At 36.0% G+C, this 72089-nt stretch overlaps 2 protein-coding genes and 1 pseudogene across 2 annotated transcripts; 2 read left to right on the top strand and 1 right to left on the bottom strand.

The window, feature by feature from the left end:
* Positions 1-16054: 16054 nt before the first annotated feature.
* Positions 16055-16669, top strand: LOC130934330 (uncharacterized). Its single transcript, XM_057863910.1, has one exon. It carries the CDS (start codon positions 16055-16057, stop codon positions 16667-16669), a length of 615 nt encoding a protein of 204 aa, XP_057719893.1.
* A 3729-nt stretch (positions 16670-20398) lies between these two features.
* LOC130934329 (uncharacterized) lies at positions 20399-22259 on the bottom strand. Its single transcript, XM_057863908.1, has 7 exons — positions 22124-22259; positions 21777-22021; positions 21558-21666; positions 21176-21335; positions 20947-21045; positions 20625-20793; positions 20399-20524 (listed from the first exon to the last, which is right to left on the bottom strand). Exons 1-7 carry the CDS (start codon positions 22257-22259, stop codon positions 20399-20401), a joined length of 1044 nt encoding a protein of 347 aa, XP_057719891.1.
* A 5966-nt stretch (positions 22260-28225) lies between these two features.
* LOC130934328 (probable serine/threonine-protein kinase PBL11) lies at positions 28226-63571 on the top strand (annotated as a pseudogene).
* The last annotated feature ends 8518 nt before the right edge of the window (positions 63572-72089 follow it).

Here is a 72089-nt window from a genome sequence, read left to right as displayed (position 1 = left end):
GTGCAAAGCACCAAATAAAAATAAATTAAAGTAAAGTTTGCTGTGTTCAAGGATTAAACTGAAATATAAAGATCAGAGAATTCATAATATTATCCGAATTCTAATTTTGAATGACAATGGCATCCTTCTGATTCAAAGGAAAGTGAGATGCCAAACCCATTCAGGATTATAGTTATAAACCCCACTATAAAAAGAGACATGAGCTTAATCGAACTCTCATTTTCATGCAAATTCACATACTAAGCCTATATTAATTTTGGTTGCTTGAGGACAAGCAACAATTCAAGTTTGGCGTTGTGATGCGTGAGCATCTTTCCTATCTTTTTCTAGTGAATTTGCATCTAATTTGTTGAGTTCAATAAAGAATCAATTATCTTTTAGCCAATATGGATGCTACTTTGAGTCTTTTGCAATTTTGTTTATCTTAGGTAGCATTCGGCAGAATTTGATGGAGTTTCTGCAGCACAAGAATCAAAGGAGATGGTAGCGAGGAGCAACGCGTACGCGTGACAGACGCGTACACGTGATTTGGAGCTTTCCATGGCGACGCGTGCGCGTGACTGACGCGTACGCGTGATTTGAAGATTTGCTCAGCGACGTGTACGCATGACCAACGCGTCCGTGTGACTTGCGAAGAAGACCAGCGACGCGTACGCATGACTGACCCGTATGCGTGACATGCGCCACGTGTAGAAAATGCAGAAAAATACTGGGGGCGATTTCTGGACTGTTTTGACCCAGTTTCTACCCCAGAAAACACAGATTAGAAGCTGCAGAATGCACAAAACAAGTAATCCCCACCCATCAGCTGAAGACTTGTTAATTAATTTGAATTTAAATTCAAATCTTATTTTGAGGAAAAGATATTATTTTAGTTTTAGATAGATTTTAAATTAATGAGGATTAATTATAAAAGGAATGCCAACAGGGTGATTCCAACACAACATTATTCCATTCCAATTTACTATCCTAGTTTTCCTCTCTGAACCATGAGCAACTAATCCTTTATTGTTAAGGTTAGGAGCTCTGTCTATTTGTATGGATTGATTTTATTGTTTTTTCTATTTTAATTAACGTATGAATTTATAATTTAAGAATTATTTTTGCTTTTTATCTTATAAATTTGGGTGGAACGGAAGTATGACCCTCTTTCTATTTGAGTTCTTGTAAAACTTGGAAAAGCTCTTTACTTGAACAACAGCTTGAAAACATATTTTTCTAAATTTTAATTATCTGGATTTAACGGGATACGTGACATGTAATCCTTTTATTTTTGGGTAATTAGAGTTTTTGTGGCATATAAACTGGAATTTGATCATGCAGCTTCTAATTGAAATTAATTGACCAAGGAATTGGCAGTTAATGAATTTTAGAGGAGACTAGAATGGTCTAAGGAATTAGGGTCTAGTCACATATAGTTTGCGATAAATTAAATCCTACACGATTAAAATAATTAGTAAGAAAAGTTAATCCGGAAAAATAGATAACTCTGAAGCCTTAACTGTTTTCTCCATATTTTATTTCCAACTCATTACTGCTTGCTTTCTGAAATTTTTAATTTATTGTTTAATGCTCTTTGAATACCAAAACACTCTTTTTTGTTTGTCTAACTAAGCCAATCACTTAACCATTGTTGCTTAGTCCATCAATTCTCGTGGGATCGACCTTTACTCACGTAAGGTATTACTTGGGACGACCCGGTGCACTTGCCGGTTAGTCGGAGTTGTGTGACTTTTAGATGCTTCTCATTTACTTATGTTATGACATGTGTGACGCATACAAAATGCCTATAGCGTTAAAACATATGAAATGCAAACTCATAAACCTTGGTTTGATGTTCTCGTAGGCCATAAAGCTAGGCAAAATAAATAATAAATAAGAAAAGAATTGTAACATCGGCATAGATAAGTCAAACGGAATAGATCTAAATAAAATAAAGATCTTAAACAATATCATACAGTAAACAAAAAGAAACTTTGGATAAAAGAAAGATCTTTGAATGAAATAATAAACATAATCATAAATAAAGAAAGAGAAGAACAATTATGATCACACTTTTTATTGTACTTTTCAATACTTTTTCTCATAGTTTTTACGGAAGGTATTGAGTTCAAACTGGTATAAAAGGTGGAAGTTTCCTTCCCTTAACAAAGGTTCTTATCCCAAACGTTTTGGCAATCATATTCTCTTACCGCGAAAGATCATCTCGATCGATTACCTTCCCTTACCAAAGGATCATATCGATATCTTGTCCTTAGGGTTCACCTTACCTTATCGAATGATCATTCTCTCAGTTCAATTTACAATCAAGGTTATTTAGGCATACACAAGAAGGGAGTTATATCAACAAAGATATATTATTATATGAAATTGATGGGAGTACCCTTTTCTTACCGAAAGTTCTTATCACAAAAGTTTGCTGATCACTTTTCCTTACCAAAGGATCATCTCGATTCGATCACCTTCCCTTATCGAAAGATCATCTCGATTATCTTGTTTTGGGGGGTCACTTTCCTTTACCGAAGGATTATTCCCTCCGTTCTTTAATGCACATAAGATTTTTGTTATAATGCATAATGTGTATGAAAGAAAGAGCCATTATATCATGACATGTAGTGCTAACCTCTACATTAAAAAATATTTAAGATATGACATATAAAAATTAGCATAAAATCCCCTACCTTGAGTGAAGTTCCTATATGTATTCCGATGCAAATAAACGCGATTTGTTGGCGAAGAGAAACTTGTTCCATGACTAGACTTTGTGTATGTTTTGATGCAGGTATGAATCCTTGATTGGATAGAAAGAATTTCTATATTCCGTAGTTCGCATAATTCGAAAGGATATCTTCTTGAACAATATATGAGTGGACTTTGTGAATATTTTTACTAGAATGTTTTGTATATAAAAAACGGAATATAATGGGAAAGGAAGGACTCAAATAGCTCTTAGGTATGTACAGATTGTGTTAGAAGAATCTAATTTGCATTTTTATGTGAAATCTCCAATTTAATCATCACTTTGCAAGCCTATAACATTTTCTACGTTTGAAATTTTGAAATAGCTATTAGACACAAATTTATAGTTAACTTTAAAATGAATCTTAAACGAAGTCAATCGGATAACCACAGTTTGAAATATTTTTGAAATACTGTTAGTATATCAGGCTGACTAATAAGAGCACAATTTTCTACTATAAACTTGTAACAGATTTATCTATCTAATTTAATTTGAATTTGATTTTGTACTGAATTTAAGGAATAAAGCTAGTTTTTTTATTTCCTCATATAACTAAATATCATTAAAATTCAATAAATATAGAATTAATTATGTCTATATTTTAAAAGGTTGTTTATTGTCGATTAAAGATTTACTACCACTAATATTTTTATATATTTAAATTTTAAATTAGATAAATTAATTTTTCAAATGCATTATTTCGTAATTTTTTTATTTTAAAATTAAATCTTAAATTATTTCTATTTTAATTAATTAATTAATTATGAATAATGACTGGATTCGAATAGTTAGAATGGTACAACCGGTGGTTTTGGTTAATGTAGGATGGGCTCCATTTTATTCTATGTATTGTTTACTGTTAAGTAAACGTCTTTTTCAAAGAGGACTAATATCTGGGATGGAAAAAACAAAAAGGACTTTAAAATTGGTTATCAAGGGATCGGAAATTAAATTCTTAAATAAAAAATTGCTATATTGATAATAACTCATCCAAATTTAATCAACTTTTAATCAGTTTTTAAATCTGTTAATTTTTTATATATTGCATTCAACTTTTTTAGACAATCTTTTATTAGAAAAAAAATTAAGGCGTTAGTATTTTTATTAAAATTTATTCAATTCTAAATTAGCAGAAAAAAATAAATAATATTATATATTATTAAATCTAATTTTATATTATTAAAAATATTAATAATAACTAATTAAAAATTATAAATCATAAAATTTATTGATTCTTTAACATTTTTTTTTTGTTAATGTTAATGATCATTGACCGAATAGAAATTGAATTTTATTTTTTACTTTGTCGTAGATTATTTGTTATAGAGACATACAGTCGGAGATTTGTCAGATTTTCATGGATTAGAAGGTGAGAAAGAGGTTCTCATTTGGTAAAAATGTTATGATGTAAAATTACAATATAACCACAAATTTTATTTAGATAAAAACATAGAATCTTGTTTTATTAGTATAGAATCTAGATAATATTACCATAGAAATATGATAGACAATATAAAAGTAATCTTATAAAATAATTTGACATTAGAATAATATAAATAAATTTTTATGTTGTCTTTTAAATTTATGTTATATTTTTTAATGAATATATTATAAATTTTTATCTTTGAAATTAGATTATGTTATTGAATGATATTGTGTTACGTTTATTATTTGATTTTTTTAAATTTTTTCAATTAATACTCATATATATGATATATCTATAGAAATTCGCCATCCACCTCTACAAAAATCAATAAATAAAAATCTAAAAATAGGAGATATTTTTCTTATTGATGATAGAGCAAGAGGCGCAAGTATAGTACCATCCCGCAGAGTTCTCCATTCTCATTCCTCGGCCAGTAAGTAGGAGTGGAATACAAAAATAATTTTTTATAATTAAAATAATTATTAAAATTTTTTATAAATAGCTTTTATATTTTAAATATTTTAAAAGATTAAAGACATTGCTAAATTTTCCAGCTCTATTAATCTACGTAGATGATATAGTTCTAACTGAAAATAATTTAGTTGAGATTAATTCTATTAAAGCACTGCTGAATGTTTGTTTTAAAATTAAAGACATTGACGACTTAAAATTTTTTTAGAGATAAAAATTACTCGACGAGAATTGTATTATATTAAAGAAAGTATATTTTGAACTTGTTAAGAGAAGTTGATTTTGAAGACCGTAAACCTATCTTAATTTCCACGAATTATAATGTCAAATTGACAAAAGATGGAAGGAGTTTCTTACTTGATAATGATAAATACAAAAAACTGATTGATAAACTATTGTACTTGGCAAACACCAGATCCGACATTAGTTTTGCAATCGTAAAATTGAGTCAATTGTTGGACTATTCTATTACAATACAGATCATTACTACTAACAGATATTTCTTTCAAGTTAGATAACAGTAGTACTTTAAAGATTGTGTTAACCATTGCTGCTGTCAAAAACTGGTTCTTAAAGCAAATTGATGAGAACACCATCTTTTTAGATGGCAAATAGAAAGAAGAAGTCTCTACGATTAAAAGCTCCTCCTAACATGGGTCTGCAAACTAAAAAAAATCACTATATGACCTCAAACAAACGAGTCGACAATAGAATAACAAGTTAAAATTTTTTCTTATTTAAAAATGACTACCACCAGTTTAAGTTAGATCACTATTACTAATAAATACTTCCTTTAGATTAAGGAACATATATTATTATAAAGATTAAATTTAATATATTGTCTATAAATTTTTTTAAAAAATAATTTTTATTTTTTTATTTTAGTAAAAAATATATATCAACCTTTTTATCAAATTTCAAGTTTTAGACAAGATCACATTCAATATCAGATCATACTTAATTAATATTTAAAATAAAATTTATAATAAATTACGTAAGATGATCATACTTAATATTTAAAATAAAGTCTATAACAAATTACGTAATATTATCAATAGTCCAGAGGAAATATACACATGCTAATAATGCGGGCTATGTATAAGCAGGTATAGTACAATAACCTATGACTAATTGCAAAGCCTTGTTCAATTATAAATACAGGTAATAAATAAATTACGAATTTCTTTTTCAGTAATCTATGTATATCATTCTACTACATAAACAATGCCCAATTTTGAGCAAGACAATATTAATGATATTAATGTTGCAGTTCAAACTTAAAACCTTAAGTGTTATTGAGTCTTCGTATATATAAAATTCTGGGAAATAATAAAACTAATAAAAAAATTAGTTAATACAAGGTTTAGATATATAATTTTTTAATTTTCTTATATAAAAATTTTAAAATTTTGAGAGATGCAAGTTTTTAGACTCATCACATATTTGTTTAAGCAGATTTATTTTTCATGCATGTTTATATGACGTACGTAATAATTTTTTTTAAAAAATAATTCTGGAATTAAACATAGAATGGATGAGTAGAGACTAACATGTAGTTGGTTGGAATTAACCGCTACTTCATTAGTTGTTTAAAAAAAAAAGGAAAAAATAAAAGAAAAGAAAAGGCTAAACTAGGCGCAATATAATAACGAAACCCAATCCCTTATTTTTGGACTGGTTGGTTTGCTGCACTAATGGAACATATATAACATCTAACGGTCTTTGCTTTAATTTTAAATTAAAAAAACTGCATATTGTATAAGACAATATAATAATAAATTACTATATAGTCCCCTGATTTTCTAGGCTTCCTAGGAAGAACTTGCCAGAGAGATATGAGTGCTGACTTGGATCAGAGTCACAAAGAGATGTGATGATGGTGAAGAATTAAGTAACCATGCATTGATCATGCATCGAATAAACATGATTTATATCTTTTGATGATACACAGCAACTAAATTTAAACTGGAGTAAGTACTCTACTTTCAAATTTCTCTAGTGTGCATTATTGCGAGTTTTTACATTGGACTGCGGATTTTTATAATTAACTTATATATGCATGCAACTATATTAAAACTACAAAGTAATTGTAAAAACTGGATCCGTTCAAATAGTTAGATTAAAAAATGGCAACTATTTAAATAAAAGATGACAAAAATATTTTTTATAAAGATATTTTATTTAAAAATATGATTTATTTATTTAGTCACATTTTAAACAAAGAAATTATACAATTTATCATTCAAAAATAAAAAAAATTCACATAAAAACAATTATAAAATCTTCATTATACATTATAGTATTCACCTTAAAAAATTGGTGAACCAAATTTAAAAAGGTTTAAATTGAGCATAAAATTGGAGAAAAAAAAGAACTAATGATAATTGGTTTGATTTGGAGAATTTCATTAAAAAATTGAGAACACGTGAATTTATGAAATTTGGATAGGTTTGAAATTTTTTCAATTTCCTAAACAACATCGTTCTGACTTTTTTTAACAAAAAAGGGAAAAATAACCCTAATTCTTTGAAGGAGAAAAGTTCCGACCCTCAAGTCCTCAACCTTTTCTATCATCAACACTGCACGTTGTGGTCTTGTTATCGCGCCTCTTGTTGGTTCCTCTGTATTACCGGATCTCCATTTGTGTCGCGTCTTTATTCTGCTTTTTATGTTTCGGAAACTGCTGATGTTTTATTTAAATCGTTTAAAGATGCTATATTATTTATTGTTTTTGAGATTGTTGTGCATATAATGTCTAATAATGATGTAAATTATGTTGTTGTTAGGATGTTGTTGGAATCTGAATTTTCTAAACTGTATTAGTCTCATTTAGGAGATGTTTAAGACATAGTCGATTTGAAATTCAACTCGGATCCGAGACATATTTTGTCGAATTTGTGTTTGCAATTATTGCTCTATTTTTTGGATTCGGGTTATATTTCGGGTCACCCAGCCTGGTCCAAAATTCTTTTTTATAATAAAAATATATATTTTAATGTAAAATTAGTAATGTCATATTATATTTTTATACCTCAATTAATATTTTTATATTATACAGCATTATTTTTATTTTAAAATAATTTATTTTGATATAAATATGATATAACATTTATTAAATTTAATTTTTAAAAATAAAATTTTATTACTTTAATATATAAAATTTACAAATTTGTATATACTAATTTTATATCGAGTCATTCCGATTTAACCCGATTTATTTAAGGTCACTTTTTGGTTTGGTCAAAATGAATCCGATGGCTTTGTAGAGTTGGGTATGGGTCCACTTAAACCCGGCCTATAAACACCCCTAGTCTCATTGTGCTTCTCAGTGTGTTAATTTGATGCTCCAATATATTGGAAAGTTGGAGGAAGTGAGTAAAACTGTGTCACTAGTTTCAATGAATACCAAGGTTCTGAGAACCAGACAGATCATCAAACCGCTCTAGTTACTGGTTTATTAGTTTACCAGTTCAACCAGTGGTTTAACTGAAAAATCGTTTTAAAATAGAATAATAAATAAATTATAAATAAAGCTCCTAAAATATAATTATAGTCTAATATAAATCTTAAAATATCTTCAAAATTTAAAACACAATATAAAATATTATCAACCAAATCCATATGATCTTATCAAAATACAAACTCAAAAGTTAAATAGTAAAAAAACATATCTAAATATTAAATCCCAACATCATGATTTATCAATCATCAAAATCTGCAAGAACTTGTTGCAAATTTGCTTCGGTGGGATTATCTTCACCTTCATTTCCAGCCTCTTGAGCAGAAGAATCAAGAGATGCAGCATAAAGACCACTACTACCACCGCCACTTTGATATAAATCAGCATCAATATCACCTAATAAAATACACACATGTTATCATTATATTATAAACTAACAACATTCTAATAAATCCTTAGAAAATAAACTTTAATACTCATGTGTTGAGTTAAGAAATTAACTAAATTAATTAGTGATGACAAACATTATTTTTGGGCAAAATAAATAATTAGTGTTAAGTGTCAATAATTATATGTTGCTAATTATTTATTATATGTTGCAGGCCAAAACTTAGTTCAGTAGCCCAAATTAGTATGAAAATAATATAACAAGGCTGGTGAGTAAATAAATAAACAAAGCCCAAGAGGAAACAAGGCTGAAAAATCAAAACGGGCAAAAAGAAGTAATCCGATCCAAGCCCGTGTCCATCAATTCAAGTTGATCCAAGCTTCTCATACAAGATTGAAGTCCTCATTCCCTCTCACTTGCTTTTACCAAAGCAACGTTCCTCTCCTCTCTAATCAAGTCAAATCAACTTCAGAAAAAGTAAGAAAGAGAGAGAGCTTCTTCACTAAGCTGTAACCAAAGAAGTAAGAGAGAGAGCGTTGAAGCTTGAAGCACAGAAGCTAAAATAGAAATTCCAAACCAAATCAAGCTTAAGAAAGGTAATCTATCTCGTCTTGCATGCATCAGATCTTCATCCCTTCTTCCCAACTCTCTGCTCTATCCGAAAATGGCATTCAAGAGAAAAGTTGATCTCTGCTCTTCACTGCTACAAATCCACGGTCACAAGAGATTCTTGGGGACCAAGTTGCATCTCTATGGTTCAGATTTGGTTGACCATTGGAAAACAATTTCGGTTACTCCTTCATGGCTTTCGTTCAAGTTGGAAAAGTCAGAAGCAAAGGGTCTACTTTGATGTTTGAGAAGAAAAAGTGAGCTTGAGGGTTGGTGAAGCTCAAGGCTCAAGGTGTTGACCTTGGAAGAAGAACCAAGGAACAAGCAAGGAGATAAAAAGAAGCTTGCTGTTTATTCAGAGGTAAGGAGAGAAAACCAAATTTTGAAAGTTGTGTTCTGTGAAGTATTCCCTGTGAAGTTCCTCTACTTGGATAATGTTTTCTATCAAAGAAACATTCGGCCAATACTGAAGAACTAAATCAGTGGTTTGCAAAGCTATTTTTTTTTATAGCTAAGAGGCTGTTGATGAAGTCAATCTCCTTCATGTTTTACTGATTGTAATGTACTTTTCTAAGTTTATCTTTCTGTAATTTCTTGTGAGAAAAGGCATTGTGAGAAAGTTTAAGAAAAAGCCATGAGTGGAAAAAGGCTGAGAGATACACTTGAGAGAAAAGCCTAGAGTTATTTTCTGATTTCTTTAGGTATTTCTATGTCTTGTATCTTGTACCTGTAAGGTATCCCTTTCTTAGTTGGGTGAGCACTAAGAGGTATAGTTAGGTATTAGCATAGCTAATGTCAAGTTAGGTTTGAACTTGAGTGTGAAAGGATTGGGTCAATCCTTTGTTATTGGTGTATGTAATATTGTTAACTATAGTGAAATTCTTCCATAGTTGTGGAGGAGACTGGATGTAGGTTGCATAGCACAAGGCAACCAAACCAGGATACTTGCTGGTGTTAGCTTTTCTCTTCTCTGCTGTGTTCTGTTTTATGATTTTCATGAGACAAAAATAAATTGTCTCATAAATTTCCGCTACTCAGATCAAACAGAATCAAAATAGCAAAGGTATTTCAAAAGGGTAACAACAGCAATTAAAAGGAAGGCATAGATTCAACCCCCCTTCTCTAAGCCTACCACAACCTTCAATTGGTATCAAGAGCTAAGGTCTCAAGAATCAAGCTTAACCGCTTGGAGCAAAGATCCAATGGCAAACAACCTGGGCACAACCACAGTTGCCTACACCCTCACTGAAGGCTAGTCAAACAACCAGCCACCTTTCTTTAACGGAAAGAACTACTCCTACTGGAAAGAAAGGATAAGGATTTTCATCCAATCCATTGACTACAACCTATGGAAGATCGTTGTGAGTGGTCCCAAGATCCCAACAAAAACAAGTGTTGATGGAGTGGTGACTCCGAAAGAAGAAGCTGAATGGAATGAAGATGACAAGAAGAAGATAGAGCTAAACGCTAAAGCAATCAACCTTCTTCACTGTGCTATTAGCTTTGAAGAATACCGAAAAGTGTCTAGATGAAAGACAGCCAAAGAAATATGGGAAAAACTCCAGGTTACACATGAAGGCACCAAACAAGTCAAAGAAACGAGGATTGATATGCTGCGAAAAGAGTACGAGATGTTTAGCATGAAGGATGGAGAAAGCATTGATGAAGCATTTGAGAGATTCTCAATCATAATCAACAACCTTGATGCTATGGGTACAAACTATGCAGAACAAACCTTGGTGAGAAAACTCCTTAGAAGCCTCACAAAAGAGTGGGAAAACATTGCCACTGTCCTAACCGAGAGTAACAATATAAGTCCCATAACCTATGATGAGCTGAGAGGAAAACTCCTTGCCTATGAAGCCACACACACAAACACAGACTCAAAGAAAAAGGGAATAGCCCTCAAGTCACAAATAGAACCGAAAGAGAGTGAGTCTAGTGATGGTATTTCAGATGACGAGCTTTTGTTTTTTGCTAGGAAATTTAGAAGGATGATGAAAAGCAAGGGCAAATACAAAGGTTCAAGTTCAAAGGAGCAAAAGATAGACTTGAGCAAGGTGACGTGTCATCATTGCAAGGAAACTGGACACTTCAAGTCAAACTGCCCAAAGCTCAAAAAGGAGGACAAAGGAAAGAAGGAAAGGAAGAGAGTACTCATGGCAGCTTGGGAGGATCTTGAGAATGACTCAAATGAAGAAGAAGAATCTGAAGGAGATGACAAGGATTGTTTCATGGCTGGAAACAACAATCTTGATGAGGTAAACTATTATGATTTAACCATTGAAGACTTGCATGCTATTATTGATGATATCACTTTAAATACATCAAAACTGCTTGACAAATATAATGAGTGTAGATCTGAAAGAGATGTGTTAAGAGCTGAAAATGAATTTTTAAAAGAAAAAGTAAAGGAAACTGAATGTGCTTTGGATATTATTGAAGAAAACAGATTTCTAAAATCTGAACTTGAAAAATTAAAAGGAAAGCACATTGTGGATCCTTCTTATGAGTTAATTGCTGAAAATAAAAGACTAAATGAAATGATCAAAAGGCTGAATGGTGACTTAGCAAAATTTGCTCAAGGGTCTAGCAACTTGAATAAATTACTTGCAAGTCAAAGCCCATTGTTTGAAAAATCTAGTTTAGGCTACATAGCCAAGGAAGATATAGTGTCTAACACTTCCTCTATAAAATTTGTGGCCTCTTCATCAAATACCAAATCCATACCAAACAAATCAGGTATCGGATATGATTCAACATGTGAAAAATCTGATGAAGAATACACAAATGAAGTTGAGCCCTCACCAAGAACTGGTCCGAGTTCAAACCGACCAGGTTTGGGTTACATTTCGAAAAATGAGGCTGCTTTCAAGAAACCACTTTTTTACAACAAAACCTCATTTTTGAAAGGTAAAAATGTTCAAAGAAATTCTGGTGAAAATGCTTTCACAAAGAGGAATAACTCTAATAAAAATCAGTTTGCCAAAAGAAATACATCTCCTCTAAAAACCAGAAAATTTCAAAACTTTAATCATTTCAAGCAATATAACTCATATCAATTTCAGCAACACACACCAAAAAATCATTGTGTAAATTGCAAGAAATCTGGTCACTCATATGCACAATGCTTCATTGAAAAGAGAGTTGTAGGAAACAAAGTCTACAATGTTGTTTGTGATTTAAATGTACTTGGGCAACCAAGATGGATTAACTTCAAAGGATCTAAATTAATTTGGATACCTAAGGCTACTTGAAACTCATCATGCAGATTTGCCTAGCATCCAAGAACAAAAAGGACATGTGGTACATGGATAGTGGATGTTCAAGGCACATGACCGGAAGGTCAACCTACTTCATCAAACTGAATAAGTATGATGGAGGTTTTGTGACCTTTGGAGATGATGGTAAAGATAAAATCATAGCTGTTGGAAAAGTAGGTAATGAGCAATCTACTTTCATTGATGATGTACTTTTGGTTTGTGGTTTGAAGCACAATCTTTTGAGTATAAGTCAGCTGTGTGATCTAGGATACTTAGTTGTTTTCAAAAGGCTTGAATGCTGTGTTGTTAATGAAAAGACAAATGAAGTGATGTTTGTTGCCAAGCGTTTCAATAATATGTATGGACTTACTCTTGATGAACTAAAAGATCAAAATGTAGCTTGTCTTCACTCTAAAGAATCTGAAAAGTGGTTATGGCACAAAAGATTGGGCCATGCAAGTATGTTTCAAATAAACAAACTTGTAAAGAAAGAATTAGTAAGAGGCCTTCCTTTGATAAAGTTTGACAAAGACATCACTTGTGATGCTTGCCAAATGGGAAAACAAACAAAAAGCTCTTTTAAACCAAAGGAAGACATCTCCACTAAAAGACCACTTGAGTTGCTACACATTGATTTATTTGGTCCAACAAGAACTCAAAGCCTAGGTGGTAAACATTATGGTTTAGTAATTGTGGATGACTACACTAGGTTTGGTTGGGTTTTATTTCTTGCACAATAAAAATGAAGCCTTTTCGGCTTTTGAACCTTTTTGCAAGAAAATTCAAAATGAAAAGGATTTGAAAATCTCTTCTATAAGAAGTGATCATGGAACTGAATTTGAAAATAATTTATTTGAATCCTTTTGTGAGGAATTTGGAATATCTCACAACTTCTCTTGTCCAAGAACACCACAACAAAATGGTGTTGTAGAAAGAAGAAATAGAAGCATACAAGAGATGACAAGAGCTATGCTTTGTGAGAGTAATGTTCCAAAATTCCTTTGGGCTAAAGCGGTTAACACAGCTTGCCACATTTTAAATAGAACAATCATAAGGAAATTTTTGAAGAAAACTCCTTATGAACTTTGGAAAGGCTACCCACCAAACTTAGATTACTTGCACATCTTTGGATGCAAATGTTTTGTTTTAAATAACAAAGAAAACTTGGGAAAATTTGATCCAAAGGCTTATGAGTGTTTGTTTGTAGGATATTCCACAACTAGTAAAGCATATAGGGTTTATCATCAAGATGCTAGAATTATTGAAGAGTCCATACATGTTACATTTTGTGATACTAACTTGGTGCAAAGCATTTTGGAAGATTGTGATGCAGGAAATCAAGCTCAAAAGGAGGATGAAACTGCTCAAAATCATGGAAAATAAACTTCTAGACAAGCTGAACCAGAAACTGCAAATGCTGAAAATTCAAGAGACAATTCATTTTGTCTCATGAATCTGAAGGAAATCCTGCAGCCAGCAGCGTCCAGAATCCCTTGGTGACTGAATCTGCCTCCAAGTCCACCAGACCTCGTGAGTGGAGATTCTTGAAGAATTATCCTGAGGAATTTGTCATTGGGGACGTTTCTCATGGAGTGCAAACAAGGTCTTCCACTAGGAAGGCAAATGAAGAATCAAACAATGCTCTTCTTTCACAAATAGAGCCTCAAAACGTCAAGGAAGCACTCAATGACCCCTCTTGGGTTAAAGCTATGGAGGATAAGCTTCTTGAGTTTGAAAAGAACCAAGTATGGACTTTGGTTCCAAGGCCAAGTGAAAAGAAAGTGACCGGCACCAAGTGGATATTTTGGAACAAGTTGGGAGAAGATGGTAGCATTGCAAGAAACAAGGCAAGACTAGTGGCACAAGGATATGACCAAGAAGAAGGAATAGACTTTGATGAATCCTTTGTCCCTGTTGCCCGAATGGAAGCCATAAGACTTCTCTTAGCTTATGCTGCATATTGTGGTTTTAAATTATACCAAATGGATGTGAAATGTGCATTTTTGAATGGAGTGATAGATAGAGAAGTGTATGTGGAGCAGCCTCCTGGTTTTGAAAATAAAGAGCATTTTAATCATGTTTTTAAATTATCTAAAGCTCTCTATGGCTTAAGACAAGCTCTTAGAGCTTGGTATGAGAGACTTAGCTCTTTTCTTTTGAAAAATGGTTTTCAAAGAGGCACCACTGACACAACTCTATTCATCAAGAACTCTAATGATTCTTTTATTCTAGTCCAAATATATGTTGATGACATTATTTTTGGATCAGCCAATGAATTCCTTTGTTCTGAATTTGGAAAACTCATGACAAGCGAATTTGACATGAGTATGATGGGTGAACTTAATTTTTTCCTTAGGCTGCAAATTAAACAAACTGAAAATGGTATTTTCATTCATCAAGAAAAGTATGCCAAGGAATTAGTTAAGAAATTTGGTATGGAAAATGCCAAACCCATGGGAACTCCCATGCATCCTAGTTCTAAATTAGATAAGGGAGAAACTGAGAAAGATGTTGATGAGACTAGGTATAGAGGGATGATCGGTTCTCTTATGTACCTAACTTTCTCTAGACCCGATATTGTGCAAAGTGTTGGATTGTGTTCTAGGTTCCAATCCAAACCCAAAGAGTCACATCTTTCTGAAGTTAAAAGGATCATTAGATATGTTCACGACACATCCAATTTTGGTCTTTGGTATCCTAAGATTGATGATTTTTCTGCAGTTGGTTATTGTGATGCAGATTTTACTGGTGACAGAGTTGATAGAAGGAGCACTTCTGGTTTATGTTGCTTCCTTAGAAAGTCCTTAAATGTTTGGTCAAGTAAGAAGCAACCAACAGTGGCCCTATCCACTGCAGAGGCTGAGTATATAGCTGCTTCTTCTTGTTGTTCTCAGCTTTTATGGTTAAAAACGCAGCTTGCTGATTACAAATTAAGTGCTGAAAATATTCCCTTGATGTGTGATAATATGAGTGCCATTAATATTTCTAAAAATCCAGTTTTGCACTCTAGGACTAAACATATTGAAGTGAAATTTCACTCAATAAGAGAACATGTCCAAAAGGGGGATATTTGCATTCAATTTGTTAAATCAGAGGAGCAATTAGCAGATATTTTTACAAAACCATTAGCTGAGGACAGATTCTGTATGCTTAGGACTTATCTAGGAATTTTGAGTTATGATTCTTTATTTAAAAATTGCTGATGTATTTGCTGGAGCTTTTTGTCTCATAAACAGGTATGAGACAATTCTAGGCAGCTGATGGACGTTTCCCTCAAGTTAGCGTGTTCTGGGCTTGTTTCAAATAAATAATTGATTTGAACCAACCTCAAATCAGATTTGGGTAGCCCTATGTGTTTCATTAAAACCATATCACCTCAAGGCCCAAATATGAATGATACATTTTTTGTTGATAATTTTTATTGGGCTATATGCCTTAATTTTTTTTAAGGGATCCTTTTAGTTTGTTTTTTTAAGTTTTAAAATTATTTTTAAAATCAAATCAAATCTTTCTTTTATGAGGTCAGGTCTTTTCATGTCATTTCAAAAGGTGATGCAGTTGCATGGTTTTGGAAATCCACTATTGAGTACGGTTACCAACACTCCCTCTCTTCCCTCCATAACTTCTCCTCAACCCTTCGGTTTCTTCCCTCTCACACCACTATCTCTCTTCCATCAAAAGCATCAATTTAACCAAAATGGGGAAGAAAGTCATTGCCAAAAGAGCACCTCGTGAGAAAATCCATAAACTTCCAGGTTTTCCTAGACCATCAACCTGTTCTCAAGACACCACCTTCACTCCCTCACCTTCTCCTCCTACCTCTCCTCCTCGCTGTGACCCCATGGCTCGGACCAAGAACACTCCAAGATTCCCTGCCTCTGCCAAGCCGACGCCACCACCGAAAGTCACACCATCCAAGCCAGAGTCATCAAAACTGAGTTCATCCAAAGGGAAGCGACCTGCAGCACCAGAACCTCCACCTGAGTCCACACAATCAAAGTCTAGGTCTGTTCCATCACGGTCTCAAAGAGGTAAAACTCGAGTTCCTCTCACATCTGTTAGAGAACCAAACATTGATCCCTTTGCTCACAAATCACACTTCATGACATCTCACTCAGACTATAACCCCCATCGTTTCAAATCTGCCATGAACCATGACTTTTATGAGGGAGTTATTCAGTACCGTCATCTATGTCCCTCTTTTCTTGCTGATTTACCTAATTTGAAAAAGAAAGGATTTCCTTTTGTTGAAAATCTGGAATTTTTAGACTGGCCTTTTCAAAATAAAAAAAACCAGTATATCCTAAGTTAGTCAAAGAATTTTATGCAAACATGACTTACCATGAAGGAAGCGTGCATTCTTATGTTAAGGGCAGAGACATTATCTTGAATAATGAGACAATCAGTGACTCCTTGAAGTACACTGATGTAGGGCCGTGTGCTTATACATCTGCGAAGTGGGATGAAGGTGTTGGTATCTCTTACCATGATGCTCTTGCTCACATTTGTGAACATGTTTCTTTAATTGATGGCATCACACCCACTCACAAAGCCCTAGGATATGAACGTGCTCAGTTGCATCGTATTATCAACCACATTTTAATTCCTCAAAGTGGTTCATATCAAAGGGTTTCTTACACGGACACACTTGTTTTGTATGCCCTAATCACTAAAACAGAAATCTCTTTTGCCTATTTGATGGCTAGATACATGTTTGATTCTGTTAGAAGTGTGAAGGATAAAGCACTACCTTATGGCATGTTTTTGACTTGCATATTTGAGACTTTTGGTGTTGACTTGTCAAATGAGGCTTATGAAAATAAACATTCATACCTAAAAGGGGGTGGTTCAGTGAAACAGCAAAAAGGGCCAACTAGATCTGAGAGAGTGGTTTTAGATGATGATGATGAAGAGTACATCCCAGATGACTCTCCTCCTCCTTCCACTGAGGGTACTTCCATTTCCACTGGGAAGAAATCTGCTCTGCTGAATGTGGTCAAAGATGTTGCTCAAGAGTTTGTTTCCCAATCAAATCATTTGATTGCCATGAGCAAGGAACAAAGGAAGCTAGCAAGCAAGCATGAAAACTTCCTGAAGAAATCAAGAGATAGGGTGGTTGTACTCATGACCTTCATTGATAACCTTAATAATGATGAAGACATTGCCACCGATGTTGAAGAGGAAGCTGCTTCGGACGGGGATAATTCTGATGCCTAAGATTTGTCTCATGAAAACTGCTACTGCTGCTCTCTTTTTGTCTCAGGAATTCTATTTATTTTGCAACTGTTGAACTTTTTTATTTTGGATGACTGTAATAACTCTAAATACTACTGCACTTTTGTGGGTTTAGTTAGAACTTTGGACTGTGATCTAACCTTTTCTTGCAGGATTTGTATTGATGTTTTTGTTGATCTTGTTTATTTTCCACCCTTGATGACAAAAAGGGGAGTAATAGCACTAGAATGATGGTAATTTTTTGGTGTTGATGCAGCTACTAGTAATTCTTTCGAATTTTTGTCTAATTGCTGCACTAAAATTTGATTTCATATGCTGAATCCTTTTGCTGCTGATATTAGCTTGATGTTGGGCTAATTATGTGATGTTGCTCATCTGATATTCCTTATACAAGATATAGTGTGCATAGCTCTTTATTGTGCTTTCTTTAAGTACAATGTGAAACAGGGACAAAGAGGAAAGCATAAATCCAGGGGGAGCTAATATTGAAAAGGAAATGGGGAGCAACATAAAAGCAAATGAAAAATATCAAAGGGAGTTTCTAAACCTTACTCAAATTCACTTCCTTTTGATTATTGCTTAAATCATGTTTGTCATCAAGGGGGAGATTGTTGAGTTAAGAAATTAACTAAATTAATTAGTGATGACAAACATTATTTTTGGGCAAAATAAATAATTAGTGTTAAGTGTCAATAATTATATGTTGCTAATTATTTATTATATGTTGCAGTCCAAAACTTAGTTCAGTAGCCCAAATTAGTATGAAAATAATATAGCAAGGCTGGTGAGTAAATAAATAAACAAAGCCCATGAGGAAATAAGGCTGAAAAATCAAAACAGGCAAAAAGAAGTAATCCGATCCAAGCCCATGTCCATCAATTCAAGTTGATCCAAGCTTCTCATACAAGATTGAAGTCCTCATTCCCTCTCACTTGCTTTTACCAAAGCAACGTTCCTCTCCTCTCTAATCAAGTCAAATCAACTTCAGAAAAAGTAAGAAAGAGAGAGAGCTTCTTCACTAAGCTGTAACCAAAGAAGCAAGAGAGAGAGCGTTGAAGCTTGAAGCACAGAAGCTAAAATAGAAATTCCAAACCAAATCAAGCTTAAGAAAGGTAATCCATCTCGTCTTGCATGCATCCGATCTTCATCCCTTCTTCCCAACTCTCTGCTCTATCCGAAAATGGCATTCAAGAGAAAAGTTGATCTCTGCTCTTCACTGCTACAAATCCACGGTCACAAAAGATTCTTGGGGACCAAGTTGCATCTCTATGGTTAAGATTTGGTTGACCATTGAAAAACAATTTCGGTTACTCCTTCATGGCTTTCGGTCAAGTTGGAAAAGTCAGAAGCAAAGGGTCTACTTTGATGTTTGAGAAGAAAAAGTGAGCTTGTGGGTTGGTGAAGCTCAAGGCTCAAGGTGTTGACCTTGGAAGAAGAACCAAGGAACAAGCAAGGAGATAAAAAGAAGCTTGCTGTTCATTCAGAGGTAAGGAGAGAAAACCAGAGTTTGAAAGTTGTGTTCTGTGAAGTATTCCCTGTGAAGTTCCTCTACTTGGATAATGTTTTCTATTAAAGAAACATTTGGCCAATACTGAAGAACTAAATCAGTGGTTTGCAAAGCTGGTTTTTCTTATAGCTAAGAGGCTGTTGATGAAGTCAATCTCCTTCATGTTTTACTGATTGTAATGTAATTTTCTAAGTTTATCTTTCTGTAATTTCTTGTGAGAAAAGGCATTGTGAGAAAGCTTAAGAAAAAGCCATGAGTGGAAAAAGGCTGAGAGATACACTTGAGAGAAAAGCCTAGAGTTATTTTCTGATTTCTTTAGGTATGTCTATGTCTTGTATCTTGTACTTGTAAGGTATCCCTTTCTTAGTTGGGTGAGCACTAAGAGGTATAGTTAGGTATTAGCATAGCCAATGTCAAGTTAGGTTTGAACTTGAGTGTGAAAGGATTGGGTCAATCCTGTGTTATTGGTGTATGTAATATTGTTAACTATAGTGAAATTCTTCCATAGTTGTGGAGGAGACTGGATGTAGGTTGCATAGCACAAGGCAACCGAACCAGGATACTTGCTGGTGTTAGCTTTTCTCTTTTCTGCTGTGTTCTGTTTTATGATTTTCATGAGACAAAAATAAATTGTCTCATAAATTTCCGCTTCTCAGATCAAACAGAATCAAAATAGCAAAGGTATTTCAAAAGGGTAACAACAGCAATTAAAAGGAAGGCATAGATTCAACCCCCTTTCTCTAAGCCTACCACAACCTTCATCATGCAATAAGTCATTCACATTACTAGAAAGATCAGGCTCTTTGTCTACAACCTCTTCCGTCACCTAAAAGTCAACTAAATTGATGCTTTCATAATCAATTAGATCATATTGTATCTTTTTCTTTCTTTTTTCTTTTTCCTTTCTAAAAAGTTAAATACAATATATGAAGAATTAATAATTTACAAATTTGTTATGATAAAGATTACGTATAAAATAATACGATATTACATGAAACATATATTACCTAGATTTAAGATGCAAATTATAAGTAACATAAACAATGTCATTCAGCCCATTATGCTCCAATCTATTTTCTCTTTTTGTATGAATATGGTAAAAAGGACTCCAATTTCTCTCACACTCAGAAGAAGTAGATGCTTGGCTAAGAATGCGAATAGCTATCTTTTGTAAACATAGAGCAAAACTACCGAATAACCTCCACCATTCATTTACCAAATATAAAACCATAATATGTTAGAAGTTATCAATTAAGAACATAAAAGCATAAAACAAGTTACTATTAATTAAACAAATATTCAAATATTCTTACCAAGCTTAAGTTTAGATGCAGCTCGAATAGCTTCTGGTCTATCAAAGCTTTCTTTCCGATCTCTATATAAATGTAATTCTTTCATTGCCTCAATTGAATCCAAATTGTTATACTTGCAATACAAGGTAACAAGATCAAGCAAACTTCGCATAACATCAGGTGCTTCTTTATAATTTTCATTAAAAAAATGCAGGATTCAAGAAGTAAGCTACTGCATGAAGATCTTTCTTCAAATGCTTGTCCCATCTTGAGTTGATAATATCTATGTATAGCTGATATGCAGTTTTGTTTTGCTTAAACATCTCTTTAATTGCATCATCCGCCTTTAGCATTCCTTCATAAACATATCCCAAAGATGGTTTGTCATTAGCATCAACAAGCCTGAACAATTTAATCAGAAAGCCCACAAGTTTACATGCAGTAAAGCAACCATCCCAAAATTTGCTATCTAAAATAATAGCACTCACAGCTATACCAGTAGCACTCCTTCCTAATTTATGACCAGTAAAAAATGAATCTACAACCAATGCTTACAAATCCACTTTACGCTCAAAGATGCTCTTCAATATGATAAACACAGTTGCAAAACGGGTTGCACCAGGACGTACAATTTCTCTCCAATTAGGTCCTTTTCTAAGCCAAGATAAGAAAATCATATGATTGTACATAAATACTGTGATCTTTGAAGCACGTGTTGCAAGGTTAGAAATATGCGCCATGCTGCTTATATCTTTCAAAATAAGATTAAGGCAATGAGCAGTACATGATATTATCATATTTCTTATTGATAAGCCTTCCAGCAGCAATATAATTGGCCACATTATCAGTCACAACATGCACAATATCATTAGAGTGAATCCATTCAATCACCTCAGAAAACAAAATATACAAGTGTGAAGCATTTTTTATGATACTGGAAGCATCTATTGATTTCACAAAGCACAAACCTTTAGAACAATAAACTAGGAAATTAATTAACGTTCTTTGTCTTTGATCTATCCAACCATCAGCCATGAGGGTACATCCAGTTTTTCTCTATGCACTCCTATAACTATCAACTAGCATTTGACATTTTCTTTTAAGATCAGCCAACAAGTGAATCCTTAACTTATCATAAGAGGGACCCTTGTAACCAGGTCCAATACCAGCAACACAATCCAGCATATCTTGGAAAAATGGCAATATCACAGCATTAAATGGAATTTTACAATCCAAAAGCCATTGAGCAAACCATTTATCAACCTCATGTATCACCTATTTATTTTGCAAAATACTTTTTTAAAACTTGATTGAGCTCTTGGAGTTGTTCTTGGTGCAAACATAGGAGGAATGACTTTGGCTTTCTTTTTTGGATCTCCTACAACCACTTGCTGACTCGAAGTACGCTGCTGTTCTTCTTGAGCTATTGCTTCATCAATTTCATCCTCTATCTCATCACCACCTTCTTCACTAAAGCTTACTTTTCTTTTGTTTTTGTTGGTCTGAATTTCTTTCAATAAACTTTTTATCTGTTTTTCCACATCATATGGAACTTTAGGACATTTTTTCACGTCTCCAGTAATCTGTGCTAGATGTTTCTTCATCTTGTGAATTCCACCTCCATTGAAAACTTGTAGACAAAATAGACATTGATAATATGGTTTTCCATTCACTATTTATAGAGCAACATACTTCCAAGCCAAATCTATTTTTGCCTATAAATTAGAAGAACCTTGTGACTGACTATCGTTAATGCTCGGGGGATTAGGATTAGTAGCATCATTCAAAATAGGAGGATTGACAGGCAAGTTATTATTCACAGATGCATTGTTATCAGCAATTGCTTCTTGATTAATACTATTATCCATAACTGAAATTAATAAAATATATATGAAATTAAAAACAGTCACAGCATAGTGAGAAATAAAAAAATCATCAACAAGACCATATCTAAATTCTGCCTACAGCATTTCGCAACAAACAAACCAAAACATTAATCAATAATCACAAAACATTAAACCTTCACCCAGCAATTACAAACAAAGCCAGCAGTTACAAACATTAGCACATTACAAAACATTCCAAAACACTAAACCTTCACCCAGCAAAGCCAGCAATTATAAAACAAAGGCATCAGTAAATTTGAACAAAAAAGTTAAGAGCCATCAGTAACTAGTAATTACAAAACAGATCCATCAGTAAATTTGGACAAAAATTTCAAACTAAATCAGTAAATTTGAAACAAAGGAGTTAGAAGAAGATGCTGATAAAATAAGTCAGCATCAACAGGAGGTGCAGTTACTACAGGAGAAGATTAAAGAACAATTTGAGGATGGCTCTTATACAACTCTCACTATGATAGAAATGGTGTAAGAACTGGCTTAACTGCTTTAGAAAAATAATAATTTTTAAGTGCCTAAAGTAGATTTAAAAATTTAGAAGTTTTAATTTGAAAATATAAAGGTGAAATTTGATTTCAGTGAATTTTTTAAGTTAAAAAATGTATCTTTTCTGAAAGATTTTTGTAAAAATGTGTATCGGTGCTTAAACCGGTAGTACCGGCTCTAGACTGTCTGGTACCGTGTTTTGAGAAAAATAAGTTTTTTGAAAATTGATTTATTGTTTTGGAACGATAAAAATAATTTAAAATCGAAAACTGGGTGGAATCTTAAAGGTTTTGGCCCAAAGTAGGCCAAATGGGCTAAAAGTGCTAACGGGTTGGACCGGACCCAAACTAGACCCAAGGTCCAACATACATATATGTGTTTAATGAGCTTTAAGCTCATTTTGAAGGGGAGAGAGAGAGAGAGAGAGAGAGAGAGAGAGAGCTTGGATAGGTGATGGTGGGGGGTGAAACCCCATTGTCATTATTCATCATCACCTTGCGGGAGCCATAACTTGAGTTACGGAACTTCGATTGACGAGCCGTTTATGACCACACGAAGCCCTTGTCGAGCTCTTCGTTTCTATCTAAGAAAATCTGGTAAAAATTTGAAACTCACACTCCAATTTCCTACCCTAACATTTCTACATTTTTGGGTTTGGTTTTTGAGTGGATTTTGTGATTTTGTTTGTTTAGGGGTGATCTAACATTAGAGTATTGTTGGGTTTTTCCCTAATGTCTTTGGGTAAGGTAAGTCTCTTCAAACTCTTGTGATTTGATATTTTGGTTAGCCATAGTGTTGATTCTTGGTATGTTATGTATATAGCTTGATAGTTAGTGAGTTTTGGAAGTGATGTTGGTGCTTAAGGCTTGTTGATCTTGTTGGAATCAAGCTTTGGGTGTTTGCGCATATTGAGAATCGGCCAAGGTATGGTTTTGGTTTCCTTTATATATTATGTAATGTTTCTGGACACTTAGGCTAGTGAACCATATGTTAGGATTGAATTGGATATGTGGCTGTTTGAGCTATATTTGTCGTATATGCATGATGATGGAGATTGAGAAAAATGTATATATTGAGGTATGATTGTGGTGGATTCTAATATAATGAGGGATTGATGTTAATTGCTAGTGGTTATTGATTTTTGTGGGTGATGGTGATTGTTGAAGAATTATTGGTGTTGATGACATTTGATGAATTTTTTATGTTTGTGATGATCTTGATAGACTGGGATAGTGACTGTTCACTACAAGGTTTTTGTTTATTTGTGGTAGTTTTTTCTCTTATTTGTGGAGGTTTATAACCCCCACCAAATGTTTTGTGGAGGTTTTTAAAATTCCCAGAATTTGAGGTGCCACGAGGTCTTTTGTGGGGGTGTTTAAAAACCTCCACAATCTATTCAGTGGAGATTTTGTGTGTGTTTAGTGGGGGTTTTATATTAGTCTTTTGTGGCAGTTTTTGGTCAATGTTTGTGACGGTTTAAAACTTCCACAAAAAGACTCTTTTTCATTTTAAAAATAACAGCTATTCTGTGGAGGTTTTAAACTTGTTAATATAATTTTAAAAAATTAATCTACACTATTATTACACTACTAATAATTTATTATTAAAAAAATATTTAAACAAGACATTAAAAATGTAGAACAAAATTAAAATAAAAGAAATACTTTAAAACAAAATATAATACACTACCATCATTTTTCAATCACGTTAATTACAACTACAAAATATTAAAAATAATATGATAAAATACAGATTTATGTCCAAACTCTTGAACAATGAACATAATTAGATAAATGAACAATGAACAATGAACATAATTAGATAATATGTTAACTAATAATATAGCATGTTTATATATACCTTAACTATGCTTGGATGATTTCTTCAGTCAGTGTTCAAGAAAGAAGCATATTCTCCATCAAGTGGGAATGGAATTGCCTTTGTGGTCACATCGTCAATTTTTCGGCTAAGGTTGTCATATATATCCTCCAAATTAAAATACACACAAAGAGACATATCACTTTTTTATTCACTATATACATGTTCTTATCTAATAGTATTGTATTGTAGAATTAGTATACCTGCATTTTTTAGCGTTCTTTTTTGAACTCATGTGAGTCTTGTTCAGTACTAATAAGGTTAGAATTGCTAGTAGAGAAGAACTGAACGGTGCTCTAAGTTGAAGATTTTACTTCCTGTAAAAGGGTACCCAAAGCTTTGCAAATTTTGCGCCCTCAACAAGGGCATAGAAGGTAAGAAGGGAGCAACCATCATCGGTAACATAGCAAGCTAGCTTGTTGGAAGGGTAATCAAGCGCCAATAGTGATAGAACAGTGTTAGCTGTGATGATTGGTGGCTCAATAACTGGATCTGCAGTTGCCACAAACAAGTCCACTATTGGAAGCTCATCTTCCCTGAAACCACACCAAATTAAACTCGGCTCATACATAATAATCATGTGAGCTGCATAATGGGAATAATGATGAAATTGGAAGCATACTGCTGATAGTGTTGAAGGAGACAGTGAAGGTGGGTAATGGTATATGCGGGGCTCCATTTGCAGTTGAGGATCACAATCCAAGTGAAAGTGAACCAAGACTCGCACAAGCTTTCTAAGATATTGTGCTATCTGCATAATAGTTCACATAAGCTCCATATTTCAGAAAAAACCAACCAATCATTCAGATGACAAATTCAAAATACCTTTCCAAGATGAGGTGCCATTCCAGGAGTTGAGAAGAACTTGTCAACTTTAAGTTTATTATTACCACCTGTAGTAATTAATACAAATATAAATTCTATTAGAACATAAGCACAAAAAACAAAAAAGCCTAACACATAGCTTAGGATTTTATATTATTGGCATTAAAACTAAAATTGAAAATGATAAGGTAATATTTGATAAGGATATTATTGGCTTAACTCTCCACAAGCACCAGAAAATATTAACCTCATTATTATGTTCACTTATAATGTCTGGAAACTTATCCTTGAGCAAACGTATTGACCGAGGCACTAAACCATTATTATTGTATCCTTCATTTCCTGTGGGAGACTATAAGAAAAAAATCTATCATACAGGGCTGAAATCACACTACAAAAAATCTACAGTATGTGAGTAACAGAATAGAACCTTCAAAGCATCTGGAATTTTAGGAAAAAAGCACCACACTATTAACACCAGCATCCCGTGCCTTAGCAACCTGAAGATATGGCAAGCACAATGTCATCATCAACCATGTGGTTTGCAAATATAAATTAGAAGAGCCTTATATGGGAGGATCGACTTTGTGTGTTTACTGATTATATTTAATACTACACAAAAAAGACAAAGTAAGAAATGTAATAGGCAGATTCAGGACGGGAAGTAGGATTAATCAAGTGTATTGCTAAGGAGGATTACTAGAGCACTTTTAGTAGGAGATACAGAAACAAGAGCAAATAACAACCTCTTGCACAAGTCCATGCCTCCATCCAAGCTTGTAGCATCCCGGCATAGCCCCAATTGGAGTGTCCTCCTCACCTGCAAGTTCAATTGCTACGAATCAAAACAAATCCAGCATAGCATATTACACTACCTCCATTACACATGAACAATGCATAAATCAACTAAAAACAAGACCAACCTTCATGAATGAAAAGTGGATACACAAAATTCACAGGCGATATTGTCGTCTTTTGAAAAGCTTCCCTCAGTGCCAGCGTCCTCCGGTTGCGTCAAGGACATCTGTTAAGTGGCTGATACAAAATCAAATAAAATCAATTGCTTAACTCAACAAGTTTTTCTAAATCATCAGCAAGAATGCGTAAGGCTAAAGTCAACATATTTGGTTCCTATTCGAAAATTGAATCGGAGACTCACAAGTGAAGGGACGACGGGAGTTCCAACCGGAGATGCCAGTTTAGGGGGAACCGGAGGTGCCTCCGGCACGTTACCGGCAACAACGGTGGCTTCGCATTTTGCATCGGAGAGGCCAAACTTGTGGAGTAGACCCGCATGGTTACCGTTGTGGGAATCACTTGCTCTAACAGCGAAGAGGTGGAGAGGGCGAAGAAGGCCCTGTTACATAAGTACTCTCTTCTATTTTTGAGTTGGACTTCACAGTCTCTATACAAAACTGAAACAATAAAATATGTATTAATACACTCAACAGGCTTGCGTGATATCTTTCCCTGTTCCCTAAAGAAAGAAACCAAGATAGGACATTTTATATCTGAGCAGAAAATAATAGTAGAGACAGAGTTAAAATAAAATGGATGCAACATAACAGTACCTGATCAACAAACATATCCTAACAAACCCCTTAATAAGGTCTTCTCTGATAATGGAGTGAACGAATTTCTTAGAAGCAATGATGACTCTCTTAGGGGTAATCTTCCAGACGTTATATAACTTATTCTAATTCTGGCAAAAATTTGAGAATTACACCCATTAGCAAACTGAAAATTGAACTAACAGGAAGAAAGGAATGAAATGATTGTTTAGATGACACAATAGTACTTAACATCGACAATTAGAGACCTTGGAATCTTCTAAAGTAGAGAAATTAGTGTCAATAATAACATTGTGAACAAGAATACTCACCTCAAAAGATGAACCAAAATATGTGACTTCATTGTTAGCACTGATCCACCTATGCTTTCTAGTAAGATCAGCTACCTGTCCAACAATGTTGTAAAGAAAAGTTCTTCGGTTGTAATATTCAATCTACTAAATCAAAACAATAAACAAGAATAACAAAAAAACTTCCTATATATACTATAACACTACAAGAACCTGAAAAGATCACAATATACTCAGGAAATTGAACTTGAATAGATCAAACAAAAAATTCATTACAATGAACTACTAAATTCATTGCTCATAAATATATAGTGGCCAAATATATAGTATAGTTGCTGCCACTTGCAGCAGGACACAAAATAGGGAAAATACTACTATCAGGAGAGTATAATCTTTGATATGATAAGATTTAATTTACAGTGAGCAAATAAGACACAGTATTGGTTCACCGACCAATAATTAATATAACGATTAAGCGAATAAACAATTCATCAAACACTTGGAGTGCTTGCGAATTTGAAACAATGTTCATCAATTAAAGAGATAATAAAACTCATTGAATGTTATATCACATAGCAAAGCATTCAGAATCTGAAAATGAAAAACAAAGAAATGAATAAAAAGGAAAAAGAGAAAGAGAATAGAAAATTGAGAATGAGTGGAACGAAGAAGAGCATGCAGAAGTGAGAGAATGCTGATGGAGAACACGAGAGTCATTTGCGGAGGAGAGTTGACAAAAGAGGAGCTTTCTCTTGCTCTCAGAGGCTTGGGCATTTCGACAAGATCTAGAAACGCGTTGATAAAGGAGGCGTCTTGACTTGATCTCAGTTAATTTCTGGCAACAACATAAAGGAGATGAACCTTAGTAGTGACGACGGCAGCAATGACGGAGGAGGCGGCGGCGGCGGCGGAGATGACGGTGGAGATGGCTATCGTAATCTTAGGGTTTCAGTGAGCTCTCATCCTGTTTTCTTTCTCTTCAAGTATTTTCTTGGATTTTGAAAAGAGTTTTAATTATATGGTAATTTAAGTGGTAACAATGAGTTTTATTATTAGTTATCTTGTGGGAGTTTATCAAAATGTCACAGATAAAATATAGTATGGAGGTTTTTAAAAACTCTCACTAAAAAATACCCACAAATATATATAAATTTTGTAGTGTTTTATGTCGGATTATGAATGTTAATGATGATAATGAGTATGGAATATTGTGGTTGGTGTTGTTAATAATTGGTGGTGATGGTGAGCTTTGATTTTGATTTAGTTGAGGAAGCGAGGAGGTTGATAAAATTCTAAGTTAGTGAGGGTTAAATGGTTTAATAATGAATGATGGGAGATGGTTGAGAAATGTTGGTATGAGGCTTTGTGTTGGTTTTGGGTATGTTTTGGTTTGGTTTGGTTATGAAATTTGGTGGATTTGAGTTTTTAATGTTTTTGGTAAAAATGAATTTTAGGCCAACTTTGGTGGATCATATCTTGAGCTATAGTTTTTGAAATTGATTGAATTTTATATCAAATTAAAGATAATTCAATGAGCTTTAAAATGGAATAGATTTGTAGAAATTGAAATTTTGTAGAGAAAGATATGATCATCAAAAGTTGATGCCAGAAATATGAATTCTGTGATGTTGCAGAATTTGTGATTTCTGGTTTGTGTGTGCACACACATTGCTATGCATGTGCTCTGAATAGTGGCTACGCTTTGACTTGTGCAGACGCACACCCTGTGAAATTTTGAAACCGTGCGTATGCACACTCTCGTGCGCACGCACACACAGGGAGATGCCTACTGTTGGGGGTGCTAGCACACTCTGGTGCGCATACTCACCTTACGAATTTTGCAAGCTATGCGTACGCATAGTCCTGTGCACGCGCACACGCTGGAAGGTGCATTCTACTGAAAGCGTTCGCACGTATCTGGCATGTACGCAGAATGGAAATTTTTACTCTCTGTGTGTATCCACACCCCTATGCGTACGCACACTACCCTGTTTTTCAATAAAAATATTGTTCTTAACCATTTTACCTTCCCAACAAGCTTGCAAACTTTCGTAACACTTGTTTAAAACCTTTTTGCCAGTTTTAGGATCTTGAATCAATGAAGAAATAATAAAGGAATAAAAATGGGTATTTTAGTTATGAGTTTAGAGCCGGTGATCTAGGTTTGGAAGGTTTGTGTAATTTCTAGTTTGAGTGGTAAGTGTTGAGTTGTGAAGTATATGGTTGAAGAGATTTTTGAGAAGTTAGAAACTCGTGATGGTTATGATGAGTTGAGGGCTTGGAAATGAATGAGGAAATTATCGGATTATATGGGAGTGTGCGGAGCCTATATCTCTGGTGTGGTAGATTTTTCTACTGCATGAGTAGTTGTTGTTGAGAGTGTGCGGGACCTATATTCCTGGCGTGATAGATTTTTTTACTGCATGAGTAGTTGTGGTTGTTTCCTTCTCTGCTGCATGAAGTGTGCGGGACCTATATCCCTGGCATAGTAGACTCCCTACTACATGAGTCTGTAGGGCACTATATCTCTGGCGTAGCAGATTCGCTGCTACATGAGTGTGCAGGGTACTATATCTCTGGCATGGCAGAAAAGGCTACATCCGGAAGGATGTGTCGGGTTGGCATTTACAGACCGACAAGTGATATCACGAGCCAATAGGATAGGCATTCATCATATGCATCTTCTATATGCTTGTTTGCTTTGCTTATCTTCAGTTATGCTTAAATGAATCACATGTCTACTTGCTATATATGTATACTACTTGTGTTTTACTTGCTTGCATTATTTGTGATTGTCTGATGCTGAGGAGGTTAGGTAGATGGTGGCGATGGGATCACACGGAGGGTAGGTTGGTGAAGGCTGTGGGACAGTGGTGACTAGTTTTAGTTAGAAATCCTCTAAGTTTAGATGCCCATGTTTATTGTTTACGAGTTAAGTATTTATTTTTTTTAAGCTTGAATATCTGTATCAATGTGAAGTTCTAGGATTGCCTTTGGCATTCTAGGACCTTACATCTTATATTTTGGGCACTGTTACCATACTGAGAACCATCGGTTCTTATACCATATGCTGTTGTTGATTTTTCAGATGCAAGTCGTAATTCACCTCGGCAAAATTCCAAGAGAGAGTGCAAGGCCATAACCATGACCAACATGGCCGAACTTGGAGAGAGTGAGGAGGACGTAATTCCCAGTGAGAAAAACCTCATGGGACGCCCTCTGAACGAAAAAAATTCCCCTTTGAGGAACCAAGGAAATCTGAGACTCATACAAAGACCATAGAGATTCCATTGAACTTACTTCTGCCATTCATGAGCTCTGATGAGTATTCTTCCTCTGAAGAGGATGAAGATATTACTGAAGAGCAAGTTGCTAAGTACCTTGGAGCAATCATGAAGCTGAATGCCAAGTTATTTGGTAATGAGACTTGGGAGGATGAACCCCCCTTGCTCACCAATGAACTGAATGACTTGATTAGGCAGACATTACCTCAGAAGAAACTGGTCCCGAAAAATTCTTAATACCATGTACCATAGGCACCATGACCTTTGAGAAGGCTCTGTGTGACCTGGGGTCAGGCATAAACCTCATGCCACTCTCTGTAATAAAGAAACTGGGAATCTTTGAGGTACAAGCTGTAAGAATCTCACTAGAGATGGCAGACAAATCCATGAAATAGGCTTATGGACTTGTAGAGGATGTTTTAGTGAAGGTTGAGGGCCTTTACATTCCTGCTGACTTTATAATCCTAGACACTGGGAAGAATAAGGATGAATCTATCATCCTTTGGAGACCTTTTCTAGCCACAGCAACAGCTGTGATTGATGTTGACAGAGGAGAGTTAGTCCTTCAAGTGAATGAGGACTACCTTGTGTTTAAGGCTCAAGGATCTCCTTCTGTACACATGGAGAAGAATCATGAAAAGCTTCTCTCAATATAGAGTCAAATAGAGCCCCCACATTCAAACTTTAAGTTTGGTGTTGAGAGGCCATCTTCATGCTCTGAATATCTGTGAGGCTCCATGAGAGCTCACTGTCAAGCTATTGCAATTAAAGAAGCGCTTGTTGGGAGGCAACCTAATTTTTACTTATCTATGTTGAATTTCTATTTTCCATTGTTATTTTATGTTTTCTTTAGGATGATAATTGATGAGCGGATATTTTATACGCTTTTTGGGGGTAATTTCATGTAGATTTTAGTATGTTTTAATTAGTTTTTAATAGAATTTTATTAGTTTTTAGGCAAAAATCATATTTCTAGACTTCACTATGAGTTTGTGTATTTTTTCTGTGATTTTAGGTATTTTCTGGCTGAAATTGAGGGAGCTGAGCAAAAATCTGAGTTAGGCTGAAAAAGGACTGCTGATGTTGTTGGATCCTGACCTCCCTGCACTCGAAATAGATTTTCTGGAGCTACAGGAGTCCAATTGACGCGCTCTCAACGGCGTTGGAAAGTAGACATCCAGGGCTTTCCAGCAACATATAATAGTCCATACTTTTCGCAAAGATAGATGACGTAACTTGGCGTTGAACGCCAAGTACATGCTGCTGTCTGGAGTTAAACGCCAGAAACACGTCATGATCCGGAGTTGAAAGCCCAAAACACGTTATAACTTGGAGTTCAACTCCAAGAAAAGCCTCAGCTCGTGGATAACTTTAGTCTCAACCCCAGCACACACCAAGTGGGCCCCAGAAGTGGATTTCTGCACCAATTATCTTAGTTTATTCATATTCTGTAAACCTAGGTTACTAGTTTACTATTTAAACAACTTTTAGAGACTTATCTTGTATCTCATGACATTTTCAGATCTGAATTACATACTTTTTGACGGCATGAGTCTCTAAACTCCATTGTTGGGGGTGAGGAGCTCTGCAGCGTCTCGATGAATTAATGCAATTGTTTCTATTTCACTCAAACGTGTGTATGGTCCGATCTAAGATGTTTATTCGCGCTTAATTATGAAGGAGGTGATGATCCGTGACACTCATCACCTCCCTCAATCCATGAACGTGTGCCTAACAAAAACCTCCGTTCTACATCAGACTGAATGAGCCTCTCTTAGATTCCTTAATCAGAATCTCCGCGGTATAAGCTAGAATTGATGGCGGCCACTCTTGAGAATCCGGAAGGTCTAAACCTTGTCTGTGGTATTCCGAGTAGGATTCAAGGATTGAATGGCTGTGACGCGCTTCAAACTCGCGATTGCTGGGTGTGATGACAAACGCAAAAGGATCAATGGATCCTATTCCAACATGATCGAGAACCAACAGCTGATTAGCCGTGCTGTGACAGAGCACCTGGACCGTTTTCACTGAGAGGATGGGAGGTAGCCACTGACAATGGCGACACCCTACATACAGCTTGCCGTAGACGTGCTTTACAAACAATTGAGTTGAATATTACATTGCAGAAATTCAGAGGACAAAAGCATCCCCAAAACTCCAACATATTTCTCATCACTGCACAACAAGTAACGATTTTATTCTCTTTTATTTTTCCAATCTAATAATTCCAACTGATAATTTTAATTAATATCCTGACTAAGAATAATAAAATAAACATAGCTTGCTTCAAACCAATAATCTCCGTGGGACCGACCCTTACTCACGTAAGGTATTACTTGGACGACCCAGTGCACTTGCTGGTTAGTTGTACGGATTGCAAATTCGTGCACCAAGTTTTTGGCGCCGTTGCCGGGGATTATTCGAGTTTGAACAACTAAAGGTTTATTTTATTTCTTAGATTAGGAATAATTTATTTTTATTGTTATAAAGTCATTAAATTCTGATAGGATAGTTTCTTTTCAAAAATTTCTTTTCAAAAATATTATTTTTCTTAATTAATTGTCAATTTTTTGTGAGTCTAGTGTCTTGTTCTAAGTTTGGTGTCAATTGCATCTTTGATATTTTTCTTTAAAATTTTCGAACTTGTGTTATTTGTTCTTCCTTGATCTTCAAGTTGTTCTTGTTTATTTTTCTTGTTTGATCTTTAATTTTTCTTGTTCTGTGTCTTTTCTTGTTTTTCTTGTGCTTTTTCAAAACATTAGTTTTCAAAAAAAAAGAAAAAAAATTTATTTTATCCATAAAAATAATACATCTTTAAAATACGTTATATTTTTAACTTAGTTGGTTATAGCGTTGGCTTATGTTCTTGGCAATTGGGCACCTTCTTTTTAAAATCCTTTTTCAAAAATAATTTTTCTTGATTTAATCTTGTACCAAACTTTAAGTTTGGTGTTTTCTTGTTAATCTTTTCATAATTTTCGAAAATTTTATTAAAGATTTCTAAAAATTTTAAGTTTGGTGTTCTTTCTTTTGTTCTTGGTGTTCTTGTGAATCTTCAAGGTGTTCTTGAGTCTTTCTTGTGTTTTGATCTTAAAATTTTTAAGTTTGGTGTTCCTTGGTGTTTTCCCTCAAAAATTTTCGAAAATAAGGAGTATTAGATCTAAAAATTTTAAGTCTTGTGTCTTTTATGTGTTTTTCTCTTTCATCATAAAATTCAAAATTCAAAAAAAAAATATCTTTTCTAACTAATTTTAAAACTACATTTTCGAAATTTTTATATAAAATTCAGATTTCAATTTCAAAATTTTTCGAAAAATTTTCACAGAATATTTTCAAATTTTTTTCATATATTCCGTTTTTATTTATTCCATTACTATAAAATAAATAATATCAACATACATATCATCTCCCTTATTCTATCATGGAACTAAGTGGAAATGAACAGTCCAGGAGGACTCTGGGGTCATATGCTAACCCCACTACTACTTCATATGGGAGTAGTATCTGTATACACTCCATTGGAGTTAGTAACTTTGAGTTGAATCCTCAGCTCATTATCATGGTGCAGCAAAACTGCCAGTATTCCGGTCTTCCACAGGAAGAACCTACAGAGTTTCTGGCACAATTTTTGCAAATTGCTGACACAGTACATGATAAGGAAGTAGATCAGGATGTCTACAGATTATTACTGTTTCCATTTGCTGTAAAAGATCAAGCTAAGAGGTGGTTAAATAACCAACCTAAGAACAGCATAAAGACATGGAAACAGCTGTCAGAAAAATTCCTGAATCACTATTTCCCTCCAAAACGGATGACACAGCTAAGGCTAAGCATCCAAGGCTTCAAACAAGGAGATAATGAATCCCTTTATGATGCCTGGGAGAGATACAGAGAGATGCTAAGAAAATGCCCCTCTGAAATGTTTTCAGAGTGGGTGCAATTAGACATCTTCTACTATGGGCTTACAGAAAAAGCTCAGATTTCTCTAGACCACTCAGCTGGTGGATCTATACATATGAGAAAAACAATTGAAGAAGCTCAAGAGCTTATTGATACAGTTGCCAGAAATCAGCATCTGTACCTAAGCAGTGAATCTTCTATGAAAGAAGAAGCTAAAACAGTAACTGCTGAGCTCAGTCCTGTAGATCAGGCTAATAAATTCAATCAGCAATTAGACTTTCTAACTCAGCAGCTAGCCAAATTCAAAGAAATACTACAGGAAACAAGAATGGCCAACAGGAATATGGAAGTACAGTTAAAGCAAACAGAAAAGCAACTGTCAAAATAAATAGCAGAAGAATGCCAAGCAGTTCAATTAAGAAGTGGGAAAACATTAAACACTTCACTTCAAAATAGCAGGAAGCCAAGAAATGAATAAATGGCTACTCAAAATCCCTCTGAGGACAATCAGAGCCCCGAGAGGAATAATGCTGGCGCTGAACGCCCAGCCCATGCTCATTCCTGGCGTTCAACGCCAGAAACAAGCATGAATCCGGCGTTGAACGCCCAAAGGGAGCATAGTTCTGGCGTTCAGACGCCAGTAACAAATAAGGAGGTGGCGTCTAACACCACTCCAGCTTCCACCCCTGGCATTCAAATGCCAGTGGGGGATCAGTCACATACAAGTGCTGATAGCAACCCTTCTAAAAAGGCTTCCCAACCCACTTCTGTAAGTAATAAACCTGCAGCAACTAAGGTTGAGGAATATAAAGCCAAAATGCCTTATCCTCAAAAACTCTGCCAAGCGGAACAGGATAAGCAATTTGCCCGCTTTGCAGACTATCTCAGGACTCTTGAAATAAAGATTCCGTTTGCAGAAGCACTTGAGCAAATACCCTCTTATGCTAAGTTCATGAAAGAGATCTTAAGTCATAAGAAGGATTGGAGGAAAACTGAAAAAGTTTACCTCACTGAAGAATGCAGTGCAGTCATTCTGAAAAGCTTACCTGAGAAGCTTAAAGATCCTGGGAGCTTTATGATACCATGCACATTAGAGGGTACTTGTACCAAGCAAGCTTTATGTGATCTTGGGGCAAGTATCAACCTAATACCTGCATCTACTATCAGAAAGCTTGGTTTAACTGAAGAAATCAAACCAACCAGGATATGTCTTCAACTTGCTGATGGCTCCATTAAATACCCATCAGGCGTGATTGAAGACATGATTGTCAAGGTTGGGCCATTCGCCTTTCCTACTGACTTTGTGGTGCTGGAAATGGAGGAGCACAAGAGTGCAACTCTCATTCTAGGAAGACCTTTCCTAGCAACTGGCCGAACCCTCATTGATGTCCAAAAAGGGGAAGTAACCTTGAGAGTCAATGAGAAGGAGTTCAAGTTGAATGTTGTCAAAGCCATGCAACATCCAGACACCCCAAATGACTGTATGAGTGTTGATATTATTGACTCTCTGGTAAGAGAGGTCAATATGGCTGAGAGTCTCGAATCAGAGCTAGAGGACATCTTTAAAGATGTTCAGCCTGATCTGGAGGAATCAGAGAGAATAATAGAACCTCTGAAAATCCCTCAGGAGGAGGAGAAAGCTCCTAAACCCGAGCTCAAACCATTACTACCATCCCTGAAATATGCATTTCTGGGAGAAGGTGATACCTTTCCTGTAATCATAAGCTCTACCTTAGAGCCACAGGAAGAGGAAGCACTAATTCAAGTGCTAAGGACACACAAGACAGCTCTTGGGTGGTCCATCAGTGATCTCAAGGGCATTAGTCCAGCCAGATGCATGCACAAGATCTTACTGTAGGGTGACGCCAAGCCAGTGGTTCAACCACAAAGGCGGCTGAATCCAGCCATGAAGGAGGTGGTGCAGAAGGAGGTCACTAAATTACTAGAGGCTGGGATTATTTATCCTATTTCTGACAGCCCTTGGGTAAGCCCTGTCCAAGTCGTCCCTAAGAAGGGAGGCATGACAGTGGTTCATAGTGAAAAAAATGAAGTGGTTCCTACAAGAACAGTTACAGGGTGGCGTATGTGTATTGATTATAGAAGGCTCAATATAGCCACCAGAAAGGATCATTTTCCTTTACCATTCATAGACCAGATGTTAGAGAGACTAGCAGGTCATGAATACTACTGCTTCCTGGATGGATATTCAGGTTATAATCAAATTGCAGTAGATGCCCAGGATCAAGAGAAAACGGCATTCACATGCCCATCTGGAGTGTTTGCATACAGAAGGATGCCATTTGGCTTGTGCAATGCACCTGCAACCTTTCAAAGGTGCATGCTCTCTATCTTCTCTGATATGGTAGAGAAGTTTCTGGAAGTCTTCATGGATGACTTTTCAGTATTTGGAGACTCATTCAGCTCCTGCCTTAACCATTTAGCACTTGTTCTGAAAAGATGCCAAGAGACTAACCTAGTTTTAAACTGGGAAAAATGTCACTTTATGGTGACTGAAGGGATTGTCCTTGGGCATAAAATTTCAAACAAGGGAATAGAGGTGGATCAAGCTAAAGTTGAAGTAATTGAAAAATTACCACCACCTGCCAATGTTAAGGCAATCAGAAGCTTTCTGGGGCATGCAGGATTCTATAGGAGGTTTATAAAGGATTTTTCAAAAATCGCCAAACCTCTGAGCAACCTGCTAGCTGCTGACACACCATTTATCTTTGATAAAGAGTGTCTGCAGGCATTTGAGACTCTGAAAGCTAAATTGGTCTCAGCACCAATCATCTCTACACCAAACTGGACATTACCATTTGAACTAATGTGTGATGCCAGTGACCATGCCATTGGCGCAGTGTTGGGACAAAGGCATGACAAGCTCATGCACGTCATTTACTATGCCAGCCGTGTTCTAAATGACGCACAGAAGAACTACACAACCACAGAAAAAGAGCTACTTACAGTGGTCTACGCCATTGACAAATTCAGATCCTATTTAGTAGGATCAAAAGTGATTGTGTACACTGATCATGCTGCTCTTAAATATCTACTCACAAAGCAGGATTCAAAACCCAGACTTATAAGATGGGTATTGCTTCTGCAAGAGTTTGATATAGAAATAAGAGACAGAAAGGGGACAGAGAATTAGGTAGCAGACCACCTGTCCTGAATAGAACCAGTAGAAGGGGCGTCCCTCCCTCTTACTGAAATCTCTGAAAACTTTCCAGATGAGCAACTTTTTGCCATCCAGAAAGTGCCATGGTTTGCAGACATTGCAAACTACAAGGCAGTGAGATTCATACCCAAAGAATACAGTAGGCAGCAATTAAAGAAGCTGATCACGGATGCAAAGTATTATCTTTGGGATGAGCCGTATCTCTTTAAGAGATGTGCAGACGGAGTAATCCGTAGATGTGTGCCTAAAGAAGAAGCGCAGAAGATCCTTTGGCATTACCATGGATCCCAGTATGGAGGACATTTTGGAAGTGAGCGAACAGTCACAAGAGTCCTCCAAAGTGGCTTCTACTGGCCTACTCTCTATAAAGATTCCCGAGTGTTTGTGCTTAATTGTGACAGTTGCCAAAGATCTGGCAATCTACCTCACAGTTATGCCATGCCCCAACAAGGGATCTTGGAGATTGAGTTGTTTGATGTACGGGGCATTGACTTCATGGGACCTTTCCCACCATCATACTCAAACACTTATATTCTGGTGGCAGTAGATTATGTATCCAAATGGGTGGAGGCTATTGCAACACCCACTAATGACACTAAAACAGTGTTAAAATTCCTCCAAAAACACATCTTCAGCAGATTTGGTACCCCTAGAGTATTAATCAGTGATGGGGGCACTCATTTCTGCAATAAACAGCTTTACTCTGCTTTGGTTCGTTATGGAGTTAGCCACAGGGTAGCTACTCCATATCACCCACAGACTAATGGGCAAGCCGAAGTCTCAAATAGAGAACTCAAAAGAATCCTGGAACGGACTGTAATTAACCGTAGAAGGGATTGGGCAAGAAGCTTGGATGATGCTCTGTGGGCATACAGAACAGCATTCAAGACCCCTATAGGGACCTCTCCATACCAGCTTGTGTATGGAAAGGCATGTCACTTGCCAGTGGAACCGGAACATAAAGCTTACTGGGCAACCAGATTCCTGAACCTTGATGCCAAGTTAGCTGGAGAAAAACGATTGCTTCAGCTAAATGAGCTAGAGGAATTTAGACTCAATGCTTTCGAGAATGCAAAGATATACAAAGAGAAAGCAAAAAGATGGCATGATAAGAAATTGTCATCCAGAGTCTTTGAGCCGGGGCAGAAAGTTCTGCTATTTAATTCTAGGCTCAAATTATTCCCTGGGAAATTAAAATCCCGGTGGAGAGGTCCATATGTAATTACAAGTGTATCACCATATGGATACGTAGAGCTTCAGGATAATGACTCTAACAAAAAGTTCATTGTTAATGGACAGAGAATTAAACATTATCTTAAAAGTAACTTCGAGCAAGAATGCTCGAAACTGAGACTTGATTAGAGCTCAGTGGTAGTCCAGCTAAAGACAATAAAGAAGCGCTTGCTGGGAGGCAACCCAGCCATTTACAAAGTTTATTTACTAATTAAATAAATTTCCTTCTTTTTTACAGGTATGTGTCCAAGTATCTTCTAAGGGTAAAAATAGCAACTGATTGAATTCACAGAGTTTCAGGAAAATTTGGAAGCTCACTGGCGTGAAAAAGCCAGTAAGAAACATTTTGGGCGTTGAACGCCCAAAAGAAGCACCCACTGGGCGTTCAACGCCAGTAAGGGTAGCCATCTGGGTGTTAAACGCCAGAAAGGAGCATCTTCTGGGCGTTGAACGCCAGAAAGAAGCACCTTCTGGGCGTTTAACGCCAGATTGTTAGCATCCTGGGCGTTCAGAAAAACGCCCAATGACAAAGGACTTCCTGGCGTTCAACGCCAGAAAGAAGCATCAGCTGGGCGTTGAACGCCCAGGAGAAGCAGCATTTGGGCGTTAAACGCCCAAAACATGCAGCGTTTGGGCGTTTAACGCCAGGATGGTGGGGAGGAGGTAAAATTCGTTTCTCTTTACAAATTTTCTAATTTTTTTATGTTTCAATTCATGATTTCTTGCATAAACATGTTTCAAATTATCATCCCTCAAATCAAATTAGTTTTCTAAAAATCCTAATTTCTAAAATTCCTTTTTCAAAAATATCAAATGTATCTTAATTCATAACACAAATCTTTTTCCAATCCAATTCTTTTTCAAATCTTTTTAATTTCTTCTCATATCTTTTTCAACTCATCTTATCTTTTTTTTGAAACTGCCTCTCCTTCTATTCCTCTCCTTTCTTTTGCTTGAGGACAAGCAAACCTCTAAGTTTGGTGTGATTTGCCATGATCACTGAGCTAAAACTCATTAAGATCATGGCACCTAAGGGAACAGGAAGAGCAAGGATGTGAACTTAAGGGAGCTGAAGCGTCAGAAATTAATTCTTGAAGGCACCTCACAAACTAGAGGAACATCCACTTCCCAAAATACAGGTTGTTAAGTTCTAATTCTAGCTTTAACTCTGTGATAGTATTATTATAGGATTTTACCTTAGAAGTTATATAGGAGTAGTAGTAATTAGCATATCTATTTTGGTTTTATTTCCAATTAAGTTATAATTTATTTTTCTCATCATCATCAAACATGAATAAAATAGTAGATTTGTAGAATAAAGAGGCAATTTAATTTTTTCGAGTTCTTAATAAGGAAAATTCTAATTATTTATATGTGGTGGCAATACTTTTTGTCTTCGGAACGAATGCTTGAATAGTGCATATTTTTGATATTGAATTTTATGAATGTTAAAATTGTTGGCTCTTGAAAGAAAGATGAACAAGAGAAATGTTATTGATGATCTGAAAAATCATGAAATTGATTCTTGAAGCAAGAAAAAGCAGTGAAAAAAAAAATTTCTTGCGAAAAAAAGAGAGAGAAAGAAAAAGCCAATAGCCCTTAAAACCAAAAGGCAAGGGTAAAAAGGATCCAAGGCTTTGAGCATTAATGGATAGGAGGGCCCAAGGAAATAAATCTAGGCCTAAGCGGCTAAATCAAGCTGTCCCTAACCATGTGCTTGTGGCATGCAGGCCCAAGTGAAAAGCTTGAGACTGAGTGGTTAAAATCGTGATCCAAAGCAAAAGAGTGTGCTTAAGAACTCTGGACACCTCTAATTGGGGATTCTAGCAAAGCTGAGTCACAATCTAAAAAGGTTCACCCAATTATGTGTCTGTGGCATTTATGTATCCGGTGGTAATACTAGAAAACAAAGTGCTTAGGGCCACGGCCAAGACTCATAAAGTAGCTGTGTTCAAGAATCAACATACTAAACTAGGAGAATCAATAATACTATCTGAATTCTGAGTTCCTATGGATGCCAACCATTCTGAATTTCAAAGGATAAAGTGAGATGCCAAAACTGTTCAGAAGCAAAAAGCTACTTGTCCCGCTCATCTAATTAGAATCTGAGCTTCACTTGAAACTCTGAGATATTATTGTTTCTTAATTTCTTTTCATCCTATTTTATTTATCTAGTTGCTTGAGGACAAGCAACAGTTTAAGTTTGGTGTTGTGATGAGCGGATATTTTATACGCTTTTTGGGGGTAATTTCATGTAGATTTTAGTATGTTTTAATTAGTTTTTAATAGAATTTTATTAGTTTTTAGGCAAAAATCATATTTCTGGACTTCACTATGAGTTTGTGTGTTTTTCTGTGATTTCAGGTATTTTCTGGCTAAAATTGAGGGAGCTGAGCAAAAATCTGAGTTAGGCTGAAAAAGGACTGCTGATGCTGTTGGATCCTGACCTCCCTGCACTCGAAATGAATTTTCTGGAGCTACAGGAGTCCAATTGGCGCGCTCTCAACGGCGTTGGAAAGTAGACATCCAGGGCTTTCCAGCAATATATAATAGTCCATACTTTGCGCAAAGATAGATGACGTAACTTGGCGTTGAACGCCAAGTACATGCTGCTGTCTGGAGTTAAACGCCAGAAACACGTCATGATCCGGAGTTGAACGCCCAAAACACGTTATAACTTGGAGTTCAACTCCAAGAAAAGCCTCAGCTCGTGGATAACTTTAGTCTCAGCCCCAGCACACACCAAGTGGGCCCCAAAAGTGGATTTCTGCACTAATTATCTTAGTTTATTCATATTCTGTAAACCTAGGTTACTAGTTTACTATTTAAACAACTTTTAGAGACTTATCTTGTATCTCATGACATTTTCAGATCTGAATTACATACTTTTTGACGGCATGAGTCTCTAAACTCCATTGTTGGGGGTGAGGAGCTCTGCAGCGTCTCGATGAATTAATGCAATTGTTTCTATTTCACTCAAACGTGTGTATGGTCCGATCTAAGATGTTTATTCGCGCTTAATTATGAAGGAGGTGATGATCTGTGACACTCATCACCTCCCTCAATCCATGAACGTGTGCCTGACAAACACCTCCGTTCTACATCAGACTGAATGAGCCTCTCTTAGATTCCTTAATCAGAATCTCCGCGGTATAAGCTAGAATTGATGGCGGCCACTCTTGAGAATCCGGAAGGTCTAAACCTTGTCTGTGGTATTCCGAGTAGGATTCATGGATTGAATGGCTGTGACGCGCTTCAAACTCGCGATTGCTGGGCGTGATGACAAACGCAAAAGGATCAATGGATCCTATTCCAACATGATCGAGAACCAACAGCTGATTAGCCATGCTGTGACAGAGCACCTGGACCGTTTTCACTGAGAGGATGGGCGGTAGCCACTGACAATGGCGACACCCTACATACAGCTTGCCGTAGATGTGCTTTACAAACAATTGAGTTGAATATTACATTGCAGAAATTCAGAGGACAAAAGCATCTCCAAAACTCCAACATATTTCTCATCACTGCACAACAAGTAACAATTTTATTCTCTTTTATTTTTCCAATCTAATAATTCCAACTGATAATTTTAATTAATATCCTGACTAAGAATAATAAAATAAACATAGCTTGCTTCAAACCAATAATCTCCGTGGGATCGACCCTTACTCACGTAAGGTATTACTTAGACGACCCAGTGCACTTGCTGGTTAGTTGTACGGATTGCAAATTCGTGCACCAATAATCATGTGCAGTCACAAAAACAAAAGCAAAAATAAAAAATAGCATTGAAAACAGCACACCCTGGAGGATGAGTTTACTGGTGTTTAAACGCCCAGTCTAGCACCATTCTGGGCGTTTAACACCAGAAAAGGGCACCAGACTGGCCTTTAACGCTAGAAAAGGGCACCAAGCTGGCGTTAAACGCCAGAAAGGGAAGAAAAGATGGCGTTAAACGCTAGAAATGGGCAGCAACCTGGCGTTTAATGCCAAAATTGGCACTCAAAGGGGCATTTACACGCCAAAACGGTGTAGGGAGGAGAAATCCTTGACACCTCAGGATCTGTGGACCCCACAGGATCCCCACCTACCTTAACTCACTCTCTCTCTTCTTCACACCTTTCCATAACACCCTTCCCCAAATACCCCTCACCAATCACCTCCATTTCTCTTCCTCATCACCTCTTCACCAATCACATCCATCCACTCTTCCCCAAAACTCCCACCTACCTCACTATTCAAATTTAAACACTTTCCCTCCCAAACCCAACCCCTAATACACGAACCCTACCCCTTCTTCCACTCCTATAAAAACCCCTCATATCTCATTCATTTTCACACATCATAAACACTTCTAACCCCCACTGGCCGAACCACTCACACCTCTCCATCCCCTTCATTTCTTCTTCATCTCCGTCTTTCTTTCTTCTTTTGCTCGAGGACGAGCAAACCTTTTAAATTTGGTGTGGAAAAAGCATTGCTTTTTGTGTTTCCATAACATTTATGGCACCTAAGGCCGGAGAAACCTCTAGAAAGAGAAAAGAGAAGGCAAAAGCTTCCACCTCCAAGTCATGGGAGATGGAGAGATTCATCTCAAAGGTCCATCAAGACCACTTCTATGAAGTTATGGCCAAGAAGAAGGTGATTCATGAGGTCCCTTTCATGCTCAAAAGGAATGAGTATCCAGAAATCCCACATGAGATTCGAAGAAGAGGTTGGAAAGTTCTCACCAACCCCATTCAACAAGTCGGAATCTTAATGATTCAAGAGTTCTATGCTAATGTATGGATCACCAAGAACCATGATCAAAATGTGAACCCGAACCCAAAGAATTGGCTTACAATGGTTCATGGGAAATACTTAGATTTCAGTCCGGAAAATGTAAGGTTGGCATTCAACTTGCCAATGATGCAAGGAGAGGCACGCCCCTACACTATAAGGGTCAATTTTGATCAAAGGTTGGACCAAGTCCTCATGGACATATGTGTGGAAGGAGCTCAGTAGAAAAGAGACTCCAGAGGCAAGCCGGTTCAATTGAAAAGGCATGACCTTAAACCCGTGGCTAGAGGATGGTTGAAATTCATCCAACGCTCCATCATTCCTACTAGCAACCCATCCCAAGTGACTATAGATCGGGCTATAATGATCCATAGCATAATGATTGGAGAGGAAGTAAAAGTTCATGAGGTTATATCTCTAGAACTCTACAAAGTGGCTGACAAAACCTCCATCTTGGCAAGGTTAGCCTTTCCTCATCTCATCTGTCACCTATGCAATTTAGCTGGAGTTGTCATAGGAGAAGACATCCTCATTGAAGAGGACAAGCCCATCACTAAAAAGAGGATGGAGCAAATAAGAGAGCCCACTTATGGACCTCAACAAGAGCATGAGGAAGTCCCTCATCAAGAAATCCGTGAGATGCCTCAAGGGATGTATTTTCCTCCACACAACTATTGGGAGTAACTCAACACCTCTTTAGGAGATTTGAGTTCCAATATGGAGCAACAAAGGATGGAGCACCAAGAGCACTATATTATTCTCCATGAAATTAGAGAGGATTAAATAGCCATGAGAGAAGAGCAACAAAGGCAAGGAAGAGACATAGAGGAGCTCAAGCGTTCCATTGGATCTTCAAGAGGAAGAACTAGCCGCCATCACTAAGGTGGACCAGTTCTTTGATTTTCTTGTTCTCATCTTTCTATTTTTTTATTTTTATGCTTTATGTGTTATCTATATTTGTGTCTTCATTACATGATCATTAGTGTCTAGTATCTATGTCTTAAGGCTATGAATGTCCTATGAACTCTTCACCTTTCTTAAATGAAAAATGTGCCTAATTACAAAAGAACAAGAAGTACTTGAATTTCGAAATTTATCTTGAAATTAGTTTGATTATTTTAATGTGGTGGTAATACTTTTTGTTTTCTGAATGAATGCTTGAACAGTGCATAATTTTGATAGTGAAGTTTATGAATGTTAAAATTGTTGGCTTTTGAAAGAATGATGAAAAAAGAGAAATGTTATTGATAATCTGAAAAATCATAAAATTGATTCTTGAAGCAAGAAAAAACAGTGAATAACAAAGCTTGCGAAAAAAAATGGCGAAAAAAAAAGCAAGGAAAAAAAGCCAATAGCCCTTTAAACCAAAAGGCAAGGGTAAAAGAAATCCAAGGCTTTAAGCATTAATGGATAGGAGGGCCCAAAGGAATAAAATTATGGCCTAAGCGGCTAAATCAAGCTGTCCCTAATCATGTGCTTGTGTCATGAAGGTCCAAGTGAAAAGCTTGAGACTGAGTGGTTAAAGTCGTGATCCAAAGAAAAAGAGTGTGCTTAAGAACTCTGGACACCTCTAGCTGGAGACTCTAGCAAAGCTGAGTCACAATCTGAAAAAGGTTCACCCAATAATGTGTCTATGGCATTTATGTATCCGGTGGTAATACTGGAAAACAAAGTGCTTAGGGTCATGGCCAAGACTTATAAAGTAGCTGTGTTCAAGAATCAACATACTGAACTAGGAGAATTAATAACACTATCTTAATTCTGAATTCCTAGAGATGCCAATCATTCTGAACTTCAAATGATAAAGTGAGATGCCAAAACTGTTCAGAAGCAAAAAGCTACTAGTCCCGCTCATCTAATTGGAGCTAAGCTTCATTGATATTTTGGAATTCATTGTATATTCTCTTCTTTTTATTCTATTTTGTTTTCAGTTGCTTGGGGACAAGCAACAATTTAAGTTTGGTGTTGTGATGAACGGATAATTTATACGCTTTTTGGCATTATTTTTAGGTAGTTTTTAGTATGATTTAGTTAGTTTTTAGTATATAATTATTAGTTTTTATGAAAAAATCACATTTCTCGAGTGTGTTTTTCTGGCTGAAATTGAGGGACCTGAACAAAAATCTGATTTAGAGGCTGAAAAAAGATTGCAGATGCTGCTGGATTCTGACCTCCCTGCACTCAAAATGAATTTTCTGGAGCTACAGAAGCCCAATTGGCGCGCTCTCAATTATGTTAGAAAGTAGACATCTTGGGCTTTCCAGAAATATATAATGGTTCATACTTTGTCCGAGTTTTGATAATGCAAACTGGCATTTTAACGCCAACTTTCTACCCTTTTTTGGCGTTAAACGCCAGAACTGGCATAAAAGCTGGAGTTAAACGCCCAAACTGGCACCAGAGCTGGCGTTTAACTCCAAGAAAAGCCTATGCACGTGAAAGCTTTAATGCTCAGCCCAAGCACACACCAAGTGGGCCCCGAAAGTGGATTTCTGCATTATTTACTTATTTCTGTAAACCCTAGGTTACTAGTACGTTATAAATAGGACCTTTTACTATTGTATTTACATAGGGAGACCTTTAGATTATTTTTGAGACTATCTTTGTATCACTGTTGATCTCTTGATCACGCTTAGGGGGTTAGCCATTCGGCCATGCCTGGACCTTCATCACTTATGTATTTTCAACAGTGGAGTTTCTACACCTCATAAATTAAGGTGTGGAGCTCTGCTACTCCTCATGAATTAATGCAATTACTACTATTTTCTATTCAGTTTAAGCTTATTCTTGTTCTAAGATATTCATTCACACTTTAACATGATGAATGTGATGATCAAGTGACACTCATCACCATTCTCACTTATGAATGCGTGCCTGACAACCACTTCTGTTCTACTTGAAAACAAGCTTGAATGTATATCTCTTGGCCTCCTGGTTCACGATGCATGATTGCCTCTCCTGACAACAGAGCCTTCCATTCCGTGAGATCAGATTCTTCGTGGTATAAGTTAGAATCAATTGGCAGCATTCTTGAGATCCGGAAAGTCTAAACCTTGTCTGTGGTATTCTGAGTAGGATCTGAGATGGGGTGACTATGATGAGCTTCAAACTCGCGAGTGCTGGGTGCAGTGATAGTGCGCAAAAGGATCATTGGATCTTATTCCAATACAAGTGAGAACCGACAGATGATTAGCCCTACGTAACCCGTAGCCGGACCATTTTCACTGAGAGGATGGACGGTAGTCATTGACAACGGTGATCCCCCAACATACAGCTTGCAATGGAAAGGAGTACGCATGACTGGATGAAGGCAGTAGGAAAGCAGGGATTCAAAAGAAACAAAGCATCTCCATACGCTTATCTGAAATTCCTACCAATGAATTACATAAGTATCTCTATCTTATTTTATGTTTTATCTATCTTTTAATTATCAAAATCCCATAACCATTTGAATCTGTCTGACTGAGATTTACAATATGACCATAGCTTGCTTCAAGCCGACAATCTCCTTGGGATCGAGCCTTACTCACGTAAGGTATTACTTGGATAACCCAGTGCACTTGCTGGTCAGCTACATGGAGTTGTGAAGAAAGTGTGTGAGATCATGATTTCGTGTGGCTATGGCGAAGGATGACCATTGAGGATCCTGTGGAGAGGGTCACAACAAAGACATTGCACCAAAAGGACGAGACTTCAAGAGAAATGGTGAAGGGAAGCGGTCAAGAGCTTACTCCCCTGATTTGAGGTGTCAGAAGTGTGGAAACTTCCATTTGAATAAGCCATGTTTGTTGGGTATGAAGCTATGCTACAAGTGTGGTGCCCCGGGACATTTGGTTAGAGATTGTCCACGCCGAGAAACACAGGAGGCAGGCCAATTGCAACAATAGAGTTGAGGTAATTATAAAGCCGGTAACCAAACATTAACTTATTTTCATAAGTATAGAATATCGTCGTTCGTGATATTAGAACTTAAGGTTACGTCAGAGGAAGCAAAGGTGGAAAGGAAGATTCTTTTAGATATAGCTGAGAAAATTGGATCCTTGATAAAGAATAATCAGAGTGACGCAGCGAAAAGTGAGTGAGAACATCGACACTGTAGAACACTTTGAGGAGGATATATCGCGTAATTCGAATTTTCGAGGGCGAAAATTTTGTTAGGAGGGGAGAATGTAAGAACTGGAATAATTGATTTAATAAAATAATAATTTAATTGCCCGAAATCGGTTCAAAAATACAAAAATGTTCTTTTTAAAATATAAAGGTGGAATTTGATTTCAATAAATTTTTTTAGTTGAAAAATGTATCTTTTGCGAAAGATTTATTGTAAAAATGTGTACTGGTGCTTAAGCCAGTAGTATCGGCTCTAGTCTATCTGGTACCGTGTTTTGAGAAAAATAAGATTTTAAAAATTGAATTTATTGTTTTGAAAGGATAAAAATAATTTAGAATCAAAATCGGGTGCTAATCTTAAAGGTTTTGGCCCAAAGTGGGCCAAATGAATAAAAAACGCTAACGGGTTGGACCGGATCCAAACAGAGCCCAAGGCCCAACATATATATACTCTATTAATGAGCAATTCAGCTCATTTTCACCTAAAAGCAAGAAAGGGAGGCACTGAGATAGAGAAGGGAGATGAGAGAAGTTATTATTCACTTTCTCACTCTTTTGCTCATAACTTGAGCTACAGAGCTCTGATTGACGAGCCGTTTATGGCAACGCAAAGCTCTTGTCGAGCTCTTCATTTCTATCTAATCTTTATTGGTAAGAAATCGAAACTCAAGCTCCAATTTCCAGCCCTAATAATTTTGCATTTTAGGGTTTGGTTTTTGACTAAGTTTTATGATTTTAATTGTTTAGGTGATCTCTTGCAGCGAATAATTGTTGAATTTTACCCCTAATCTCGTTGGGTAAGGTAAGGTTTCACTAAGGCCTTGTGTTTAGTTGTTTTTTAAATCTTAGGTTTTGATTTGGATATATATATGATGTTAGTTTGAACTTTGGTGCTTGTTGGAGTTGCCTTGACTTTTTGGAAGCTTGTGGGATCCAAGTTTTGGTATTTGGTGCATTTTTAAAATTGGTCAAGGTATGATTTTGGTTTTTTGTATGTAATATGTAATATTTTTAGACACTTAGACTAGTGGACTATAAGATAGGATTGAATGATGTTAGTGTATGCTTAATTATATAGGAGAATATGTTGTATGATGAAGATGAGTATATAGAATGTTGGAATGTGCAATATATGATTATGATGATGAGTGTTGATAACTATTATATGTGATGATGGATATTGATGAGTATAATGATGTAATGTTGTGAAGATAGTGTTTGTGATGTTAGAAAAGGATTGGTGAGAATTGTGAATAACGATTATGAGTGTTGATTAATGATTGAATTGGAAATCATGGATTTGTAGTGATTTATGGTGTAACGGTTGAGTGAATTAGGTGTGAAATTGATGGAAATTATATGAAATGGTAAGTTTTTGTGTGTGGTGGTGTTTTATGATGATTGAGTAGGCTTTGATTTGGTTTTAAATTGGGAGTTTTGGTGAAATTAAGTTTTTAAGGTTTTTGGTAAAAATGGGTTTTAGGCCAACTTTGGCGGATCCTATCTTGAGATACAGTTTTCTAAATTGATCAAATATTGTATCAAATTAAAGATAATTCAAAGATCTTTAAAATGGTATAGATTTCGTGGAAATTGGAATTTTGTAGAAAAAGATATAATCGTTGGAAGTTTGGTATGTGTGCCCACGCACACTGCTGTGCGTGTGCTTTGAATAGAGACCATATTTTCACTTGTGCATACGCACAATCTTGTGCTTTGCACCCTATAATTATTAAGAAAATGTGCATATGCACACTCTGGTGCACACGCACACACAGGGATATGCCTAGTGTTGAGAGTGTTTACACACTTTGGAGCGCACACACATTCTGTGAAATTTGCAAGTTGTGCGTACGCACACTACCCTGTTTTTCAATGAAAATCTTGTTTTTAACTGTTTAACATTTTTGGCAAGCTTGTGAACTTCCGTAAAGCTTATCTAGGGTGTCTTAACTTGTTTTCAGGCTTTGAATCATAGAGAATATCACAAGTGAGTCTAACTAGAATGAATTTTGGTAAAAGGTTTAGAAGATAGTGACTTAGGTTTGGTATGTCAGTTGGCTGGAGTTGTCTGGTGAACTAATGGGGAGCAGGATTGATGATGAATTGGAATATTGATGATGGATGATTATGGTTAATGGAATGAGTATACTTGGAAGTGTTCTATGACCAGTGGACTTTGAGATGGGTTATGTGGTTGTAATATGCTTTGTTCTCCGTCGTAGGGACTGTGGCAGTCTCCCAATTACATTCGGGTGTGAGGGTTGAAGCTGGGCTTTCCACTCATATTTTCCACTCATGGAGAAGGTGGTAGGGCACTCATCCCTTAGAATTATTCCTCCTGAGTATGCGTTTTCTCTCTGGTTGCAAGGTGGTAGGGCACTAACCCATGGAATCATACGGCATCCAGAGAAAGGTGGTAGGACACTCTCCCTCAGATTGTTTCCCTCTGAAAGGAGAAGGTGGTAGGACACTCATCCCTCGAAATTATTCCTCCTGAGTATGCGCAACAAAGAGACTAATCTATGAGTTGCTGACCGGATTATGTTTTGGGTTTGGTAATATAATCGACATGTGATATCACAGCCAATAGGACAGGCATTCATCATATACATCTCTTATGTGCTTGTTTGCTTTGATTACTTGCAGTTTGCCTAAATATATAATATGCCTACTTGCTTCTTGAATTACTTGCTATATATGAATATTACCTATGTATTATTTGCTTGCATTATCTGTGATTGTCTGGTGTTGAGGAGGTTAGGTAGGCGGTGGCGATGGGATCACATGGAGAGTAGGTTGGTGAAGGCTGTGGAAAAGCAGTGGCTAGTTTTAGTTAGAAATCCCCTAAGTTTATATAACCCTGTTTAATGTTTAGGGTTTAAGTTATTTATTTTGTTAAGCTTGAATATCTGTTTGGTGTGAAGTTCTAGGATTGCCTTCGGCGTCCCGGAACCTTACATCTTACATTTTGGGCACTGTTAACATACTGATAACTTCCAGTTCTCATACTATATGTTGTTATTTTTCACATGCAGGTCGTAACCCACCTCGGTGAGTTGCGAGACGGTAACGGAGCGGAAGATCTTTTATTACCTGTTATAGTTTGATTATTTCGATGTAGTTACTCTCTCATCCTTTGTACATGTATAACTTTGTTGCCTAAGAGGCTTTACTTCTGAAAACTTTGAGAGATAGGTTGTTTCTATTTTACACTCTAAAAACTCTGCTGTATATAGTTTGACTTACCAGCCTAAATTCCGCAGGCTGTGACTAGTCCTCTTTTTGTATACCATACCTATATGTATATCTTGTTAATTTAAGTATTACCTTGTGTATCCTGGAGCTATCTACAAGGTTTTATAGATATTATGTCTTGTTCTATCCATGCCTACACGTTTAGTTATCGTGTGTCAACACTTCGCGTTTCATAATTTCGCTTTACGCGACTTTGAGCTTTATTCCTTCATCGGGCTTCTAGTTATATAAATTGTTGGACATATATTATATATTATAAGCTTTAGAAATGTCGTGGCACTTTGTTATTCTTTGCTTTACGATTAAAGGTAAGGCTTAGAGTAACGGGGTGTTACAAGTCTCTTTTATAGACACTGTATTAAAAGTTGTCAGCAAGTTTCACTCAGTAAACCCTAAACTTATATACGGTGAGGCTTTTAGTGATGTGTTCACACACTAACAAAACTTTACAAGATAGGATAAGTTGTCTTATATTGGCCTTATAAAATGTTTTTATATGATCCATTATCATTTTTGGGTTTATTTTAGCATGTGACCATCTCATAGTGGTCTAGCTTTTATGAATATTTAGATATTAATTGAAGTAAAGAATGGTGGACATAGCTCATGTCCTTAGAGAAAAAGTGAGAAATAGAAAAGGAAATTTACGTACTGTTATAGCTAGAAGGGACTTTGCTTTTTCTCTATTAGTGTCAACTACAATTTGTGCAGAATTGCCCCAATACTACTGGAATGTTTTATTGCAATTTTCACTCGTTAGTGGTATATTAAGACTGGGAAATACGGCTTAATTTTTCTATTTTGGTACTGGACTAGAATCTCTTTTTTTTTCTCCATTCCCTGATGATGGGTTATATTTGAAACTTGGGTAATCTGAGTTGACTTGAATTATTTAAACAAATTTGTATATTTTTAGTTAAAGAATTTGTGTTTTATTGTCAATTTGTGATCCAGTGATGGGTGACGAAAGAAAACTTTATGTTCCTCAAGAGCTAATATCATTCTATCGTGAAAGGGTAAGACTATTTAACAAAGATGTTTCTAGATGTGTGATGCACCACTATTTTGTGGCACATCTTGTGCTTAATTGAGTGGATTTTATGCACTATTCTCGCACTTATTCATAGAATTCGCATGTTTTACACTTTCCTTCCTAATTTTGTGCTATGATTGAAAACATGTTTCCTGGGCCTTAAATTTGCTATTTTTAATCCTCTCTTATTACCATTTAATGTCTTGATATGTGTGTTCAGTGCTTTCAGAGATTACAGGGCAGGAATGGCTTAGAGGATGGAAAGGAAGCATGAAAAAGTGGAAGGAATACAAGAAATTGAAGGAATCGCAAAGCTGTCAACCCTGACCTCTTCATACTTAATTGACCATAACTTAAGCTATAGAGGTCTAAATAAGGTGGTTTCAGTTGCGTTGGAAAGCTAACATCCGCGGCTTCACAACGATATATAATTTGCCATAGTTGACTTGGAGTTTAGGGACGCGCACACGCAAAGCACGCAGACATGTGCATTTGCGAAAGTTCAGCGACACGCACGCGTGCATGACGCGTACGCGTGCATGAACCACGTGCTGGATATATTAGAAGAGGCTGCAGAGTGGAGGAATCAAAGAGATACTTCTCATTCACACAATTTTAGGTTTTAGATGTAGTTTTCTTGATAGAGAGGCTCTCTCCTCTCTCTAGGTTTTAGGATTCCTAGTTTTATGCTTTTGAGTTGGATATTGACAGAGTTACTACCTCCGCGAAGTTTCTATCATTCTAGTTTGTTTTCTATTTCCTTACTCTTTTATTTCCTATTTACTTTGTTTAGAGTTATATGGATATCTTCGATTTTGGAATTAATTAATGCAAGGATACTTTTCTATTTAATGTCTTTATTTGTGGATTATTTTCAATTGAGTTTAATTACAATGTCTTCTTCCTACTCCCTTTACATGTATGCGAAATTGGCATCCATGTCAATGGAGTAGACTTCCAAATTGGCTTTGGAGTTGATTAATATTTGGAGACCCTTGAGTTGGAAAACTCAAGAGTTAAATTATAATTGGGAATTGTTGGTTGGCTCTCTAGTCACTAACACTAATCCTTCCTAAGGGAGAGGATTAGAACTTGTGAATTGGAGTTAGCTTAACTACTTGACTTTCCTTCATTCGTTGAGGGTTAACTAATTAGAAACAACAACCTATTATTATTAATCTTGGGAAATCCAACAAGGATAGAACTTCCGATTATTCTTCTTCTAGCCAAGGCTTTTTATTTTAATAACATAAAACCTCTTGTTAATTTTTATTGCTCTAAATTATAATTATTTATTTTTCCACTCCTTATTTCAAAATTTCTCAGAAAATCTTATAACCAATAATAAATACACTTTCCTGCAATTTCTTGAGAGACAACCCGATGTTTGAATACTTCAGTTTATTTTTATTGGGTTTGTTACTTGTGACAAACAATTTTTGTATGAAAGGATTTTAGTTGGTTTAGAAGCTATACTTGTAACGAGAATTTATTGTAAAATTCTTTACCACACAAAAATATGATCATCAAAAAATGGTGCCGTTGCCGGGGGATTGCAAACGTGTGCCTTATTATTGGTTATTGTAAATATTTGCTTTTTGATTGTTTGCTAGTTTTTGTTAGTTTTAGGACTTTGTTGCTTATTTTTATTAGTTTTATTTTTATTTTCTCTTACTACTATGAACTCTCACAATTTTGGCTATGAGGTTGGTTATAATCATGTTGCAGGAAGAGGAGATTACAATGAGAACATGCATCAAGGATGGGAGAATCAAAGCTGGGAGAAGCCACAGGGATTTGATCAACCCTCTTGGCAACAACCTCCACCAACATACTATGACCAAGAGCCATTCCAAGAAGAATATCAATATAATGGCTATGGTGAGCACTCTTTTGATTATCAACAACCACCACCATATGCCTATGAACCGCCTCCTCAACATAGCTTTGAACCACCATACTCACAAGTCCCTTACCACCAAACACCCCCATATGACCCTAACCCATATCCAGCATACCAACCACCCTATGAGCCTTATGAACCATACTTAGAACCACCCCCATTCCAACACAATTACTCCCAAGAACCACCACCTCAATATACACCATCTCCGTATCCTTATCAAGAAGAACCACCTTCCTATCATGAACCATTCTTCCCATGCGATGAGCCCTTCCAACCACCACAATCTCCAATGAATGAAACCCTTGGTGTAATTCTTCAAGGGCAAGAAAGGATGGATAAGAAGGTACTAGAACTCATGGCTGCCTTGACCGAGGTAGTAAATCGATTAGCCTCCCAATAGTTGGACACTCAAGGAACTCCCAAAGCTACATGTGGAGAATCTAATGAAGACTCTAAGACTCTAGATGGTGCCCAATCTAATTATGTTACCATCGAAAAAGAATTGTTGGCAATTATTTTCTTCTTGGATAAATTTTGAGCCTATTTATTTGGTTCCAAGGTGGTAGTATACTCAGATCATGCAGCATTATAATATTTGCTGACAAAGAAATAGTCTAAACCAAGATTGATCCGATGGATATTACTCTTACAAGAATTTGATTTAGAAATCAAGGATAGGAGTGGATCACAAAATTTAGTGGCGGACCACTTAAGCCGCTTTGAACATTTGACATGTGATTCCACCCTTATCAATGATGCTTTTCCCTTAGATGCCTTGCAAGCAATCTTAGAAGTCACTCCATGGTATGAATGTATTGCCAATTACTTGGTAGGTCATACCTTTTCTCCATACTTTTCTAAACACCAAAGGGACAAGCTGAAAAGCGAGTCCAAATATTATATATAGGATGAACCTTACGTGTGGAGATGTGGTGCCGACCAAGTAATTAGGCGGTGTGTGACCCAATCCGAATTCTAGTCTATTCTAGAGGCATGCCACTCTTCTGAAAGTGGTGGGCACTTTGGTCCTCGAAGGACGGCAAAAAAAGTGTTTAACTGTGGGTTTCGGTGGCCTAGCCTATTCAAAGATGCAACCTCCTTTTGTAATTCTCGCCACCAATGTCAAAGGATTGGAAATATATCCAAGAAAGATGAAATGCCCCAACAACTTATGTTGTTCTATGAAATTTTTTATGTTTGGGGCAGTGACTTCATGGGTCCGTTTCCAAACTCCAATGGTTATCTCTACATCTTGTTAGATGTTGATTATGTCTCTAAATGAATGGGTGGAAGTAATTCCTACCCATATCGATGATGCTAACGTTGTTATTTCTTTTGTAAGAAATTACCTTATTTGTTGCTTTGAATCGCCACGAGCAATCGTGAGCGATCAAGGCTCTCATTTTTGCAATAAGAGAATGACAACTTTGATGCAGAAGTAAAGCATTGTTCACAAGGTAGCTACAGCTTACTATCCCCAAACAAATGGCCAAGTCGAGGTTTCTAATCGCGAGATTAAGCAGATCTTAGAAAAACTAGTGAAACCTCATAGGCGAGATTGGAGCTCAAGAGTGGGCGACACTATATGGGCTTATCGGATGGCCTACAAATATTGATGAATCCATATTTGATTATAAATTTTGGCTTAAAAGGAATGGATTTTATCACATAATCTCACACTTACTCACTGAAATAGTATGCATTTGTGATTTCTTTTCAAATTGCATTTAATTGCAAAAACATGCTTTTTAGCCTCTAAAAATGCTAATTTTAATCCTCTTAAATTCCATTCGATGCCTTGATATGTCTGTTAAGTGATTTCAGGTCTTAGGAATCAAGGTTAAATTGGAAGAGATGGAAAAAGGAGCAAGCAAGAGTAGAAAATCATGAAAAAATGAAGATTTTGGATATCAACATCTGTGCATATGCATCCTTGCAGTGTGTGTACACACACTTCATTTTCCCTTAGCTCGCGTACACGAACCACACTGCCGCATACGCGGGACTGCTGTCACGTGCCTCATTAGTGGAAACACGCTGGGGGTAATTTCTGAGTTGTTTTTGGCCCATTTGAAGCCCAATTCGAAGACTAGAGTTTGGGGGTAAAGCAAGCAAGAGGATATACATTCCATTAGCTTAGTTTTACATAGTTTTGTGTTAGAGAGAGAAATTCCTCCTTCTATCTAGGTTTTAGTGTTTCTTGTTCATTTTCATTTTAATCCATGAACTAGACTTTTGTCAATTTCAATTTTATTGCTCTAATTGTAGTTTCTACTCTCCCATTTTACTTGGCACTCTTGCAATTTTACTTATTTTGGGTTATGATTTTGGATTTTATTGGATTTTGATTTTACTAATGCATTGAGGTTTTTCATGTTCCAATTGTGTTATTTGAATTGTTATTGTTGATTATTGCTAGCGGGTGCCTTTAAATTGGAGTGTTTTCTCAATTTTATGATGCTTTTTACCATTGCTCACCATGTGTTTGAAGAAATGTTACTTATGACTATGGAGTATATTTTTTTCTTGGTCTTAGAGTGGAATAATTAGAGACTCTTGAATTGCAAGAATTTAGTGTTAATAGGTGATTGAAGATTGCTTGTTAGCTTGAACTCCACTAAATCTAGTCTTTTATTAGGATTTGACAAGGACTTATGGACTAGAGTTAATATTTCTCACTTGACTTTCCTTCAATTGCTAGAAGATAACTAAGTGGGAGCAATAGGTAATTACCATCATAATTGAGGAATGCAATGAATATGGAAATTCTAATTTCCACCCTTAGCCAAGATTTCTTATATTGCTTGCTTGACTTTTCTCTTGTTCACTTTGATTCTTTGGTTCTCTTAGCTTGATTACTTGCATTCAATTATTTGTCATTATCATTGCCATTCCTTTATTGTATATTTATTAGTTGGTTGATTGTTTGACGGATAGTGTAGTTGCCTCCATTTAATTGTTAGTTGTTTGTTGCCTTAATTTCTAGTCACTTTTACTTTTCTTGCACTCAACTCAAAAACTCCCAAAAATTCTTAACCAATGATATGCATCATGTTGCGTTCTTAGGGAAGACGACTCAAGATTCTACTCCTGCTATTTGATTTGATAGTTGTGATATTATTCTAAACTTTGACTCGGAATATCTCGTCAGTTTAGAGTATACTTTGTGACATTAAATTGAAAAATTCATTGGTAATTTTTGACCGACATTTCTCTCGTGTCAATGCACGCTTGACAGTTCATGTGAACTCTAAGAACATACGTCTACAAGCCAAAGTATGAGAGCATGCACAATTAAGTTTAATGAAAATAATTGAGATTGTTTTTTTAACTCCAAAGAAAATAAAAATGGTAATATGCAAGGACCTCTATGTTCAATAACTCATATTGAGTAGTTGACATTATTTCTAGCAAGTGATGGTTGTAGCCAGGATATGAAAAACGATTGTTTCTTCCTTCTTATTGTATATAATGTGTATTTACTATTTACTATTAACTTTATAAAGAAGAAGAGAGACAAATTTTAAGGAAATAGTAAGGAAATAGTCTTTGCCATTTTGAAAAAATAAGCATATAATGTAATATTGTATTTTTAAAAATTATTTGTGTAAAAAACCTATTAAATATATTTTATAAACACGCATGAATTTCTGTTAGCAATAGTCCATGGTTAACCTTGTTCTTTCATATATGTTGTTGTGTCCATACAAGTGAAAACAATCATTTTCTTTAGCGTGTGCTTTTTGTATACTTGTTTATTGCAAAAATATCTCGATCTATGACATTTATTCTCTGATCTATCTATATTACCTTTCTCTTTTATTTGGTAAAAAAAGTTATCGCATCAAAATTTATTATTTTTTATTATTATTTAGTTATTAATTTAATTAACTCCGCCTATGTTATACTTGCGATACATAGCCGGTCCCAAGCCCGGATAAAGGAGGAGGGTTGTGTTAGGTCTTCGACAACTAACATAAAAACATAGTTGAATCCCATGACATGAATCAAAGATATTATTACGCTAAAGCTAGGTCGTTGCCCGGAAGCAATGCATTGTATGGCTCAAGTATGGTGTCAAATGAGCAAAAGCCGCTACATCGGTGCCCGGATGTAGTGTTAAATGAGCAAGGATTCTCACGTTATCATGAACGAACGAGGGTAAATAAGCTAGTTCACAAAGTAAAAGGTAAAAGTCAGAGCGACAAAAGGTTGAGATTTGGGACATGGAACATAGGCACTCTAACAAGAAAGTCCATGGAGGTGGTGGACACCATGACAAGGAGGAAGACTAACATTATGTGCCTACAAGAAACAAAATGAATTGGTGCAAAGACCAGGGAGTTGGATACTTCTGGTTTCAAACTTCGGTATACAGGAATGGGGTTGGTAGTATTGTGGATAAGGAGTGGAAGAAGGACGTAGTGGATGTCAAAAGGGTGAGAAATCGGATCATCTCTATCAAACTTGTGGTAGAGGGAGGTGCTTTTCATGTGATTAGTGCCTATACACCGCAAGTGGGTTCGAACGAACAACACAAGATAAGGTTTTCAGAGGATCTAGAGAGTTTGGTCCAAGACATACCTTTGTCAGATAAGATTTTCTTAGGAGGAGATTTAAATGGGTATGGAAGTATTCATGGAGATCACGATTTCGGGGTGATCAATGTCGAGGGTAAATCTATTTTGGACTTTTCCTCAACCTTTGACCTTCTCATCGCAAATACATGTTTTAAAAAGAGAGACGAATATCTTATAACGTATCAGAGTGGCATGACAAGCTCTCAAATTGACTTCTTCTTGTTGAGGAGAGTCGAACGGAAATTTTGCATTAATTGGAAAATTATCCCGCGAGAGAGTTTGACAACACAACATAGGGTGCTGCTCATCATGGATTTTTACGTTGAACAAAAGTTGAGGAAAAGACATCATACGAAGAATCCAAGGACGAGGTGGTGGAGGATGAAAGGTGAGGAACAAAGAAGCTTCCTAAGACGGGTAGGAGAAGAGGCAAAGTGGGATGGGAATGGAAGTGCGAAAAAGATGTTGAGGGAGATGGCAGAAGTTATTAGAAGAACAGCAAAAGAAAGCTTTGGTGAATCTAAAAGAATAGGACCAAGAGACAAGGAGTCCTAGTAGTAGAATGCGAGTGTACAACAAAAGATAAAGATAAAAAGGGAGTGCCTTAAAGAGTGGTATTTATGCCGCAATGCAGATAATTGGGAAAATATAAGGCGGCTAAGACAGAGACAAAAGTGACTGTAAGTGAAGCAAGAACAAGAGCATATGAGGGTCTCTACAAGTCTTTGGGCACAAAAGAAGGAGAAAAAAGTATATATAGAATCGTAAAGAGTTGTGAAAGAAGAACGAGAGATTTGGATTAGGTTAAGTGCATAAAGGATAAGAGTGGAGAGGTGCTGGCTCAAGAGGAGAAGATTAATAAAAGGTGGAAAAGCTACTTCTACGAGTGATTTAATGAAGGATAGAAGACTCTTCTGAGCCTTGGTCGGTTATGCACAAGGGAAGAAGATCAAAACTTTGACTACTATCGAAGGATTCGAGAATTCGAGGTAAAAGAGGCTCTAAAGCAGATGAAAAATGGCAAGGCAGTAGGACCTGATAATATCCCGATTGAGGTTTGGAAGGGCCTTGGAGGAAAAGGCATCAACTGGTTAACCAAGCTTTTTAATGAGAGTTTAAGGTCAAGGAAGATGCCTGATGAGTGGAGAAAAAGTACCTTGGTACCTATCTACAAGAATAAGGGGGATATACAAAGTTGCAGAAACTATAGACGGATTAAGCTCAAAAGCCATACCATGAAGTTATGGAAAATGGTGATAGAACGGAGGTTGAGAAAAGAGACACAAGTAACAGAGAATCAATTTGGATTTATGCTAGACAAATCCACCACCGAAGCGATATACCTGTTAAGAAAGATGATGGAGAGGTATCGTAGTAATAAAAGAGATCTACATATGGTGTTTAATTTGGAAAAAGTGTACGATAGGGTGCCAAGGGAGGTCTTATGGAAGATTTTAGAAAAGAGGAGAGTAAGGATCGCATATATTCGTGCAATTAAAGACATGTATGATGGGGCCACAACTAGTGTGAAAACTCAAGGTGGTGTGACAAAGAAATTTTCTATTGGTATAGGATTACACCAGGGATCATCCTTAAGTCCATATCTTTTTACATTAGTCTTGGAAGTACTCACAGAGCACATCCAAGAGCCTGTGCCATGGTGCATGCTTTTTGCCGATGATATCATCCTTATGGGATAGTCAAGGGAAGACTTAAATAAGAAGTTAGACTTATGGAGAGAAGCTCTAGAAGTGTATGGTCTGCGCATAAGCCGTAGGAAGATGGAATATATGGAATGTATGTTCAGTTTGAGAAGGAAAAACCCTAATATAGAAGTGAAGATTGGAGAAAACATCCTACCAAAAGTTAAAAGTTATAAGTATCTTGGGTGCATCATACAGGATCATGGAGAGATTGAACAGGATGTAAATCATAGGATCTAAGCAGGTTGGTCAAAATGGCAGAGTGCATCTGGTATTATATGCGACAAAAAAGTGCCTTTAAAACTTAAAGGTTAATTCTATCGTACTGCTATAAAACTGACTATGCTTTATGGTACGGAGTGTTGGGCAGCCAAAGGGGAGCACGAACATAAGTTGAGTGTGGCAGAGATGAAGATGTTTAGATGGATGAGTGGTCATACGCAATTGGATAAAATAAGGAACGAAGGTATAAGGGAGAGAGTTGGAGTAGCACTCATTGTAGAAAAGATGGTTGAATCGTGTCTCAGGTGGTTTGGACATGTGAGAAGAAGACCGACAGAACACCCAGTCAGCAGGGTGGATGAGATGGAAGATGGACAAAGGGTGAAAGGCAGAAGAAGACCTAAGAAGATCATCCATGAGGTGGTCAAACGAGATTTACATGTAAACAGTCTCTCTGTAGACATGATACATGACAGAGCACAATGGCGTCGTTTGATTCATGTAACCGACCCCACCAGTGGGACAAGGCTTTATTGTTGTTATAGTTATTAATTTAATTTTTTAATTTAATAATTTAATAATATATCTTATTTTATATTTTTAAATATTAATAATTAATTAATAATAAACATAATAAATTTTAATAATTTTTTAATATTTTTTATTTGATGAATAAACAATAAATTTTAATTTTAATGGCGGTCTAACATTTCTGGTAAAGAAATAAGAATAAAACATAAAAAAAGGAAGATGCAAACGTGCGTCATTGACTTAGTTGTGTTAGCTGATAATCCAATACAGCATTGAAATATGAGAAGCGAGATTGAATAACGGTGTGGAATGGGTTGCAGCCATGCACGAGTGTGAGAGTGAAGGGGACAGTGAGAAAGAATGGATCAAAGGAAACCAAATCCAAGCTAACAAAACTAGCGGCCACTAGGTCAACAACCCTTTTGTCCTTCTCGATGGTCTTATTAAAAGCACAAACACTATTCACACCATCCAAACCATCAGATCACCAACTATTTCTTTTTCTATTTTTTTAATATGTGTGATAGCTGGGTATAAAAGAATGGCATGGTTAGACATGTAATAAATTAATAACAATGTGAAAGAAGTCGTAGCATTCATACTTGCATTTGCGGATTAGCTTTTCTTCCCTTTCAAATTAAAGCTCTCGTTCTGTGCTGCTTGTGTGTTCTTGAGGTGTGTTTCTATCACGGGTAACTATTTTAGTGCCAGGATCAAAGCTGAGCGCCCTCCATGCGATGGTAAGTGATAGCAATAATAATACTATTACTATATATTGGATCACTTTGTGTTCTTAAATGCTAATACACATATTTTCAGAAGAGAAGGGTTTGAGTGCACTAACAGAGGGCGAGATTCTACTATTCACCAATTTAAAGAACTTCAGCTTCATTGAACTAAGAATCGCCATAAGGAACTTTCGTCCGGATAGTGTGGTTGGTGAAGATGGCTTTGGCTGTGTATTTAAGGGGTGGATGGACGAGCACACTCTTGAACCCACAAAACCGGGCACTGGACTCGTCATTACGGTGAAGAGGCTAAATCAAGGGAGCACACAAGGACATAGTGAATGGCTGGTCAGTCTCATTTTAATAACTTGTTTAGCTTAATAATCTTGTGACTAATTAGCTTCCTAATATAATTGAAGACAGAAATCAACTACTTGGGTCAGCTGGATCATCCTAATCTTGTGAAACTCATAGGTTACAGCTTAGAAGATGATCATCGGATTTTGGTGTATGAGTTTTTTACTAAAGGTAATTTAGATAACCATTTGTTTGGGAGTAAGTCAAGTTTCTTTATCACTAATTAGTTATTAGCGCCTTAAACAGCTCAAGATCTGATGTGCCTTTTTTGGCACAGGAGCTTCTTATGTTCGCCCGCTTTCTTGGAACATACGCATGAATATCACACTTGATGCAGCTAAGGGCCTTGCATTTCTACACATCGACCAACTAGATGTAATATACCGAGATTTCAAGACTTCTAACATCTTGCTTGATTCAGTAGGTAAATCACATTCACCTTACAAGTATACAGATTACTATTCACACTTGATTTCCAAAATAATTCATTTGAATAAATTAAATGACAGAGTTATCATGCAAAACTCTCTGATTCTGGATTGGCAAAGGATGGACCAGTAGGTGACAAGAGCCATGTCCCTACGAGGATAATGGGAACATTTGGCTATGCTGCTCCTGAATATATAGCCATAGGTACTTCAATCTTATATTCGTTTTCAAAGTTAAATAAGATAATGTGTTTGTGACCTATTTTTCATTGTATTCTTCTTTCAAGGTCACTAAACAAAGACGAGTGATGTATATAGTTTTGGCGTTGTACTGCTGGAAATCATAGTAGGAAAATGCGCACTAGATAAGAACAGACCAACAGGAGAGCATAATTTGGTTGATTTCCATTACTCATCAGTAAAAGAAGAATCTCACAAGTCATGGATTCCCGTTTAGACAGTCAATATCTGTTGCACGAAACCATCAAAGTAGCAGCTCTTGCAATCAAATGCCTCTCTACTAAACCGAAATTCAGGCCTACTGGTGCGCGAAATCGTGATCACTACAACTTCGCATAACTAACCAGCAAGTGCACTGGGTCGTCCAAGTAATAAACCTTACGCGAGTAAGGGTCGATCCCACGGAGATTGTTGGTATGAAGCAAGCTATGGTCACCTTGTAAATCTTAGTCAGGCGGACTCAAATGGGTATAGATGATGAATGAAACATAAAGATAAAGATAGAGATACTTATGTATATCATTGGTGAGAGCTTCAGATAAGCGAATGGAGATGCTTTGTCCCTTCCGTCTCTCTGCTTTCCTACTGTCTTCATCCAATCCTTCTTACTCCTTTCCATGGCAAGCTTATGCAAGGGTTTCACCGTTGTCAGTGGCTACCTCCCATCCTCTCATTGGAAATGTTCAACGCACCCTGTCACGGCACGGCTATCCATCTGTCGGTTCTCAATCAGGCCGGAATAGAATCCAGTGATTCTTTTGCGTCTGTCACTAACGCCCCGCCCTCAGGAGTTTGAAGCACGTCACAGTCATTCAATCATTGAATCCTACTCAGAATACCACAGACAAGGTTAGACCTTCCGGATTCTCTTGAATGCCGCCATCAGTTCTTGCCTATACCACGAAGACTCTGATCTCACGGAATGGCTGGCTCGTTTCTCAGGCGAGCGCTCGGTTGTCAGGCAATCAACCATGCGTCGTGTATCAGGAATCCAAGAGATAAACATTAGAGCCTTGTTTGCTTGTAGAACAGAAGTGGTTGTCAGTCACTTGTTCATAAGTGAGAATGATGATGAGCGTCACATAATCATCACATTCATCAAGTTCTTGAGTACGAATGAATATCTTGGAATAAGAACAAGCGGAATTGAATAGAAGAACAATAGTAATTGCATTAATACTCGAGATACAGCAGAGCTCCACACCTTAATCTATGGTGTGTAGAAACTCCACCGTTGAAAATATATAAGAACAAGGTCTAGGCATAGCCGTGAGGCCAGCCTCCCAAGGAGGGTTCAATCATAAAAACATGATCAAAAGATCCTAAGATTGAAAGCTCTCTAATACAATAGTAAAAGGTCCTATTTATAGAGAACTAGTAGATTAAGAATGAGTAAATGACATAAAAATCCACTTCCGGGCCCACTTGGTGTGTGCTTGGGCTGAGCAATGAAGCATTTTCATGTAGAGACTCTTCTTGGAGTTAAACGCCAGCTTTTGTGCCAGTTTGGGCGTTTAACTCCCACTTTGGTGCCAGTTCCGGCGTTTAACGCTGGGTATTCTGAAGGTGACTTTGAACGCCGGTTTGGGCCATCAAATCTTGGGCAAAGTATGGACTATTAAATATTGCTGGAAAGCCCAGAATGTCTACTTTCCAACGCCGTTGAGAGCGCGCCAATTGGGCTTCTGTAGCTCCAGAAAATCCACTTCGAGTGCAGGGAGGTCAGAATCCAACAGCATCTGCAGTCCTTTTCAGTCTCTGAATCAGATTTTTGCTCAGGTCCCTCAATTTCAGCCAGAAAATACCTGAAATCACAGAAAAACACACAAACTCATAGTAAAATCCAGAAAAGTGAATTTTAACTAAAAACTAATAAAAATATACTAAAAACTAACTAGATCATACTAAAAACATACTAAAAACAATGCCAAAAAGCGTACAAATTATCCGCTCATCACCTACCATGGATAAGGTTGTAAGATCCTTGGAGCAACTCAAGGATTCTTAAGACACAACAACAAGTGGAGTGGAAAAATCTCAACATCAAACAGTTAAAACGAATGGTAATAGTGCAAGATCTAGTAGAATTAGTTCAAAACAACATAGAAGAAGTAACAATGAATCTTTAAATGGAGAAGGTAGTTTTCTTGTTGCTGTATAGATTTTGTTGCTGTACAGATTTTGTTTCCTTGTTATCAGTTATAGAAAAAAAATGAAGTATTTCTTACATTCCATCATTTCTTTCCAAATAAACTTCATTCCAAAATTTTGTTTGACAAGATTAAAAGCAACCACAGGGCATAGACTATTAATGGATAATTTAGATGTACATCGAAATATTATATTAATAATATTTCTATAATTTAAGTATAAATACTATACTCCAAGAGTACTCTCATGTATATCTTTACAAGGATAGAAAATTATGCATTCTAATTTGTTAGGATCGTAAATTATGCTTTTTAAGATAGAAAATATTTGATATAGTTTCATATCAAAAGTTGTATATATATATATGTGTGTGTGTGTGTGTGTGTGTGTGTGTGTGTGTGTGTGTGTGTGTGTGTGTGTGTGTGTGTGTGTGTGTGTGTGTGTGTGTGTGTGTGTGTGTGACTAATAAAAAAATAGGTTGAATTTTCTACATGTTATCAGAGCCCGATCTAATACTGACAAACACAAAAGGAACCTAGGCTGCATAACTATGGCAGCAGAATCAGGAAAGAACTTTGTAAGTGTACCAAGAACTTCAGAAAAAGGAACTAAGAAAACTTACTCGCCATATGACCTCAATGCGAGTGACAACCCAGGAAATATAATCACGCAAGTGCAGCTACGTGGAGAAAATTATGAGGAATGGGCCAGAGCTGTGAAAATATCACTTCGGGCTTGGAGAAAATGGGGATTCATCGATGGAACTCTCACAGAACCAGAACAAGGTGCATTTGATCTTGAGGATTGGTGGATAGTCTAATCTATGATTGTATCATGGATCTTGAACACGATCGAACTAAGCCTACGGTCAAACAGTGCGTATGTAGAGAATGCACGGACACTGTGGGAAGATATCAAAGAGCAGTTTTTCACTGTGAACAGACCACAAATACAACAACTGAAGTCAGATTTGATGAGATGTAAGCAGGAAGGAATAGCCATGACTGTGTATTATGGGAAATTGAAAGTACTGTGGGATGAATTAGCATAGTACGAGAAAATTTCTAAATGCACGTGTGGTAGATGTAAGTGTAGGATTGGATCTCAGTTTGATAAGCGAAGGGAAGAAGAGAAGGTCCACCAATTTTTGATGGGCCTAGATGATGTGATTTACGGAACAGTGTGGTCAAATATTCTGGTAACCGATCCTTTGTTATCGCTGAATCATGTGTACACAATGCTAGTCCAAGAGGAGAGAGTGAAGACGATGGCTAAGGCATCAGAAGAGAGACGGTTGATTATAGGATTTGCAATGCAGGCAGGGAATAGGACGAAAGGACAAGAAGATCCTAGCCAAAAATCAACAATATGCTCTCATCGTGGCAAAAGTGGGCATGATGTTAAAGGATGCTTTCAGATTGTAGGATATCCAAAATGGTGGGCAATCGACCAAGGAATGAAGGAAGAGACGGTGGTAAAGGCTACGGACGACAAGGCACGTGTACTCGAGGAATTCCAGTGCGTGCACATGTGGCACACACTGATGGAAGTGGCAACATGGAAGACACGAGACGTGAGATGTCAGCATTGATCAATGAATAATGGCAAGTATTGGTAGATATGATAAACAAACAAAAACCAAATGACTCTGAGAAAATAATTGGTAAGAGAATTTTTTATTTATGGATCATTGATAGTGGAGCTTCCAACCACATGACTGGAACCTGAAAAATTTATGTGAAAAGAAAACTATACGCGGGTGTCCAGTAGGTTTACTGGATGGAGAGCAGGTGATACCGTGCAAGCAAGGAACAGTGATACTTGAAGGAGGACTTGAATTAAAAAATATTCTCTATGTACCTCAATTAAAACGCAACTTACTCTCAATTTCTCAATTAACAGATGAAGAACACTGTCTAGTACAATTTACTGATAAATTTTGTATCATACAGGACTGCACTTTGAGGACGCTGATTGGAGTAGGTGAGCGGAAGGATAGGCTCTATTGGTATCGTGGGGCACACAAGATTCAAGCTTGTCATACCAGAACAGATAATCAACTAGCACTTTGGCATAAGAGACTAGGGCATCTATCATTTCAAATTGTGCAAATGCTCCGTAATGTAAGTGAAAAATATACCGCCAACGAGATTTGTGAACTTTGTGAAAAATCTAAGCAAACAAGAGATAAGTTTTCTTTGAGTGACTATCAAGCTTCCAATATTTTTTATTTAATCCATTGTGACTTGTGTGGACCCTATAGAACTCCCTCCTCGTGTGGTGCTTTGTATTTCTTAACTATTGTGGATGATTATTTACGAAAGGTTTGGATATATTTGTTGAAAGAAAAGGCTGAGGTATCAATCACACTGAAAACTTTTTTCACTTTGGTTGAACGCCAATATAACAAATATGTTAAAATGGTGCGATCTGATAATGGAATAGAATTCATGTGTTTAAAACAATACTTCCTACAATAAGGCACTGTTCACCAATCGTCATGTGTTAATACACCATAACAAAATGGACGAGTGGAGCGCAAACATTGACATATTCTCAATGTTGCTAGAATCATTACGTTTTCAAGGCAATCTTCCTATCCAGTTTTGAGGAGAATGTGTCTTAACTGCTGGCTATTTAATTAATCGTACGCCATTCTCAGAATTGAAGGGCAAGACTCTGTATGAGGTTTTCCATGGAACAATTCCAAGTTATGAGCACTTGCGGGTTTTTGGCTTTTTGTGTTATGCTCAAAATTAAAGTAGGCAACGGGACAAATTTGCCAGCCGTAGTCGAAAATGTGTGTTTGTCAGGTATCCTTTTGGGAAAAAAGGATGGAAACTATTTGACCTGGAAAAAGAAGTTTTCTTTGTTTCTCGTGACGTTCATTTTGTTGAAGATGTGTTTCCCTTTAAAGCGGATCAGGTTTTGGAAACAAGGATTGAAGATATTGGACCACTTGTGACAGAAACAATTGTTGAAGAAGACACACACAACGAGATCAGTACTCCACATTTGAATTACTGTGCCGGGGATTCCCTTATTGAAGAACCTATTGACTAACAAGGGGACATGAGCTCAATGAAGAGATTGAAGAGTACATCACTGACGATGCATCGGAACCAGGTGTACTAGAAAAAACGCCGATTTCTGATCTACCACTAGTCACGATGGACGTTCCACTTGGTCGGGGTCACCGCATGAAGACACCCTCAGTCAAGTTGTGCGACTTTTTCTCTGCTGCTACCATATCAATAGGCCCTACTGACCAACCTCCCTCTCCATCAAAATCCTCAAGTGTGTCCCATCCTATACAAAATTTTGTGAATTATAATTCCTTTTCCAAACAACACCGTAATTTTCTTGCCTCTCTTCAGATAGAACAGGAGCCTTTATTTTTCTCTTAAGGAGTTAGAGATGAGCGTTGGCGCAAAGCGATATCCCAAAAAATTCGTGCACTTCAACTCAATGACACTTGAAAGCTCACAACCCTTCCTCCAGGAAAGAAAGCACATGGGTGTAAGTGGGTTTATAAAATTAAATACAACTCTGACGGGATAATAGAGAGGTTCAAAGCAAGACTGGTAATTTTGGGAAATAATCAAATGAAAGGCTTGGATTACAATGAAACATTTTCTCCAGTGATAAAGATGGTAACAATTCGTACAACACTCGCAGTGGCAGCAGCCCAATATTGGAAACTCCACCAAATGGATGTCCACAATGCATTTTATGGAGAACTTGATGAGGACGTTTACATGAAGCTTCTCCCTGGTTTTCAAGTGTCTCAACAAGGACTGGTTTGTAAACTTCAGAAATCTCTCTACAGACTGCGACAAGCTCCACGATACTGGTTTGCAAAACTTTCATCGGCTCTCCTTCGATATGGTTTCAAGCAATCCCCAAAGTACCATTCCTTGTTTAGCCTTCGCCACAATAGTGTGCAATTGGTAGTTTTGGTATATGTTGATGACCTTGTAATTGCAAGAAATGATAGTACTACAATTCAACGTTTCAAAGAGTATTTACACACATGTTTTCACATGAAAGATTTAGGCCGGCTGAAATACTTCTTGGGAGTTGAGATTGCCAAATCTCAGACTGAAATCTTTCTGCGCCAAAGAAAATATGCTTTGGACATAATCACCAAAACATGACTTCTAGGTGCTAATCCTGTAGCAACACCGTGCGAAGAGAATCATAGACTGGGGTCAGCTACAGGTTCTCTTTTATCCAATCCTAGCATATATCGTCGACTTGTTGGAAGACTGATTTATTTGTGTTTTACTCCGCCTAATTTGGCCTACAGTATTCACATGTTGTCTCAGTTCATGCAAAATCCACGCATCGAACACTGGCAAGCTGCTTTGCATGTTGTACGCTATTTAAAGAGACATCCTAAATAAGAAATTTTTCTCCTACAAAAGAATGATTTGCGGCTCTATGGATGGTATGTCTCCAATTGGACTAGTTGTCCTCTCACTCACAAGTCAATCACAGGTTAGTTCATCCAGCTTGATAACTTACCAATATTTTGGAAGACTCAAAAACAACAGAAGTGCCTGCTTCTTTTGTCTCCTCCGATTTTTATAATCCAGTCCGATTTCTGTACTTCAAATTAAATAATACCTATTTAAGATTAACATCTCAGCCGTCCATAATCTAAAAAAAAACACCTTTGACAACCCAAGTATTAAATCATTACGTTAAACTAATATAGCTTTGGATAGTGATTTTATGTATATGGTTATAGGTATTTGATTTTCACAAATTTAAATTCAACTTCAACCCACACTTGTAAGATAACTTGTAACTATTTATGCTAACAGGATGAGGCAAATGATGAACATCACCAAAGAAACATTAATTAAATATTCTGTTGCATGGTGAAGCAAATAAGAATTAGTCTGTTCCAATTTATTAGAATTCAACTAATCCGTGTCTAAATTAAATTTATAAATTTGACTATTCAACCAATTTAAGCCCACCTTTTTTGGTTTTCTCCCTTTTATTTGCTTATGTCCGATAAACCTCCAAGTTAAGATGTCAAATGAAGGAGACATGTACAATTATTATTATTAAACGTCACTATTAGTCCATTGTTGTTGAATAAATAAATAAATAAATAAAAGATAATATAAAATAAAGAAGTATAATTAGATAACCCTGGTAGTAATATTTACTATAATTATTATTTTAATATAATAGAAATTATTAATATATTTATTAGGTTAATAGTCAAATTCGTCCTTGAAAAATCACTCGTTCTTTAAATTAGTCCTCAAATGATTTTTTTAGTCATATTAGTTCTTGAAAGTCAAAACGTAAGACAAATTGGTCCTTCTATTAGTTAGATGATGACGTGTCACTAGATGATTGGTTGACGTGTCAGGTCAGTGACACCTAGCACGCAGTGTGTCACTTGACATGTAAAAAAGTTATTGATAATAAAAATAGTCCTTGAAAGTTTAGACGTAAGTCATTTTCATCCCTAAAATTTTAAAAATTAATCAAATTAGTATTTGTATATATTTTTTATTTTTTCTTCATAATATTAAATTTAAAATATTTTTTGATAGTACTAATTTTAATATTATTTTTAGACCTTAATAAACAAAATTCTCTTTACATTAAAATAATTAAATTATTATAAAGTTATTTTATCATTTGTATTTTAAAATTTTACCTTTTCAAATTGTAACTTTTTGTAGTGAAAATTTTTTACGAATTTATTAAATTATTGTTGATTATATATTAAAAATTTTAATATTTTAAATCTCACTAAATAATATAGTAGTTATTTTAAAATTTAAATATTTTAAATTTTTAAAATTATAATTTTATTATTGTTTAATTTATATGATAGAACTCAATAATTAGAAAACTGATTTGTCGAATCACTTATTAAATCTTAATATTTTAATATAAAATATTTATATGATAGAATTCAAATTATTGTTGAATCTTAATAACTAGTGTATACTAAAAGTTTAAATATTTTGGATTTCACTAAATAAATATAATAGTTATTTTAAATATATTAATCTTTTATTCAACAAGTAATCCCAAAAATCGGTTTTTAAATTACTGAGTTCTATCATATAAATTAAACAATAATATAAATTATAATTTTAAAAAATTAAAAAGATTTAAATTTTAAAATAACTACTATATTATTTAGTGAGATCTGAAATATTAAATTTTTTTATATATAATCAACAATAATTTGATAAACTCATTTTAATAAAAAAATTTACTATAAAAAAAATTACAATAAAAATGTAAAACTTTAAAATACAAATGACAAAATAATTTTATAATAATTTAATTATTTTTATTATTTTATGTAAAGAGAATTTTGTTTATTAAGGTCTAAAAATAATATAAAAATTAGTACTATCAAAAAATATTTTAAATTTAATATTATGAAAAAATTATATAAGGACTAATTTGATTAATTTTTAAAATTTTAGGGATGAAAATGACTTACGTCTGAATTTTCAAGGACTATTTTGATTATAAATAACTTTTTTACATGTCAAGTAACATGTGGCGTGCTAGGTGTCACTGACCTGACAAGTCAACCAATCATCTGGTGACATATGGCACTTAACGTGACACGTCATTATCTAACTAACAGAAGGACTAATTTGACTTACGTCTTATCTTTCAAGAACTAATATGACTAAAAATCATTTGAAGACTAATTTAAAGAATAGATGATCTTTTAGGGATGAATTTGACTATTAATCCTATATTTACTAATATTATATAAAGAGTGAGAGAAAGAGTATTTAGAATAGATGCAACATAAAAAAAGAGAGAGAATTTTTTTGCGGTGTGTTTTTGTGTATTGGTGGACGAAATTGTGATCCTCTTTGTATTTGCATGAGATTTATTTAATGGCTATTGGCTATGTGTGGACACAATTCCGTTCAACTTAACCAACAAGTGTACTGGGTCATCCAAGTAATACCTTACGTGAGTAAGGGTCGATCCCACAGAGATTGTTGGTATAAAACAAGCTATGGTCACCTTGTAAATCTCAGTTAGGCAGATTAAAATTATGGAATTTAGAAAATCAAATATAATTAATAAAAAGGGATAGAAATACTTATGTAAATTA

The sequence above is a fragment of the Arachis stenosperma genome, chromosome 6 (genome assembly GCF_014773155.1).
Source record: "Arachis stenosperma cultivar V10309 chromosome 6, arast.V10309.gnm1.PFL2, whole genome shotgun sequence".
In the NCBI taxonomy this organism is placed as follows: Eukaryota; Viridiplantae; Streptophyta; class Magnoliopsida; order Fabales; family Fabaceae; genus Arachis; species Arachis stenosperma.
The sequence above is the reverse complement of the archived record's forward strand: the minus strand, read 5'-3'. Positions and strand labels throughout refer to the sequence as shown.

Bases quoted from the DNA above. Each gene is read 5' to 3' on its own strand.
- LOC130934330 (XM_057863910.1), top strand. From the start codon at position 16,055: ATGGGGAAGAAAGTCATTGCCAAAAGAGCACCTCGTGAGAAAATCCAT.
- LOC130934329 (XM_057863908.1), bottom strand. From the start codon at position 22,259: ATGGATAATAGTATTAATCAAGAAGCAATTGCTGATAACAATGCATCT. The intron at 21,046-21,175 runs GTACTGCTCATT...ATCTTGGCTTAG, and splicing joins AAGAAATATGATAATATCAT to AAAAGGACCTAATTGGAGAG. The intron at 20,525-20,624 runs GTAGCTTACTTC...TTGTATTGCAAG, and splicing joins TGAAGAAAGATCTTCATGCA to TATAACAATTTGGATTCAAT.